Source organism: Anguilla rostrata, chromosome 13, assembly GCF_018555375.3.
Source record: "Anguilla rostrata isolate EN2019 chromosome 13, ASM1855537v3, whole genome shotgun sequence".
NCBI lineage: Eukaryota > Metazoa > Chordata > Actinopteri > Anguilliformes > Anguillidae > Anguilla > Anguilla rostrata.
In genome coordinates this window covers 6601715-6673803 of record NC_057945.1, presented here as the reverse complement: position 1 = coordinate 6673803, position 72089 = coordinate 6601715, and the positions used below count along the sequence as shown (strand labels likewise).

Here is a 72089-nt window from a genome sequence, read left to right as displayed (position 1 = left end):
TCTTTGGTATTTATGCTTTCGATGCTTTAATGACATGCTTGTCATTAAATTTATTATTTCAAAATCAATCACGTGTTCCTTAATAAACATGATTGAGATCATACAATAATTGAATGGGCTCCCGCTAACTGTCCCAAAAGTTTTTAAACCTAGATTGCTTTTAATTCAAATGTGATCTACCATTTGGTTGAGTAGACAGTTAAGGTAATGTTTCCTTCACTGAGGTAACAAATGCTTAATGCTGTGCTGACAAAATAGACATCAATAACCGAAGCAGATTCTGGCACCTATCAGGGGCTTGTCTCTCAGGTGGCTAGATTTTTCAGGCCTTAGGTAACGGCATCTTCGTTCGCTCCGGGAGAGAGGCTGGAGATACAGGATTCTCAGAACGGAAGCGTCTGTGGTGGACCTGAGACCGCTCACCGGGATGCTGAGGGGGCCGAAACCAGATCAAGGTCGCGCGATGAATCAGCCGCGAGGCATACGCGCCGGACCAAAGCAGGCCTCGATAGCCGAGCGCGGAGCGACCTCATCAAAGCCAGGCGCGGCCGTCCCCCCCCCCCGCAGAGCGATTCTCCGTACCGTCTCAGATCGCCCCCTCCATGGGTTCCGCCTCACACACCACCATAGATAATGGCGGTGACACCTTTATTACCCAGAACGACGTTTTTTCTAAGTCTGTTTCCATGCCTGCTTATCATTTTGACTCTGTACGCTGCACAGGAGCTCGGAGCCCAAAACAGCTGTAACGCCAATCCTGAAAAAAAAAACTGTTTTCAGAGGAACAGAACGTGTTAGTAAATGCTTGTAGCACAAGTCAAAAAACTTTATTTATATAGCACAATTCATTCAACAGATGCATCAAAGTTCTTTAGATTTGTTCATGTTCTTTATAACATTGTGAAATTTTAACATTATTTAGGTGGAGGCTTCAAATAAGCCTACTGGGTTTTCTGCCTCTCCCTGCACTGTATATTATTTGTTATCTTTGTCATTTTTGTGTATTTTTTAAATTGTGTAAAAATAATAAAAACTAAACTAAACTATATCAATGAGATATCAAAGCGTCTTATACAAAATCAAGAATGAGGACATAAATCAAATGTGCATGCATATTAGTAGGACATAAACATAAAAAAGATGAACAAAATAAAACAGAAATAAATAAATACAATAATTGTAATCAATAGGATGATTGAGTCCATTTCCATAAGCATATTTTCTTATTGATTATGGAAATGGGTTTGTAACCCGAGCTTACAGGTTTGATTCCCATGTAGGATACTGCTGTTGAGCATGGAAATTTGCCAAGAATGTCTTCAGTAAATATCCAGCTGTAAAAAAAATGCAAAAAGTTGTGTACTTTGCTCTGGATAATGCTGATGCTAAATGCCTGTAATGACATTAAGAATCTACCCTTCCCTAATATTTAAGCACCAATAACATTGGGGAAAAAAATCTTTGAAACTAAATGAAACAAAATCCAACAGGTTCTCCGTACACACAAGAAAACTATTTATTAAAGATGACTATGTCTTTAATAGATCAGACATAAAAGCAAAGAGTATTGATTTAAAATCCATAAACATCAAAAGTAGAAACTGGAATTTATGAAGCTTTGGGGGGGGGGGGGTGGCAGGGGTGGGAGATTACAGAGGTGCACCATTGATTTAGATTTTAAGAGGCATTTCTTCAATTCAATAACAGGCATTTGTCAGTGAATAACAAACAGCATATTTTAGAATTTTCTATCATCCTTTTAATTCATTGAAGATAGAAAGTTATTGTTCTATATTCTAAAAAAATGATTTTTGCCACCAGAATTTAGAATTTTTTCTCTCAGTTTGCAGTTGGTGCATTGTCCATCGCTACTGTTGAACGGAACAGTAAACGTCTGCATACATTTACTAAAAAGCTTATGCACGTTTCACTTGGGACAATCAGATTATTAATTGAGGTCAAAACTGTTGGGACTGTTCTGTTGCTGTCAGCTTTGTTCACACAATATTGCTCCAATTAGGCCAAAGTCAAACACTTTCCAGAAAATCCTTTCTGTGTATCTTTTGCTCTGAATATTTTTCAATATGGGTTTGAGAAATAAACATAAAGGTATTTTTACACCAATTGGCTCTATCTGCTCTATCACAAGAGATGTACAGATATGGCTATTCTTTCCAAAGAAAATACGACTAATACTGTTATCTAGCTAACAGTGGGCAGTTTCTGTAAATGTTGCCAGTAATGTCTGTAATCTCAAACAGCGGCTCAAATGAGGAAATCAAGGAAAAATGAACAATTTTGTGAATTGTACAACAAAATGTTTTGAAAGCCTTAAGGTTAACTCAACCTGTACCCTGCAGTTGGAAAGCAAATGTTCAGATAGTTTGGAAAATTATTTTCTGACTAACATTTAACCTTTAGTTCCTAGACTGTAACAAAGATGATACAAATGTTCAAGTTTGAGAATACAACAGTAGCTCCCATTATTAGCAGGGTGGTGATGCTTCATAAACTTCATATTTGGTGGAGCCTTCAATCACTGACCTGTTTTAACCAATCAAAAAGTTTTGTTACCTATAATGATTGATTCAAACCATTGATTCACTGATGACAAACAGGAGCACCACCCATATTTGTTTCATGAAATCCAACTCTTCCAGCACTACACAGTAAAATGTCCATTGTTAATATAACTATAACAGAGTACATACTGTATGGTTCTACTCTGGACCAGCGCTGGGCCATATTAACTCTTTAAGAGTTGATTTTACACTGGACATTGTACTGTGTTGTGTCAGATTAGTTTCAGCCAAACAATTCCGCATCAGAACAGTGCTCTGCCACCAGGAGTACCACAGAACAGAAATCTTCACTTGGTGATTTTTCAATTTTTTTATAAACTAGACTAGTCTGAAGAATAAGGGAACCTGGACCACTGCTGTTTAGCCCATTTACTGGACAAGGCAAGAACAAACTGACAATTCGAGATCTATGACATCTTCCTGACAGGTAAAATATTTATTAAATGTACAGTAATTCGGACGAGTGGTCACCCAGAAAAGGATTCTTTTTGTTTTAGGATCTGCTTTACAGTTTTATAAGACAGTGGGCACATTTTAAATGCATTTAACAGGGGCCTTAAATAAATCTGTTTAACCTGAAGATACGTAGGGGTGTTCGTAAGTGCAGTTTTGAGAAATGGTAGTGGCTTGAGGATAAATGGCATTCTGATGTCTAAGAAAGATAAGAAATAAAAGGAAAGCTTTGAACAAAGCCAGAAAGTTAATAACACCTCAAGATAAGAAACTGTCTTAGAAGGTCAGTGTGTTCCACATATCCAGAAATAAACTTTGGACACAGCAACCCAAACATGTTGAAATCTAACCTCAGATGATTTTGTTAGCATTTTAAAAAGTTAATTTAGGGTATATTAGGGAAGGCTCCCCACGTATTCCAAACGTGCTGCTATATATTTACAGTCTTGACCGAATGTATTACAATGAATTTAAGCTTTAACTGAATGTTTCCCAAATGCAATGCAATTCATCTGCATTCTTGTCAAAAGATACCACAATGAATACTGCTAAATGTTGGATGGTTTCAGTGTAGCTGTTTTCGGTATTTTAACCCCTTCATGCAGATGCCAAATCGGGCCAATCCTTGCCCACTTAGTGGGTGTTATATTTAAGATTTAACTCCAGCTGTGAGCACCACAGAGACTTGTAAATTTGCTTAAATGAAGCAAGACATTTTTACCATTCACATTACTAACTTAGATTACTTTATATCCATAATTTAGATAGAAATGAAGTGTCGCAAATGCAATTATCTTGGAAAACATGCAATGTTGAAGTTATTCTCATTTAGTTTAATATGACATATTGAGAAATCAGATATTGTATAGAAATCAAGTAAAACTATACATTTCCTGGATAAACACCATAAACACCTTGATCACTGGTGTGCAAAATCTGAGGGAAATATGCAGTCTACTGAAGATCTACGAAGCAGAAAGTAAGCAATGCACCCTGGTGTCCCTTTGTGGCTCCAAATGTATCCAAAATGTCAAAACTGTACTGTTTTGCTGTAAATCATAACATAAAAAGTGGGAATTATTAGTTATCTTTTCATCAGTATAGGGGACTATGATATCTATGGGTCCAAAAACCTCTCCAAAAAATGAATAAAATGCTTTTTGTCTATTATAAAGCATATGAATTTGCCCCTTATGCTGGTTTAAGATGAAACATCACACTGGGAAATTCACAAATATCACAGGGAATTTTTTACATTCATCTAGCACATATCAGCACACAATACATTTTAATGAGTATTTTCCTTGCCCTAAGTGATAAGTGTAGCACATGGAGATAATATCCCACATTATATACAATAAGTTTACAATAAAATAATATTTCATCGTCAGACAAATGCTGGTGATGTTCTAGCTTCATGGTAAACCAAACATCAAACATAACACATGACTGAGCCATGCTCACACTGCAGTATGTGAAATGCCCACATTAGAGAACAGTGAAAACCTCTTGAAAGACACTCAATTGGCTGGTGTGAACTCTAACAAAGCAGGCCACTACGAGGCACTACACTAACACTGTCCAAGGTACACTAACAATTGCCCATATGCTAAGAGCTATTTAGCCCCAAATACAAATATGCTGAGCATTATTAGCAAATGCTAATAGTTGTCTCTTATGACCAATGTGAATATGACACATCCTAAATAATTAAAATGGTACAAGCAGCTGTATGGGGAAATGTCTCAACTAATTAAAGAACAGTGAGGATAGATAATTAAAGCGTTTCCGTCTTAATCCTCACACGTAGGCACCAAGCAATGCAGAGAATATAAATATATATTACCACATGTGGTGATAAAATGGTGCAAAAGACTCAGTCTCATAATGAATCTCTAATTCATTGTTAAATCATGATTACGAATTTCAACATTAAGTATTAAAATAATAACTAGTATCGTAATAACTTGCGCAAGTTCTTTAAGGTGATAAGGTCAAGCATTTATCCATATGTGGTGTTCGGGTCCACTGGACTCGAGGGTAATAAAAGTGTGGAAATTGTAGGTGAAAACAAGTCAGCATGGCAAAAATGAGACAAAAAGGTTTGCTGTGTACCTTCACTCTGTCTTCCTCCTACCTGGGCGTGCTGTGTGTGTGTGTGTGTGTGTGTGGGTGGTTGCTACTTTAGACTTGCAGCCTGTGTCATAGATTGAACACAACCCTGTCCATCATTTTATAGGCATTATTACAAAAATGCCCCAAGCCTAATCCCATTACTACCCCCCACAACTACCCCACCTCCACCAATACACCCCTATCCCCAAACACACACGCTCACAGTCCATAAGGATTCTTATTTCTTTTCTTTTCAAAATCAGAAATCACCTCCCATTTTCTCTGTGAACCACATGCACACACACACACACACACACACACACACACAAGGTTTCAACATAGCACCAAGAACCTGTCTGCTCCTGCTTTTCCCGCACACATTACCCTCTGTAGTGTGAAACTACACACACACAGACAAGGTTGCAACATTGTTACATTATAAGCACTGAGAATTCAAATGTACGTGTACTGAATGACTCAAATGACTCAAATGAACAAAATGTACTGAATGTATGCTACTGATTGATTATGCGGAATGTAGCCTACTGAAAGATTCAAACGAATGAAACTAAACGATTTAACTGGTATGAAAACTTGAAAAGAAGCTTACTGAAAAAGAACGACTCAAGGAGTGTAGGCATACTAATATCTACTGTGAGCATCAGCAACACAACACAAACGCAAACAGGAAATGGTATGTTTTGTGAAATAAATGTTTAGGTTTTTGAAAAATAGTGTCACTGGGATGTTTATAATGACATTAATGGCAACGTTGACGACAATTAGAACTTTTAAAACAGAATTATAAGGGCGTACTTGCTGTATTTGGTAAAAAAATAAAATTAGCACATGGACCATTTCTCAATACAAAACCCAGTGTATCTACATACCTTTCTACTAGTTTGCTTGTGCTGAGAAATGGTGTTTCCCCTAATTATACAGTACGAACAGATCGTAGCAATGAAATTAGTGTTATAAAAAAATGGTGATTCTACTATTTTTTTTCTGTGGAGCCTAGAAAAACAGTACTTATTTCTGTATAGAAAGCCTAGTTTTGTCCAGTTTCCAAATAAGAAACAATGTCATTGATGTAAATTGCATATAGTACTGGTTCCGAAACAGAACCCTGTGGAACACCCTTTGTGATATGTAAAAGATCAAACTGGACATCACCCTTTTTACAAACATTGATACCTATCAGAGAGAGAGAGTTCTCAAACCACTAACAGCTCTGGCGCTTGAGGCCACTGAGAGACAGACAACCCAGAAGCAAATAGTGATCCACAGCATCACAGTGCCTTAGACGGGTATACAAACACAGGACTTCCTGTTGTCCAGATCTAATACAATGTCATTTAAAACCAAGGAAATGGCTGAAGTAGTGCTATGCTTAGGCTTAAATCCAGATCGGTAAGGGCTAAGCACACAGGTCAACATCGATAGGTATGATTTGATCTGATTATTAACCAAAGATTCCAGGATTTTAGTCAGGCAGCGCATTTTGGATTTGGATGATAGTTGTTGAAGTCAGACCTCTCACTGGCTTTATGTAATGGAAGAACATAAGCAGTCTTCCAGGCTTTAAAATGTGAGATATGCATTCTGCACTAGTGCAGTGAGTTTATTAAGAAAGTAAGTGTCTGAATGATCAGCCACTGTTGATTTCCTGGGATTGATGGCACAAAGAGCAACAGAGACCTTATTGAGCCTAAAGAGGGACAGACTTAGGTTGTGGGTAGATGTAGTACCTATATTTTCTGTATGGGGTATAGGGGTTGCTTCACAGAACAAATGATTACCGCCTGGATTATCTGGATTACCGCCGTTTCTGCGTGCTATAAGTGGATGTGTATAATGAGTGCTATTTGTAATTTAAACAGGAATATTGAAAGCAGGTGTGTGCGCTGCATGAATTCTGAATCAAACACTCTCTGTGGCGTCAAGCAGAGTGTCCTCTGTGGCTTTGAAGAGCGAGGTCCATGTTTTGAGACTGGAGAAAGGAGCCAGGGCTGTGTTTCCCAGAGTCTCCATAGCGCTAAGTGCATCATAAGGTACACCTTAAGGTCTTCCTTTAGGTCTCGAGCTGTTTCCCAGCGCCTCCTTAGCTAAGGTATACCTTCTGAAAGACAAATGACTAATGAATCTTGAAAGGGATGTCTTTATGTGTAAAACCAATGGCATGATCGTATAATTATGCCACAGTTAGTTGCAGATATTGATAGTAGAATGACGTGGTATAATTACACAAGAATTGCTCTTGTGTAATCGTTGACTTTATCTTGTTGCGACTCATGTGCAATGCAAAAACAGAAAGTGAAAGTAACAGAGTAGCTAAGCCACGATTTCAGCTACAGGGAAGTTGTAAACTATGTTTGAAAGCTGCGTAAATGAGCTCGAAGAACAGGAGACTGTAAGGTCACTATAACCTGCATATACTGTATGTGGTTTCCCAGCAGGAACAAAAGTCAATGGGTAAATCATAGCGTAGAGGTAGAAGCTTTCTTTTAGGTAATTCACATGGCACTAGAATGTCTAATTTCACTGTTTGTATGGCAAGAAGTCGTTCTTTTAGAAAAACTGCACTTTTGGGTTTAAAATTCTATTTATAAATATTTGTTTTCCAGTGCTCCTGAAAATGCTTTCAGCTCAATGGAAATAATACATTGACTTTTCTGAACCTATGTACAAAGAGTGGATTGATTGCTTATGGCTCATTGCGGGGGTTTTGGTGATGTAACTGCTGTATTAGCAATTATTTGACTTGTTGCAGACAGTTATTGGATAATAAAACACTACAATCATTAACCTGGGGTGTCAAGCCCTCTTTTGAGGAAGGGGACAGTTCTTTCTTTTTTTATTTTTTCATTTTTATTTTTTAAAATCCCTTGTGCCTTTACCAAAGGCTGGCATCAGAGTGCAAAGAGTCTGAAATTTACAGTGGTATACGGGTTATAGCACTGCACCTTGAATCAATGACAAAAAAAAACAAAAATTAAAGACAATGTCATTGTTAACATTATGTTATTGTTATTGTTCATTCCGTGGTCGTTGATCTTTAAGGACTTAAATCCACGCTGGAGTTATACTGCAGTGTGCATTCCTGAAGAATGGAAGGGGTGCTGGACAGGACTGCCTTTCTGGCCGACCCAACGGCTGCTGGCCCAGAGGCGGATTGCAGCCGTACACTCTCTGACATCTCCTGTGATCTATAGAAGATTAATACCAGTTACAAAGCATATCTGATGGAAAACACAATCTGTCCGTGCACAGGATTACAGGAGCTGCCAAGGGACATGGGGGTTTCTAATGTGGCTCCTGTAGCTGTTTCGATACGTCCGTTGGAGGCACACTTGAAAATTGCCTCAGTGTACTGGGAGTGTGCGGCAGGGGGGTTTGTGCATTTGGACATGTGCCTTGGTGTAGAAAACAATCATCTAGTACTAGTACCACTGCTACTACTACTATTACCACAACGAGCACTACTACTACTGCCACTGCAACTACGACTACTACTCCTTCTACCACTACTACTACTACTATTACCACCACTACTACCACTACTACTATTACCACTACTGCTACTAATACCACCTCCACCACCTCTACTACTACTCCTACCACTACTGCTACTAAAAGTACTACTACTACTATTACCACCTCCACCACCTCTACTACTCCTTCTACCACTACTAGTACTGTCACCACTACTACCACTATTACCATTACTGCTACTATTACCATTTCCAACATCTCTACCACTACTACTATTACTACTAATACCACAACTGCTACTACTACAACTACTACTACTACTACCACCACCACCACCCCTACTACTAGTACTACTACTACCAGTATTACCACTACACTGTACACTAAAATGTCAGGCTCCTTCAATGTAAGGTACCACCTCTACTAGTACATTTCCCAGGTAGCAGTGACCCCGCCTGTCAACCTTGCACCCGTGACCCTGCCCATTAATCTGCCATTAAGCGTCTTAAGGTTATTTTATGCTTCGGAGACAAAGTGTCGTACGACGTCAAGCCGACACTTTTAGAGGGTCAGCGACGGGTTTTGCGTACCTGCTGAATTTTGTAAGGTTGCAGACGCCGTCATAAGTGTTGCGCAGTTGTGATTGGATGGCTGAAACGAAGGCAAAAGGCATGGTGACGTTGCTAGTTTATTACATACTTGTTTTTATGAATGAAGACGGTTTTCCATACGTAGCTAGCTAGCAAAATGGACAAGTTTGAGGAGAAGCTGGCTGAAGAGGTGAGGAACTATCCTCACATTTACGATTCTGCAAGGACCATGAAAAAACAAAGAATTCTTGGACGGAGATAGGAAACTGTCAGGGTTCTGTGTCTTCCCCCTGTGTTGTTTCTCTGTTGGGCCGCCAGATGGCGGCACCTCGGTTTTGTGTTCTGTTAATTGTTTTATTGGTTTGCATTATCCTATTATTAGTTTCCACTTGTCTCGTGTTTCCCCTCCCTCTCTGTGCTTGATTGTTCATCGTGCCCTCCTGTGTCTCGTCTGCGTCTTTCTATTTAAGTCTCCCTCTCCCCGACTCAGGCGCTGGAATCTTTTGCTTGGTTTGGTTTGCTACGCTACCTGTTTACTTCTGTGACCTGGTTGTTTCTGCCTGTTTCCCTTTTACCTGTTGTTTGCCTGCCTGTGCCCTACCTGCCCTGTTTTCCCTCGTTTTTGTATTTTTGTATTTTTGTTTTCTTGTTAATATTTGAGGTTTTTTGTTGTTTGTAATTTTCGCCCTGTGAGGCTCTTTGTTTCCTGTGTTAGTTAATTAAAGTCTTTGTTTCCCCATTTTGGACTTTTTGGTTTTTCACTCTGCGTTTGGGTCCATCCCCGCACCCCCGCCTGACAGGAAACACCCTACATACAGAGTCGCTCATCTGTAAAACCAGATGGAAGCAACTTCGGGACAGGTACATAACATTAACGTTAGCTACGGTCTTTTAGCTAGCTAACATTAGCTAGCTATCTAGATAGATAGACAGTCAACATAATAGCTTTCATCGTGTAACGTTACTGGCACTGCCATTTTTCGTGGAATGTAAACAAACCTCTGCTGGGCTTGGTGTCTGGTTGCTATAGTAACACAGCGCACTGTCGCTGAAAAAAAAAAGTTCTGTCGGCCGACACTTTGTTGTACGACACTCCGAAGCATAAATTACTCTGACTCATGTCTGTGTGAGCGCCACCCTGAACTGCGCTGCATTAAGAAGCTGCAGCTGAGATCACATTGGAAGATTACTCTGGAATAGAGCACATGCCTGTCTGCCTCTCCCAGTTCGACAGCAGTTGTTGCTGCAGAGGGCACTGGACATGATCATGATTGCATACTCAATTTTGGGGAGAAAAAGGAGAAAAGCGAAGCATTCCAAACAGAAAAGTATTCAGAGTAGTGTTCCAAGAATGGGAAAGAACATGGCACCTGTCCTGGAGCCACAGCCAAAAACAAAAGCTGCAGAAAACAGATGGATTTCCAACCCAAGTCTTTAAAGGGATTGCTCATACTTAAAAAGTAATGGAAATGATTTATTTTCTAGCATCTCAAAGTGTATTTTCACCCAACAGTGGCACCTCTCCACAGAGCATTTTTTTCCAGATTTGACTAGTCCATCAAAAAGGCCTGGTATGGCGTCATTTCCAAAATTATTGTAAGTCTATGGAAGTGGAGGGAATTCACCTTAGGCTGTGTTTTAAAATCTTTTTGAAAAACCATTAAAATCTAAATCTAAATGACTCTCCTTGTTTGTAAAAATGAATTATTTGGAGGCCGTGCGGAGAGTTACAGCCATTTCTACAACAATACAACCTCTTAAATCTAAAATAACATTTTCATCAGAGACATGCTAATAAGATTACTTTAGGCTAAGGCTACACGATGCTCTCACACAGTGTTACATTTAATAAACACTCTCGCCCAGAGCGACCTGCGCATATTACTGTCTCATTATGGATGTGGGCATTTTACTGAAACAGTTCAAGTCAAAATACCTTGCACACGGGCACAACAGCCACATACAGGCTGGGTGTCAAACTCACAACCTTCCTAGCTACAGGCCCATTTCCATAATCGTTACACTACACGTCCACCCAATCCTATATGGGATGTTATGCTGAAGTATGGCAACTCCACTGGGCTCACAGCCACAACTGGGAATCCAGTGGAGTCTGGAGAAGGGCCTGCATAAAGGCCCCTTTCTATTTTACAGCTCAGGAGGTAAGAGCGGTTGGCTGGCACTCGGAGGGTTGCCGGTTCGATCCCCCGCCCTGGGTGTGTCGAAGTGTCCCTGAGCAAGACACCTAACCCCTAATTGCTCCCAACGAGCTGATTGGTACCTTGCATGGCAGCCTTTCACCTTTGATGTGTGAGTATGTGTGTGAATGGGTGAATGAGAGGCATCAATTGTAAAGCGCTTTGGATAAAAGCGTTATATAAATGCAGTCCATTTACCATTTTGTTGTGTTATTTCTGTCCTGTTTCTGTTCTTATTTGGCTAATATTGTCTGCTCTAATTGTATGTACTGTTGACCTACATGTACTTAGTACTCTTTTACCCCACAACTTTTAGGTTGTTACACAATGAAAAGTGCTGTATAAATAAAATGTATTATTATTATTATTATTATTATTATTATTATATAACAGCAGAGACCTGGCGAGGCTCGGGAGGAGGAGAGGCAGCTGCACTAAAGATGAATTCACCCTTAGCAGACCAGCTACGCAGCCTCCGTAGCATATTGCCACAATATTATTATTACTGCGTATTACAGTTTGTACCTGCAAGTACTTACATGTTTTCAAAAGGCTGAATCACTAAGTACCATGCTATTATACATTTGCCTCTAATTGGTGAGGTACAGTCGTAAGTGAAGGGGACGAAGGCAAAGCCAAACTGTTGCGTAGTCTCACATCTGTTTCTTTAACCTGAAGCTGCCCTGGCATCAGTGTACTGTCTGGGTGGAAGGGAAACCACTGTGGGTACAGAACACAAAGAAAAAAAAAAAAGGAAAAAAACACTCATCTCTTCAGGGGTTTGTGAAAATTGAAGCTGTTCTGAAACTTTTTGATGGCACCTCCTCAAGCTGTGTGGCACGACAGCATGGCCAGCACATCATCAGAAACATGTTTCCACGTGGGCCCCAACCTTTCTTACGCACATACAGTATTACACACATCCAGAAACTTCCAAGTAAAATGTTTGGTTGGATACATCAAAACAGTAAGGCCACTGGCACAGTAATCTAAATGAGCACTTGCAGACAAGTTCCAGCAATGTCACTGTCTGCAATGAGCTTGTTAAACAATGAGCTTGATTTTAATGATGGCCAACTCGCAGGTAAATTAATAGCTTGCAAGCATGTGAGCACTACTGTCATCTTCTTATGGGTATCAGGTGCTCTTTTCAGTGACCTACAAAAGAAAAAAAAACAACATATTTTCATGTGTCTGGATACACAGGAAGATGAAGCCAAATAAAACCATGTGTCTTATACACTAAAGGGTTTAAATCAATCATCAATCAGGTCAATCACTCACATATTTTTTGTTGTTTGCCTGATACATAAGAATAGATATGATATTTTAAAAGTAGCCTTACTCTTGGTAGAAGAAATATTTCATGCTGACAGTAATCTTTAAAAAAAATAAATAAATCACAAGTGATTTACAAACTATATTGTATACCACATGCGAACTGAATGTGCCATTCAGATGTGTAATATCTTTATACAATTCCATGTGGTTCATCTATATTATATCATCTACCACTACACCCAGAACCCTCCTAGTCTGCAATCACTAGACGGTTGACCAGGTTTACCTGGATCCCTAAACAATTCATTAATTGACATCCTATGCAACCTTTATGGGTGCACTGGGGCACTGTCACCTCACAGAAAGAAGGTCCTGGGTTCGAATCCAAGGCCTTTCTTTATTGAGTTTGCATGCTCTCCCCGTGTCCCCTGTGACCCTGACCAGGAATAAGTGGGTTAGAAAATGGCTGGATGTATGTAACCTTAATAAATGGGTTACAACCTTGTTATTACAACCATACATGAAGGGAAATTCCTTCATTTATTTTATTTTTATTTTTTATTTATTTTTTTATTTTTATTTACTTTTTATTTATTTTTTTTTGCTAAGGAAAGCTTTTAGTGCTAGTGAAACTTTTCAGGGCCAGTGAGACACTCAAACCTTGTCTTAGGTTCTTAAAGCAAAACCTACCTCACTAGCAATCTCAGTTCACAAAATCCCTCCCAGAGTAAACAGTTGACATAAAAACTGGATGTGAAAATATATTGTAAAACAATAAAGAGTCATTTTAATTATGGTGAGGATGCCAGGGTAGTCATATAAAGGACATATTCAGAAGTGAGGAAAATATCTGTAGTGTTTCTTGTGCTGCTGGTTGTCAACACTAAACCTTTTCACAAAAGAACTATGATTCATAGCACACTCATGCGTGTGCACTTCTCGTTCCTTCTTTCTCTCTCTCTCACCATCTCTCTGTTTCTGTCCCTCTCTCTATCTCTCTCTCTCAAAATATATTAAAACTGAATTTTACATTCTTTAGGACAATAAAATGAATATTTTAAACTTTATAAATGAATCTGCTTATACAATGTGACAAGAGAATGTATAGTTTGAATGAAAACAGTCCAGAACATTCAAAGTCTTTTTAAGGCTAGATTTTATCATTTTACTTTGCTAACAAAAATGCAAAAAAAAAAAAAAAAAACGGATTGTTGATACAATATTAATAAAAAAAACGGATTGTTGATACTATATTAATGGAATTAATATAGTATCAGCAATCCGGTTTATTTATTTTTTTTTTGCATTTTTTTTTCATAATTATGATTTTTGTAGGTTAAAGATGTTAAAATACAAAATATTACATGCCTTATCCACTTCATAGATTCTGGCAAATCAGATTATATTCTGTTCTGATTTGCCAGAATCTATGAAGTGGATAAGGCATGTAATATTTTGTATTTTAACATCTTTAACCTACAAAAATCATAATTATTATAGTAATTTCAAACATTAAATTCAAAAATATCATACATGAAACATTTTCCACCTGTGTCAACTGCCATACAATTTCATGCAAAGAGAGAGTTTTGAGCTGTATAGGTCAGTTAGACCATTACAGCTGAAATAATCGATTACAGCCTCCTAACACATACGTCTAACACATCTGTAATGGTCAACCATTTAAGTCATAAACTCGTCAAAGTGTCTCATAAATTGACCTAGAACTAACAAAATGAAACCCTGAAGACAGTATTTCTCCTACCACGTCAGATGTCTGCAACAGGGAACCGTGTTAATGTAAACGGATATTTGTGCATATGTATTTTTTTAACTCATCACAGGAGGTTGTATGCTTAAAAAACGGGATAAGTTTCAACCAAGTTCCTCGATGTGTTCCATGAAGACTTTTACTATTTATTTACAGGTAGGCTCTACCCAATTAAAAACATAAACGCCAGGGGAACTCAGTGTTTTTTTTTTTTCTTCTTCTTCTTTTCTTTTTTCACAGTTTACTACCCTCTTTGAAGTTATGAAATCGGAATTGTGCGGTAAGGCTGCAGAGGGTTAATGGTCGGAGCGCCGTAGTTGCGTGGGGGAGTTTGACTGGGATTTCCCGTGAATCAAAACAGTACGGAATGCTACTTAATGCCACTTCCAAGTAAACAGTTCGGAGTTGGGTTTGCGGCGTATTGGGTCATTGGCGCATCCTAGAATCTTTTCAGATGTCCCTAAACCTATTCTGAGGCGGTCGTTGTTTGCCCAGATGCATTTGCGACTTTTTGTGATTTTAACCCTGGTCAGCAATGCAATGATGTTGAGCCCGACTGCAGAAAAGCGAAGTGGTAAGAACGATTTTTCCAAACAATCTTATAGATGAATTAATAAATGGGAATTTTGTGACGGTGGGATGCTTTTAATTAACGGTTTCAAGAAGTATCTGTAGGTGAGTTAAACATGCATTTTATGTTACATACACTGCATCGCTCAGTATAAAACGAGTAGCTTACCTGAAGTTTTCTATTATTGGGCAATAATTTCCGAAACATTTCTTATGTGTCATATTCATGGCCGTTTCCCATATTTGTAGCCTATATTTGGTAGAGCAAGATCAAAGTTGAGTTTTTTTTAATGGAACATACCGTCTCCAATATGTAGCTTGAGCAATATCTTCGGCCAAATCGCATTATTTTAGAATACCAGACCGAAAAAAAGTCAAAGTAAAAATAGTAATAAAAACGATTAACGTAACCATTTATTATAAACCATACGGAAATTATGACAGACCTTATTTCTAATTCTAATTCTTCAGGGACAAGCTGCTTTGAGCCATGCTGTTAACTGTTAATTCTGAACTTAATACTGAACTGCTTCCATTCTATAATACAACCAGATAATAATAATAATAATAATAATAATAATAATAATAACTGTTGGTTTTTGTTGTTGTGCATAAGGATCCCCTGAATTACATAATTGAATAATTACTTAAAAGCTTTACAATTAGCTAAATGCATAAATAAATTTACAAGATTAGTTAATAACTGTAAATCTGCCCCAAAACTCTTGCTCCAATTTATGCACCATTTATCTATTTTTTGTTTTCTTAACTTGATTGCAAACACGTGTTTTACATATAAATAAATAAATGTACCGTATTTCTGAAAATATACCAAATCATTCTGCAGCATACGTTTAGCAAAATACAACAACAACAATAATAATCATAATAATAATAATAAATTGGTTTAAAAAAAAAAAAACAACAACAACAACATTTTTTTTCTGTAAGAAAGATGCTCACTGTCCTCTAGACTGGATTTGCCTTTGGCTGGATCCTCTACACTGAAGTTCTGAAGGGTACAAATACACCTTAAAACCCTCATAAGGCTTTATTAGTTTATGATTATAGGGAATTACAATTTAGCCAATTTAGCCACTGAAATTCAAGCTGCAGTATCTATATAAATTATTAACCATTTAGTTTCACAAGGATATTTCCCGCTATCTCAAAAAGGCAGTTGGGGGAACCTTAAATGCACCTGCTTTGAAACCTAGTTAATACTGCCTGCTGTAACCATGTTTTGACTGAACAGGTCAAATGCTCAGCTGTACAGGCTGTTTGCCCTGCTGTCAGACGTCATTGTTTTAGATGTAAATGTGATGGTTTATGATGCATTTGGAACCTGTTCGGTGCATTCTAAAAGACCCTGTGTACCTGTATGGTGATCACACCGTTTCAACATGGCACAATGGTCCTTCATTTAATTACTTGTTATAGACAGCAGAAGCTATGTGAAGCATTCAAACTTTGAGGAAACATTTTTGAAACCAAAAAAGTGAAAACCACAATATTCAAACTTAAAACATAAACTCTTTGAACTCAGATGATTATGTAAGGAATAAACCACGACGGGCTGTCCCGTTATTGGAAAATATTGTAGTGGGGGTTGGTGATGCGGCCGAGGCGAAGCCAAAGTACATTATTTTCCAAAAACAGGACAGCCCGGAGGGGTTTATTCCACTTATACAACAGGTTACCAACAATGACTATATATGATTACTTTTATACGTATTGATTTTTATCAATTTAAATCAGCTGAAAGTGTCTATGGTCAACAATACCAAGTTTGGATGCTACAGTGTCACATGCCAGGGGGCATAGGGCATCACTTTGCATCACGTTTTTTTTTTTTTTTTTTTTTACGGCTCTGGGCCGCCCCATCTCTGTGTCCCACAGAGGCATGCCGCATGCCTATCAAAAAGTAATAAAAGTTTGGATGATATGGTGATTTAATTTGGTCTAACTTTATCAATTATGGGCTACTCGTATTTATGCGGCCACAACAGCAAAAATAAAACAATTATTAGATATTTTTTTCCTCCAGAGGGGCAGCTCAGCCAAAGAGGGCAAATGGGCTGTTGCTTTGGAAACTTTAGCCCGGCCTTGTGCACGTGCTTGCTCTGAGTACTCTGTCTGAAGTGACAAGCAGGCAGTTGACTATATAGTGTTGGAGCCAGTAAAGCAAGGGCGAAATCATATGGCTAGCCAGTTCCAGTAACGTTATGTTACATATTGTATTTGCTATCTGTTAGCTAGATAGCTAATTACAGCTTGGGTGACTAGCGTTATGTTCTTAGTAACTTAGCTAGGTTTTAATCTTCATGTAAACTCTCATGTCTCTCTAGTTAGACTAACTAACTGTCTAAATAATTTGATGATCTCAGCTAACACTAATGTTTCAGATCATATTGTATTGCTAGCAAGCAAGCTGTAAATGTAACATTACACGTGTTGTAAATGCACATTTTTTATGTCTTAGCCTAGGCTACTTAATGTTGTTAGCTAACTGTATGCTCATTATGAGAAGAGCTAGCTAAGTTACGTGCTGGAATACCCTCACTTCTGTTGCTACCATATTGTTAGACTACTCTGTAGGCTAGCCTTGTTTTTACCATCTTCAGGTATTTGTTACGTTTTAAGTTACTGAGTTTTCCATTACGTTTTGTGTAACATAGGAGCATGTCTTTACGAAGAGCAAACATAACATGTTAATTACATTTTTATTATTAATGGGAAATTCCATTAATACCTCTATGGTGCTACACTCAATGTACATATGTAGTGCAGTGTTATAGGAAATATGATTTAAACATTTGATACACTACCATACAATCTAATGCTTGTTTTAAGATGATGTTTTGGTTTTCATTAGGTAATTTCCAGTGAAGGTTACATGCATAATAATACCAAGCGTGAATTCAACCTCCGGGTGCAAAAACTAAAGAAACTGAATTGAATTTAATAGGTTTGAATCTTAAGCAATCTGCCCAGAGCTGAGTACATGTTGTTTGAAGTACAGTAGACATATCCAGGGCCATAGCAGTTGATCAAAGATCTGTGCTGATACACGTTGGTGAAGAGCAGGCTGATGTTAGCATTAGGGTTGATCAATTTCATATCCGTTCGTTTGAGGCTTTTGGCAAATGTAAACATTTCACTAAAAACATAGTTTTTTGTGATTTATAGAGTTGGTCTTGCGTTAAGCATTAATTGGGATGGCAGGTATTCCATCCCGCCAAATTACGGCTTGGTGGTGTGGCATGCCCCATACCTATACAGCGCCGAGAGTTTGGCGCTTTTCAGGGTTCCCCACAGAAATAACCACAATCACCACAGAATATCAGCCCAGTCAGTCCACAATGACCACAGACTCTCAGCCCTTAAAACATCAATGTCTGTATCTTCTGACCCCATTTCAACAGACAGAATTCACAAACAACCCTCACACGGCCACACAAAAAAGCCCCAAACTTTGGGGAATTCACGTTTTTTCCTTCTTTTTTTTCCTGCCCATGACATCATCACAAATGCTCCAGGGCCACAAACAATACATCTCCCCATTGGATATTTAGCTACACCAGTGAATCCAAACATCACACACACATGCAAAATGGACACATGTATTTTTAGCCACATTTGTTTTCTACTATTGTAACTCCTTTGGTGGTGGCTCACTGAGAACGTGCTTGCCAAAGGACTGTCAGGGCTCAGGGTTGAATCCTGCCTCAGGGAAATCTGTAACTTGTGATGCAAGATTTTTTCCTTTTCTAATATTTTATAATTGCCCATTACTTTAAAACTATTGCTTTTGCAACTGTATAATCCTTATGGGAACTAATTTATATTCCTGAAATCCATTCTCTATCATTTTGCATGCAAGCAGTATCGTTCGTCTCCCAGTGAGCACAAAACCAAAGGCAGAAGGTTGGCTGTATCTAAACGTCAGAAGGGATGTAAATAGGTTGGCAGATGTTTTCACATAAACACACTACATTAGCTCTATTTACCACTAATTCCTTTATGTTTTACCCTGATATAGCCTGTCTATGTCCTAGCCGGTTATAAAACTATCACATTTCAACCTAATCTAGTCAGTCTTTCACTGAACATACACTCTATTATGTCATACCATCTAGACGTTCAGTTAACCGGCTAGATTTGGTTCAACGTGGAGGTTTTCTTGCTGGCTAGGAGCCAGACCATATGGAAGTCAAACCAGAGTTGAATTACGGTTCAATTGAGCTAACCTAGTCCTTTATGTCAAAACATGTCAACCTACATTTCCACCGCTTTAGACGTCTACATTCCATTTCTATTTGGGCTTGTGCTTAATGGGCTTTTTAACTTCTTTAAAAGCGTGAGCAAACTTTCATATCTAGCAGTAGTCTATGTGAAAAAAGTACCTTTGCACTCAAGTTTTTAATTGTATTTCAGATGCTTGTTTAACATCACAGAATATGGGAAGTCTATAGGTGCGGTCTGTTTTATATATTGTTCATAGTCCCTCCACCACTCTCTAATTGGCCATCTTCCACTGTGGTCTGAAGACGCATCTCTTCAGACTATACCTGGACTAATTAACTATCACCACTCTACAGATCATTTCTATCACTTAAATTCATGTCCTTCATGCCACTCCTGTTACATGTACCTCCATTCCAGCACTTATTGTACTTTGTATCATCGGCCTGATGTTGTAGCTTGAACTGCCCCCTAGTTTGACTTAGCATAGGTTAGGTCAGAGTAATGTTCACTGTGTGAACTGGACTTTGCGTTCTTGGCTATGAACTGTACAAAATGAGTACTGTACCTTGTCGGACCTGTGTTCTGTAGTTGTTCCAATGACCTTTGATATGCACTTTTGTACGTCGCTTTGGATAAAAGCCAAATCTGCCAAATAAATGTAATGTAATAAGCAACCTCATCTCGGCCATGGTTAGTATACTTACTTTGTACAATAGGCTGTGATCTTGTCAAACTTTATTTACATGCCCATTCTGCAGAAAACATATTATTTAAACTATTCCTTTGAATAATTTGTGGTCATTTCATTGGTGCTACTTTCATTTTCTGATATGCAAAGATTGCTGAGAAATATGTCTTTGTATTCTATTGTCCAATATCAAGTGTCTATTTGCCATAGCTGGTAGATACAGTTTTGCTGGTCAAACTGTAAGGTCAGCTGGCTAGCTGAGGAAGATAGCAAACAGTAGTCCTTGCTACAACTAAAGGTATGCCTTATAAACCTTATAAACACTGAAACTGAAAACGGACCAGGAGAGAAGGGTAGACAGCTCGGGAGCTGAAATGGAAGGGCATGATAATTTTGTAAATGAAGGCTCGTCATAAACTGTCAAATGAGTGAGTGCATACAGTGCTTTTCAATGGGCCACCACACCGTTTGTCTCCGCAGTTGTTTTTTGAAATATATATTTATATAGAAAAGTGCTACGGTAACCACCTGCGCCCCCCCACCCCCAATCACAGCTGTGTCGATCCGGGATATGCATACCTCTCATAACCTACATTTGCATGCATTGCTGATTTCAGTTATTCATAACAAACACAGTACGAAAAGAAATTATATCTGAAGAAAAACACATTTTCAACATACAAAAATGCCAAGTTAGTCTCACATACAGAGCACTGTCTTTAAGTCATTAGGACTTGCAAAATCTAGGCCCACCACTAAAAGTGCTGGTATCAAGTTCGGCCAAGTCACAATAAACAATATTGCCTACCTTAGTAGTGTCTTTTCTCATCTTACCATCTGAACATATTTGTGGCCATTGAAACTTTTAAGTGTTACATCAAAGTATCACATAAAACAATTTACTGCATGGAAAAAGGCATCATTAAATGAATGTTTTAAACAGCCGATGAACACTTACATACCAGAAAGGATATGTTTACACTTGCTTGTCAAGTTCATTTTACAAAATGTACTCTCCTATTTGCAACATTTCTGATTTTGTGATTGTAAATACTGTACATGCATGCATACATTTATACATGCATCCAACAACCAACGAAAAATAATTTGTATTCGGATGAAAACTGGAAGTGGGCGTGGGGTAAACTGGGAGTGGGAGAAATTTAAAATGGCAGCTGTATAACATCTCAAAAATCTCAGATCTTTACCATTATAATCACTGGCTCTGCTATTGTTGAGATATGAAAGCATGAATGTTATGGTTTTACAATGACATCAACAATTATACAATTTAACAACAGGTAACTTTCTTATTAAAGCTGTATTTAACAAACAATTACCTGTATGTTATATAGCCATAACAGGCTTTTATAACACTGAGGTAAACAAACAGTCAAATCAAGTTTCAAACAACGGCAAAATGTTTTTATAAATGAAAACATAGTTTCTTATCCTTATTCTAAACTGCATGAACCCTGCCACCACTCCTATCTGTGGGACACTTAAGTCAATTATAAACTGAAAAAATGCTTTTATAATTAAAAAATAGTTCCTCATCTTTATTTTGAACTACTTCTCCTTGGAGTGCACCTTTACATAGCCTATGCACAATTGTTCTCCTTTTGTCAATTCCACAGAGAACGCACAGCTTTTGTGGTTTGCTGGGACTGCACGCACAATCTGTTATATTTCATGCAGTTGTCATGTAGCTATTTTATAAAGTTTACTCAAAGTCTCAGATTCAGTGAAAACCCGAAAATGGCATTTGTTGGTGGAGTTATAAGCCTATCGTTTCAATAATAACAGCATCCACAATTATTCATGCCCACCCCAACGGCTTTATTGGGAAATTCATAACAAAACACCGGTCATTCAGTTGCTGAATAGCATGCTGGAGTACACAGCAACACGTTGCGCACCTGGGTAAAAGCACCTGTTGTTCGTTGTTTGTCTATTGTCTGGCGGGGGATTTTGTGAAGAAAATGGCACATACCGCCTGTATTCCTTTACTGAGTCAATTTTTTTTTTTTTTGAATTTGAAAAATGCAGTTTAAGGTCAAATATTGAGGAAAGTCGTGGAAGGAGGAGCATATAGCATTTGTGGCATTGGGGTAATTTTAATATTAAATTCCCCGAAGCACAGTGGCATCGCTCTGGCCTATCTAGTGTTAAAAGAGAAACAATCACTCGTTGTCTAACTGCAGGTGTGTGTTGCAGATGATCAGATTTTGGCCGGTCGCCATGGAGACAGGCCAATCAGTCATGTGCTCGAACATGTCTGGCGGAGCACAGCCGATGGACGTGCTGCCATTGCTCGGTGTTGCTCTCTAAAAAAGAGTGTGAAGTGCTGTGATTTTCGGCACAGTGGCAGAACCTGCAGGGAACGTTAAGAAGTGTGCTTTGATGGTCATGCAGTTTCATGGGTGAAAGATTTCTAGACTCTTCTGGGGGCCCTACTGGACACACACACACACGCATGCGCACGCTCACGTTCGTGCACGAGCATGTGGACACACATGCATACGCACACACACAAACACGCACACGCATGCACACGCACACAAACACACACACGTGCACCCACACAAACACACACGCGCACGCTCATGTTTGTGGACGAGCGTATGGACACACATGCACCCACACACATACACACACGCACACGTGTGCCCGCACACACACAAACACACACATGTGTGCCCACACAAACACACACTCGCACCAAGGCTTTTGCTCTCTTTCACGGCTGATATCAGGACAGAATGTTCAGCAATAGAGCCAAGTACCAGTGGCTCGAGAGACGTTTACGGTCTGAAAATCAATATTGCGGAGGCGGGGCGGGGGGCTGGGAGGGGGGGCGGGGTGGGGGGCTGGGAAGGGGAGGGAGGGTGGGACAACAGGAAAAGTCTTGTCTTTTGCAGCCGCAGGTTTGAGCCTGGACGATGTCATCCACTCTGATAGAGCACTCTCTGAGCACAATTGTTACACAGTATTCTCAAAGTGTATTTATTGGACTATTGGACACATTAACTGTTAGATTTGATTTAACTACTTTGTGGCTATTATCAGGAACCCCCCGAGGTTGTATTTAAATAATGATAACTAATGTGAATTTAAGACAGTGGTAGCACTACATCACAGTCATTTATGCTGCGTTAGCCAAATAAAGCAAGGGCATGCAGCAGGCAAACATACCCTTTCCTGAAGCGTGATGCTGTACTTGTTGTTCACCTGCAGATCAGATTAAGACAATCATAGGCATCTACAGCTGAGGTAAACAGCATGTTGAATTACATTCTGAATAAATGAACGGTGTCTTGTTTTCTTGGAAAGCTTACTTCTTAAAAGATTTTCTGTGGATGATTGAGTGAGCAAAATGTGTTTTCCAGTGAAGTGAAAACATTTGTGAAGTTTTCTGTCAGTATTTATTATACGCACGCATGCCATTGATAATTTAGGGTCGAGAATGACAAAGACCTGGCAAAAATACACACACACACACACACAAATGTGCGTATTCATGCACACTCACACATTCACACACACACACACACACACACACACACACACTCATGTGTACACACAAATAAACACAGGCAGGCCACATGCAAGTACACACATAGTAAGGCACATGCTTGCAAATGCAAACGGGGGGCACTGTAAGGGGGGGGGGGGGGATTACAAGGGCCCTAACTGACAAAAAACTAGAATACATCGGGTGGTGGGGCCCAAAGTGAGATCTTTTTGTGGGGCCCCAAATCCCTGGTGGCACCTCGACACAGACACACACACGCTCCTGACACACACACACACACACACACACACACACACACACACACACACACACAATACAGAGTTCTACGATGCTGACAGAGTCACATGTCTTGTGGAAGACCCTTTTTGCTAGTAACGCTCCTGTGATTCTGGACACTCCAGACTGAGTCAGCAGGCAGGTTAGGGGTCCGCATCCCGTCCTGTCTCCCCCCGTTTTCCCAGCGAAGGACTGCGCCCTGATCAAAAACACGTGGCCTCTTCTTCCCCCCCCCCCCCCGCCCATCCTCTGGCAGCTCTCTGGGCATGAAAAAAAAAAAAAAAAAAAGAGAGAGAACGAAAAAGAAAAATGTCTTCACTTTCCCATTTTCATCCCCGCTCAAAACGGCCATGAGTTTTGTTTCATTGGTAACACATTTCGGTGAGCTGCGGGGAGGCCCTCGGCCCGTGTGATGCGTTAAATGTGCCGAGGACGGTCCGAGCAGAAGGGCATATCTCTTCTGATTATGGATCACCGTTCAGACAGACAACAGAGGCCAGCAGCCCAGCCGTATCTCAGGATGAAAGAGACGCGGTGGCAGATAACCAGGCTCCATCGCACGCAGTTACAACTCCGCTAGCCGGAGGTAACGTTAGCAACGGACATGGCCCTTCACATGATACAAGCACAGGTGGTCGCCCAAGAAATTAGTTCCAATGTTCTGTGATTCTTTTGGAAGAGAACATAAGTTATTTAAACCCAGGCTCAGTAAATTAGACCGAAGACAAACATGTTGAAACAATTTTGCGTATAACTGTATTTCTTTTTCTGTTTTGTAGAAGTTGAGAGCACAGTTACTGTTATTTTTTGATTCAGTTCCCTTTCTTGGTTGACTTCACTGATGAAACGTTATGACTATAGCAAAGATTTTAGTTAAATTAGAACCTATAAAAAAATCAACAGTGCATTTTACTTTATTCTTTACTTATACAACCTCTTTAGCGTTTACTCAGTTTTTACTAAACAAAAAAAATAAAATGTTGCGTAAATATATATATATATATATATATATATATATAGATAGATAGAGAGAGAGAGAGAGAGATAGAGAGAGAGAAAGAATTGCTTTTTCATGGTATCATTTTGAATTTCTGCCAAAGTTGAAAGTGTTCCAGCTTTGTGCAATATAACCTGGAGCTGGAATGATCAGACATTTCTGCTGTGAAGGATCTGTTCTTACCAGTAATGCCATGCTCAACGTGCATTGGGATGGAACGGCATTTAGAATATTTATCAGCCTTTACTACCGTGTTTTTTCTGTCACTAATATTCGTGACCAATAGGCAGTTTTTTCCCCTATCTTCCCTCATGCTATGACTGTCTCCATAAGTTGCATATCTAAAAAAGATTTCTCTTTTCTCTAGTCTGTGTAAAATATCAGTGAGTATATAACAGTGCATTAGTTAGAATTTGGTACTATTCAATAAAAGTAATGTTATTAGTGTCATAGCAGCGTAATCGTTTATATTCCTAGCAATATACTGCATCAATTTAGCACACCACATTACTTAATAAAGAGTATACTAAGAATGGACAGGAATCAGTCTGACACTGACAGCTGAAAATAATATAACAGGCTCTCTTCCCCATAGAATCTATTCAAGCATTACTCAAATCCTTCATTATCTCTCTGCTACAGTTTATCCTTTGCAAAAGGAACATTGGAATATTTCAAGATTAAAAAGAAACTGGGTTGGTCAGCCTGCATAAAACGCAGATGCACATTCTGGCCGTGAAATGCTTTCCATAAAAACAGGAAAGCAGGTTAGCATATACTGTTCCTAAAAAAAAATTATTTATATTTACATATTTCATGTCTGCTGAGGCTTTGAAGTGCTGACATATACTATCAACAAGTGGATGATCTGAGACACTTGGAAGTGGCTTCTCTGAAACAGATGTAGGCATTTGACAAATATTACACCACATTTCACATGATGGAAGGCATTGCCTGACAACTGACTTAGAAGTTCAAGTAAATGTCCATCTCCTCTGTCTTTCTTTTTGGATTATATTTTGGGATATTAACGTTATAGGTACATGTATAGGTGTGTAAAGAGGTCAGCTTGTAATGATATTTATTTTTACAATGCTAATACAAAATTTATGCTAATATGCTAATGCCAATGCTAATACACAGCATAGTGGGCAAAAGAAACTACACTGCTTTAACTGTGATGAGTTCTCTGTTTACACGGACATCAAAAAGACCGCAAGCTGGCAAATTAATGGTTACTAGGGGTTTGTGTGTGAGGTCAGGTCATATCCATGTTCCAGGTGGGTGTAGTATAACTTGTGAGTTTAACTGTGAGGAATTCCCTATTCGCGGTGACATCAAAAGGACAGCAGACGGACCAGTTAAAGGTTACTAGGGGCAACGTGTGAGGTCAGCTGATGGCAGTATTCCGGTTGGTTGGACGCGTTTGACCCCCCTGTGGAGGTGACGCCATGTGGAGTTCATTGCGCCTGAATTACGTGCCAGTCAGTGAATTTTCAGTGTGAAGACTCCCTTGTGGGGGAAGAATTTCAGCGAGGCCTCTGTTTCTGCTAATTTGTGCAAATCCAAAGCTGCGAAGGACAAGATGCAGAGAAGAGATCATTCTGAATCGCCGTCGACTTATTGACTGTGCATTGTGGATTGACTGTGTGGATTCCGGTTCTGAAACTGTATTGATGTCTTTTAAAAAAAAATTATGATCCCCATTAGCTGTTACCATCGGAACAGCTACTCTTCCTGGGGTCCACATAGAACAAAATACATACAACTTTATAAAAAGGGACTGTGAGGGAGTAGGGGTTTTGGGAGACCAACCGCGACTGAACAGGGGGTTATTTAAGCTATTCACCAGAGGTAAAATGGCCACAAAGTCTCAAGAGACAAGGACAGCGGAAAAATAAGGGAAAGGAAAACAATACTCCTTAGGGAGAGTATCCCAAAGAAAAGCTCTACACAACCCACGTACTGGGTAAAAAAAACTAAAGCTTAAGGAGTATGAAAATAAAACTGTCGGAGCAGCTCAAAGAAAACAGACCTCGAACCGAGGCTGAAAAAGTAACACCCTAAAGAAAGAATACTGAGCTTAGATTGTGGCACCAACTTGTTACCAACAATCTAAAAAAGCTAAAGACTGTTGTGCTAATTTTATAGCCACAACAATCCAATATCGCAACCTTTACCTTTACCTTTACCTTTACCTTTACCTTTACCTTTACCTTTACCTTTACCTTTACCTTTACCTTTACCTTTACCTTTACCTTTACCTTTACCTTTACCTTTACCTTTACCTTTACCTTTACCTTTACCTCGCTTGTCAGAATACCGGCTCTCGTGCAACATAAGTGACACTGAAGCAAAGCTCATCAGCTTGCTTGGGGTTTAAATAGAACGCCAACAGGTGCAAATTGTAAAAAAAATTTGCACGTGTATAATTCAATCAACTCAATGGCCGTAATAACTGAAGAAAAGGCGCATAAAAAAACCAATGGCCGTAATAACTGAAGAAAAGGTGCAGGAAGGAAAAGAAATGGTGGCATCAGCCAAAACCATGACAGGGACAAAGTAAAACAACAACAAAACTATAAACAATCGATAAAAGAAAGAAAACATTCAAGACAACAGCAAAGAGAAACAATAATGGACAAATCACAAATACAGAGGTTGCAAGGTCAACAACCTCCAAAAGGTGCTAAGTCTAGTTGAAACAAAAAGAGAAGCTAGCAGTTACACAAGTGCTAGAAAAACATGAGGCATCAAGACAAAAACTAATAATGAATTAATACCGTGAGACTCTTAAATTCAAACACAGTGAACTCTTCAATCAAATTCAGAAAAGTTACTTTAGGTAAGCTTTTTTTAGGTAAGTTTTTTTTTAATTGTCTTTTGCTTTTCATCTCTGTAATCTGTGAAGGCAAGGAGTTCCATATCGACATTGCTCTACACATAACTGTCTTTTTCATGAAATTTGACCTAGGCCTAGGGACTGTGGAACGGCCCATCTGTACATGTCTGGTAGTGTAGTTATGCCTGTTACTAGTGTAATGTATCATTCTGTATAAGTATTTAGGTTTCTTTGCTACACATATACTTCTGAAAAATAACAACAGATTTTTAGGTGTTACCATGGGAGTCTGCTGTAAGTAGTAAATTTGGTTTTATGCCACCCTTAAAATATCATCTGGAACTGTCAGCGGAAGTCTCATTGGAGCTAAGATGAAATCCTATAACATTGATCATACTGCAGGCACAAATTCATGTTTCATGAAGCTTTTTTTCTTTTGTTGCCTTGTGCTATTCAAGCCTGAATTGCAAAGTTATGTTAAAAATCTGCAAAAAATTTAAGCCCAGGAAAACAGACGATGTGGGGTATTGTTGAAATAACTCCAATGTAAATAATCATGGATTGTAACAGTGCCTGCATACACAATAAACAAAAAAATATATAAACGTGTAGTTGGTGATGAGGTCCGAGTCAGTGAAAAAGAAAAAAAGCTAAGGCATTCTTCTATGCTGAAAGAGGTACTGAAATATGTTTATTGCATTGCATTATGGTTCTGCCAAAATGCATCATTGCTTTTTAACTTGCCATGTAATAAGGCTGTTTTAATATTCTTTCATCAAACATGCCTTGTTTTTTTTTCCCCAGTGTTCTTTTCTTAAGTTTCTTTGCTCAAAAAAAATGTTTATGCTTTGGTTTCAGGAAACCAAATGCCTTGAACCATTTCAGTGTGTAACTTTATCAGTTCAGGTGTTCACTGTTCACTGTTCAATCTTTTTTATTCTTCAAAATTTAGTTATTCTGAGTTTTTTAATTTCTTGGAGAAACTTAATTAAGTTAGGGAAACTGTATTTAGGTTTTACAGTGTTAGTTGATTTACTGTGTAACTAAGGTGCTTAAATGGTAAATTAGTTAGTGGCGTTGAAAGCAAGCAGCACCTGTACCAGTTTTGGCTTCTGCACTTCCCTGCAAGGTAGTGATCCAGGGTAGTATGCTCCTCTCTATAGCAGGATGGAGACAGCAGGTCCTGAGCACGCCCCTTTCTGCAGCAGGAAGGGGACAGCAGGTCCTGAGCACGCCCCTTACAGCAGCAGGAAGGGGGCAGCAGGTCCTGAGCACGCCCCTTACTGCAGCAGGAAGGGGGCAGCAGCTCCTGAGCACGCCCCTCTCTGCAGCAGGAAGGGGACAGCAGGTCCTGAGCACGCCCCTCTCTACAGCAGGAAGGGGACAGTAGATCCTGAGCACGCCCCTTACTGCAGCAGGAAGGGGACAGCAGGTCCTGAGCACGCCCCTTACTGCAGCGGGAAGGGGACAGCAGGTCCTGAGCGCGCCCCTCTCTGCAGCGGGAAGGGGACAGCAGGTCCTGAGCACGCCCCTTACTGCAGGGGGAAGGGGACAGTAGGTCCTGAGCACGCCCCTTTCTGCAGCAGGAAGGGGACAGTAGGTCCTGAGCACGCCCCTTTCTGCAGCAGGAAGGGGACAGTAGGTCCTGAGCACGCCCCTCTCTGCAGCAGGAAGGGGGCAGTCTGTCTCGATAAGGACCCAACAGCAGGCAGGACCTGTGCTCCTAGGCCCCGCAGTGTGACTAATCCCCTCTTACTCCAGCGCTCCAGTGTTTCTGGGCTCTGGTATGTTTTTGTAGCGATCAAAGCGTCACTTTCATCCCCCCTCCCCCAGATTAAGCATGAAAAATCAGGAGAAGTCATGAAGCTGCGAATATAAAAATCTGAAAACACATGTCTGCAGAAAAAAGGAATAAAGCTCCAGAATTTGGATGCTGTGCCCTTTTTTTCTGGAGATGGACCGCAAAAATGCTAAAACCCCTCGCGTCAAAAGTTTGACTTAAAACCGTTATACTCCCTGGGTGATTCAGGAACATCATTGGTTAATTAAATACATCCTGACTTGGCTGTCATACCAATTTCCCCTCATGATTTATGTGGGATTCCATCCATTCATGTTAAGAAATGGAAGACAGCCCTTTGATAAACATCACAGAATAATCTGAAAGTAATGCATTTGTTTAATGTTTTTTAGGCTCTTAGGTGGTTTACTATAAGCTTTGTAGCAGCAGGTGCCCCTGGAAACACGCGGGAGGGAGACGCGCTGAGTAAGCATTGTGTTTGTGTCTGCGCAGCCGCCAGAGATGTCCCTGAGGACTGCAGGAGTTGTCTGGTCTGCTCCAGAGAGAACGGCTGTGAGAGTTGTCCGGAGAAGCTCTTCCTCTTCCTCAGCAGGGAGGACATGCGGCACCACGGGTCCTGCCTGCACTCCTGTCCCGCGGGACACTACGGCATGAGGGGCCAGGACATGAACCTGTGTTTGAGTGAGTGTGCTGTACCCGTTAGCCTGTGTTTGAGTGAGTGTGCTGTACCCGTTAGCCTGTGTTTGAGTGAATGTGCTGTACCTTTCAACTTGTGTTTGAGTGAGTGTGCTGTATCCGTTAGCCTGTGTTTGAGTGAGTGTGCTGTATCCGTTAGCCTGTGTTTGAGTGAGTGTGCTGTACCCGTTAGCCTGTGTTTGAGTGAGTGTGCTGTATCCGTTAGCCTGTGTTTGAGTGAGTGTGCTGTACCTTTTAACTTGTGTTTGAGTGAGTGTGCTGTATCCGTTAGCCTGTGTTTGAGTGAGTGTGCTGTATCCGTTAGCCTGTGTTTGAGTGAGTGTGCTGTATCCGTTAGCCTGTGTTTGAGTGAGTGTGCTGTACCTTTTAACCTGTGTTTGAGTGAGTGTGCTGTATCCATTAGCCTGTGTTTGAGTGAGTGTGCTGTATCCGTTAGCCTGTGTTTGAGTGAGTGTGCTGTATCCGTTAGCCTGTGTTTGAGTGAGTGTGCTGTATCTGTTAGCCTGTGTTTGAGTGAGTGTGCTGTATCCATTAGCCTGTGTTTGAGTGAGTGTGCTGTATCCGTTAGCCTGTGTTTGAGTGAGTGTGCTGTATCCGTTAGCCTGTATTTTGTGCTCCTCAGTTAAAAATGTTAAATTACACATAACAGACTCATGACACAAAAGACGTCTAAAAATATCTTCAGCCCAGGTCACCTTATAAACCCTTAAATACATTCTTAAAAGATTCACTTTGGAAGGCAATGTAAGCAAGTGTGTTGCATGAACATCCAGCTTGTAGAGGTCAGTCATTTCCTAAATAGAGGTCATGGTGGGAAAAAAAATCACCACTTAAGTGTTCCACTTATCAGAAGTCAAATTTTGACCAAAAAAAAAAAATATATATATATATTCAAACCCAAATACATACTGACCCAAGATCCCAGCAGGTCAGCGTCTTTTGCGTGCAGATCAGGTCCCAGATGAGTACGATAGACGACAGTTCATGTATACAGTGTGGTTGATCGTAGGCAACTATAGTGGAGCTGAGTGTTTCTCACCAATCAGGATTAGAGGGAAAAGACAGAGGAGGCGGTATTTGAAGAAGAGGGTGTGGAAAAATATTTTAGGGCCAGAAGTAGTTGCTAGTTCCTGTAGTTAACTACACCTTCACTGGAATGTTGGGCCCTCTCTTGGGTCGGGTCACAGGAGATCCAGAACCGGAAAATGTTTTACAGGATTTTGGGTTATAAATCCACAGGTGCCATTTGGGTCAAGTTCCACTTCTCAAATCCCTGAATAACTCATGCCTCTTTCTAGGGAGGGCCCGTATTTCAAACGCAGGTGCTTGGAATGCGAATCTTCACTTGCTTATTTCATATATGATGCGAGTTGATTGCTTCTGTTTTTTGTAGTTTATACGTACCTCCGTGCCACCTGAGCCACAACCTACACCTCCAACATTAAAATATGACAAAAAGGTCACCAATGAGGCGTAATAAAATTTCACTTGCCAAGCAAACAGTAACAAAAAAGTGAATATTATTATACTTGAGAGAAAAATATTTTCTACTTGAGAGAAAAAAGTTTCTAAGTATCATTATAAGACTAAAACACTTATTACTACTTTTTTGCAATGAAGGTATATTTTTGGCATTTTGTGCTTTATAACAGACTAGCACGGTTCAGCCCAGCTTTAGTTGTGTCTCACTTTCTATGGGTTGTCTCTTACACCTGGGCTGGGTCGTTCTATGGGGCGTTTCTATCAGTTCAACAGGCCACAGTACATTCAGGGCATTGTTCCAATTTTCGATGAGACAAGAACATTGGGGTGTATCGTTCCATTTGACCCATTACACGGCCGCCTGGTTAACTGTCATATAGAATACAGAGTAACTATTCTGATATGTAAAAGTCCTGTTTCGTTTTGCCCCACTGAAACCTTAAACTCCTTCTGGGAGACCCTGTTCCTTGGACTCCGCGTACCGCGGACTTCAGCTGCTCTCTCTCCGCAGCGAGCACACAGTGTAATGTGCCCCTGAGCTTTGGAACCCATCCCAGTGCAACCAGAATATTCATATTTTCAAAAATAAAATAAAAAACACATCTCACAAAACGTATCTGTTTATTCTGGCGTATTCCTATCCCTTCTCAATATTTTTAAACTTTTCCATCTGATTAGTTCCAACTCATTTTTTTTTCTGATTTATTTGTGTGTTTTAAAAATTACTGTCCTACAAACATTGTGTACTTGTTGTTTACTTTAAGAAAACTTTGTTTTGTTTTCTTATTTAATGTACAACTGTGGTCTTACACGAGCTATTTCACCACATATTATTGTTACCTGGCATACAGTAAGCATATGAACATGCTTTATAAGTGAAAGAAAGATCCCTGACTTGATGATGCTGCCACAGTTGACAAACTCTGGTGCAAATCTGGGGCCTGATTTACTAAGACCTTTAGCATGTGCAAAACGTTTTAGCACACACAAAACTAATAACACAACTAATGATTGGTGCAAAGATTTGCAAAGTTGGGTAAGGTATAAAAGTCCCAGGTTCAGAAGGTAAAAGTTCTCCCCAAACCTTTGTTCCAATCACCTGGATTTGCTATTTACTGTAGCACAATTCACCAGCCTGGCGGTAGAACTAATTAGTGAAATCAGGTGGATGAGTTCTTGGGTGGAAGAAACACATGGCAGGACTTTTATTTTCTGACCCCTGGACTTTCCACCTACGAATTAACCAAGTGACAAAAGCATGACAAAAGCATGTTGCATTGAAAAGATTTTCAAAAATATTATTTATTTTCACTTAATGTAGGTTTCACCATAGTAGAGTATATGGCTCTTGAAACCAGAGACTTGTGTCCTCTGTAGGGGATAAAAATTAATTTCCAGGGCCAAGGAGGGCATGCTGCTGTTGGGGGGTACCTTCTGCCTACCCACTTACACTGCTTTAGCATTATTAATAAATGCATCTGACATTGTGTCTAACGACACACATTGGTCTAGGAAACTACTAACAACACACATTGGTCTAGGAAACTACTAACAACACACATTGGTCTAGGAAACTACTAACAACACACATTGGTCTAGGAAAGTAGCTCTAGGAAAAGCTCGTCTTAAGCTGCGTTATATAACTGCAGATATTGGACATTTGTGCTGTTTATTGATCTTAATATTTACACAGCCGTTGTTCAATATCAATGCTATTTGGCTAACAAAGTTAACGGCAAACGGAGAGTAAGCTGTGCGTACAGGACTTGGGAGAGCTTGAGCCCCCCAATTTATCACATAATTTGTGGTGAGCAGCTCAGCGGACCTGGGTCTAAAAATGCAAACAAACCCTTTAATACGGTTATCCTTATCTGAAATTTTACAGTACGATCAAGGTTTACCGTTTAGCACTGCCACTTTGCCATATAAACGGCAGTGGCCCAATTAAAACTAGCAGGCTGACACCATCAGAAACCCGACAGAAATCCTCTTGAAAAGCACTTTATATGCTCCCTTATTTGATGGGCTTCTGATGAGCCTTCATTTACAAAATTATCAGCAACTCTCCGTCACTACCAGCTCCCGAGCTCTGATGCTCTTGACAGAAAGCAGCCCGTTGCCAACCCATTTAGTCTCTCCATGTCTGATGCTGCTCCTCAGGTAGTTCTTGATTATTTAAAAAAATTAATAACATAGCAATTTTATAACAACTGCAGTAGCTTATACACTTACCTGATGATGCACAATATGCATTTTCGCAAGTTAGGAGACTGAGGTGTGTGTTGACAATCTCAGTTTTAAAACATGCCCTGAATGACGGCACTTGAGCAAGGAAGGTTGCTTTTTTAAAAAGCTATCCATCTCTGGCAACTTGTCTATACCTTTATCTTCTGAGATCCAATTTATATGGTATTTTGATACGCTTAGTTGTAGCTAGGACTCCTCTTTACTCTCTTCCTCAGCTAGCTGGATGACCTAACAATTTGACTGCCAAAACTAGCTAACAGTTATGCCAAAAAGACACTTGACATTGGACATGCACAGATATATTTTCCACCAATCTTTCGCATGTCAGAAACAACAAAACAACACTCGTACCAAAGAAATGAACGCAAATAATTTAACTGAATAATTGAAACAATATGTTTTCTGCAGAATGGGCAGATAAGTTTCGCATGATCACAGACTGTTGTACAAAGAAAGTGTATCAACCATGATTGAGATGAGTTCGCTTATTGAACAATATATATAAAACAGACAGCACTAAGGAAATTAATCTGTATTTTCCAATGTTTAACCAGTGTCTTAAATGCAAGGGCCTGTGCATAAACATATTTTTTCATGGAGGACTAGTTATCTGAACGTGTGACTTGTTTGTGTTCAATGCTCTCTTTTTTGCATCAGTAACAATAACAAAGATGCACAGTATATATTGTATAATAAGGAGTTTGGAACGGTATTACTGAGCTCATGTTACTTCTGTGTTCATCTGGAATTTTGTGGACGAAATGGAGAATTCATATTGCACGATATTCAATTGACACGTCTATTATTGATAATGTTTTCCCTGGTGTGTCTTACAGAATGCAAAGCTGCCAACTGTGAGAGGTGCTTCAATAAAGATTTCTGTACAAAATGCAAAGGTGGTTTCCAGCTCTTTAAAGGCAAATGCTTAACTACCTGCCCAGAAGGCACGATTCCACACCTAACAGACTGCATAGGTGAGTACTCCACCATCAGCGCTTCTCTCCTGTGCATTAGCTGCCCTGAGCTAGCTGTACAATTAATCTGTATGGCTGTATTTTAATTTTACTCATGCCTTTAAAACCGCCGGAGCTACAAAGGATTTAGAGAGTATTAAGTCCAGCTATGGGGAACCCCCCCATAGTTCCTGTGTGTACATTAAGTTTGCAGCAATAACATAATGTTTTCATTAACATGTTTACATTTCCACACAGATGGGTATCAGGCACACACGATGACACACGTTTGGTTTTAGCGCCTTCCAGGGATGGGAAGGTTACACTCAGCCAGGATGACAGTGTCTGGTGACGCTATCTTTGGCTTCATTTATGGATGGTTTAATTTAGTTCGGTTAGGATTTTGCCTTTCTCCGTATCACACATTGCTGACTTGGCACTCTTTAGCAATAGTGCTATGATGTGATTCATTGATTTCAGTAGTATTTCAGGTTTTATTATCAATAGTTTGGTTTGATTTAACGCTTGCCTTATTGCAGCTGCGAAAGTGAAGAGCCTGATGTTGATGGGCTGGAATTGTACATCCGTTCAGCTTTCTGGTCAGTCAGTTATTTCGAAGTATATTAATGAGTTGGGGTAGTGGATAGTGCAATAGCACCTTTTACAGTTCATTACATTGCATTACATTATATTGCATTATATTGCATTCACTTACAGATGCTCTTTTTCTTTTGGACTACACTAATATAAGAGTGCTATAACACACAGCAAGTGAATTTATAATCAGTTAGTGCAAAACCAGCTGAATAAAATAGCCTACCAGTTAGTATTATAAACAAAAACGCAGCTAGCCTATAAGAGTACTGCAACAAAAGGAAATGCAAATGAGAAAGAGGGTCAGGGGAGCCATGGTGCAGTCTGAAGAGTCGGGTCTTCAGTGTACGGCAGAAGATGAATCTGTGGGTCTCTGCTCTTCCGAGGTCTATCATGACCTTCAGAGAACCTTTACCAAATGGCGTTGCTAACAGAGATAATGCTCCTATGGGTTGGGATGCTGATTGAGTAGAGACTGAAAACATTACGACTGCTGCACTGTAAGCGCACACGTGAAACATTCTGCATAGACATATTAAGGACTTCCTAGAAAATTACAACGCCTGTGTTTTTGTTACTTCACTGAGAAAGGACAGGTCCTTGGATGAGCGCTGACAAGACTGTTGCAATTATATCCGTGAGGACAGGTCCTTGGCGACAGAGATTGAAATTTTAAATGGAGATGATATTTACTGGAACGGTCCTCTGAGAGAGAGAAAAAACAACGTGCTCCTAAATTAGGCAATGCTAAAGATACTGGATCTGATGACATATTACTCTGAAAAACGGAATCATACACTCTTCTCTCTTCAAGCATGGAAGCCAATACGTTTCCTTACATCTGCGTTCTGACTTGAAATTATCTGAAATCCCATGGTCTTGGCATATATACAGACAGATGACAAATGAAAGGAAAAAAACCTGAATAAACGAGTGGAAAAACATATTGAATGCAGATTCTTCATACAGGTGTACGCCATGATACAATTAAGCAATAAACATCGTACCATGCTCTGGGGCATGTATAAAATGCTGGGTAGGCCCAATTGACCTCAATTTTGGATCAAGATAGCAGGAGGAAAAGATTTAAGGCACTTTGAAAGAGGGTTCATTATTGGGGAATGGATGGCAGGAGCTTCAGTCACAAAGAATGCTCAACTGGCTAGTGTTTCAAACAGTGATTAAAGTGACATCTGAATTTAGATCTAAGGGAAAGACATCAGTAAATAGGGTTGGAAATTGTGGTCGAAAGCACACATTCGATTGCTATGATGATTGTGCATCAATGTGATATGAAAGGAAAAACACAAGAGCAACTCTTCCTCAGGTGACTGAGAATGTCAATGCAGGACATGATGTCAGCAAGAACAAATCGTCAACAACTACACAGAGAGGGATGTTAGTGGGGTTGCAGTGCATAAATCCCTCAGTACAAAGACGAATACACATTTGAGAGTTCAGTGGTGCAAAAACCCCTACGGTTAGGGTATTCGGTGGCTCTGTTATGCTGTGGGGGGAATTTTCCTGGCATGGTTTGAGTCCACTTGTCCAATTAGAGGAAGGGTCGCTGCAAATCACTACAAAGAGTGATCACCTTTATTCTATGATTAAACATTTCTATTCTGATGGGAATGGTCTCTTCCAGGATGACAGTGCCCCCATCCACAGGGCATGAGGGGTTTGATGAATATGAAAACGATGTGAATCACAGTCACCAGATATCAACCCAATTGAACACCTATGCGAGATTTTGGAGATCAGGTGAATGACTTGGCCAGTCAACTGTTCTGTTTTTAGCTTTGAAAAACTAATTTGTTGCCTTAGCAGTGCGTTTGGCATCATTGGGCCTCATTCATAAAACATTTCTTAAATTATTCTTACTTTTGTTCTTAGAAATTTTCCCATGAAAAAACAATATGGGATTCATGATGGATGTGCAGACTTTTGTTTTTGAGCATATCCCAGGTGTATGAGATGCTGAATGCTGGCTGTTTGTAAATTTTATGCGCCATCCTGTTTATGTGATTTGCATAAGGAAACAGACATGAACAAATACAGGTAAGAAAAAAATGATGAATGCCTAAATGTTCTTGGAAACTTTCTTACACGCAGTTTACGATCAAATGTGATCGTACGCATGTTTTGTGAATGAGGCCCATTGCCTTGTAGGATGAAGCACCACCCAACAGAGTTTGGAGATATTTGGTTGAACTTGAGCAGGCAAGGTGCTTTTGTACACTTCAGAAGTCTTTTTTTACCGCTCCTATCAGCACTTACCTCATCAATGAAGACAAATGAGCCGGCTCCAGTGGCAGCCATAAATGCCCATACCATAACATTACCTCCACCGTGTTTGAAAAATGAGGAGAGGTGGCGATGGATCATGAGCAGTTCCTTTCTTTCTCCAAACTTTTCTCTATCCATCATTTTAGGTGCAGGTTAATACTCATCTCATCTATCTGTAAACATTTGTTCCAGAACAGTTTTCTAATGTAATTTTTTATCAAACTTTAACCGGACGGCTTTGGTTCCTGAGGCCTACCAGTGGTTTGTATCTTGTAGTGAACCCTCTGAGGTTATTGTGAGGGAGTTGGAGTTTTGGGAGACCAACCGCGACTGAACAGGGGGTTCTTTAAGCTATTAACCAGAGGTAAAATAGCCACAAAGTCTCAAGAGACAAGGGAAAGGAAAACAATACTCCTTAGGAGAGTATCCCAAAGAAAAGCTCTACACAACCCACGTACTGGGTAAAAAAGAACTAAGGCTTAAGGAGTATAAAAATAAAACAAAACTGCCGGAGCAGAAAACGGGGCAACTCAAAGAAAACAGACCTCGAACCGAGGCTGAAAAAGTAAAACCCTAAAGAAAGAATACTGAGCTTAGATTGTGGCATTAACTTGTTGCCAACAATCTAAAAAAAGCTAAAGACTGTTGTGCTAATTTTATAGCCACAACAATCCAATATCGCAACTTTACCTTTACCTTTACCTTTACCTTTACCTTTACCTTTACCTTTACCTTTACCTTTACCTTTACCTTTACCTTTACCTTTACCTTTACCTTTACCTTTACCTTTACCTTTACCTTTACCTTTACCTTTACCTTTACCTTTACCTTTACCTTTACCTTTACCTTTACCTTTACCTTTACCTCGCTTGACAGAATACCGGCTCTCGTGCAACATAAGTGACACTGAAGCAAAGCTTATCGGCTTGCTCAGGGTTTAAATAGAACACCAACAGGTGCAAATTGTAAAAGGAAATTTGCATGTGTATAATTCAATCAACTCAATGGCCGTAATAACTGAAGAAAAGGTGCATAAAAAACCAATGGCCGTAATAACTGAAGAAAAGGCGCAGAAGGAAAAGAAATGGTGGCATCGGCCAAAACCATGACAGTTATGTGGCTGTAGTCTTCTCTTTCTTTGACTCATCTATTTCTAAAGGGGTTTGACACATCTACAGTTTTAAGGGGGTTATTCTTCACAATTGAAAATATTCTTTGGTCATCCACTACAGTGCTCTTCTGTGGCCTATCAGGTTGAGTTCACCTGTACGTTCTTGCTTCTTAGCAATGTACCAAACAGTTGATTTTGACACACTCAGTGTTTTTACTATGTCTCTGATTGAGTTATTCAGATTTTTCCACCCCATGATGGCCTGCTTTACTGGCATTGACACTTCTTTGGTCCCCGTGTTGAAATAAAACCGCAACAAACTAGAATGAACTCTAGACCTTTTGTTGGCTTTCTTATGCCTGAACTAATGACGCAACAACACACAGCTGGCCAAGGAAACGCTGAGCAGCCAATTGTCCAATTACATTTGGTCCCCCAAAATAGGGGGCGATTGTGTATAGAAAGGGCTGCCGTTCCAATGTGGTTCATGATATGGTTTCAAATAACCGCAAATTAAAGCTGACAGTCCACACTTTAACCGCATATGCATTGTTTCATTTCAAAACCAATGTGCTAGACTAGAGTGCAGAGCCAAAATAAAAATGATGCCACTGTTAAAATACTTATGGTCTACACTGTGCGTAGATTTGTACTATATTTTCTTCCCACTTTTTTTCTTCAATGACCTTTTTATTATTGTATACTGGGTAATATATTGTATATCCTGTATAATATATCCCTTATTATTGGCTTTTTAAAACTTCTACTTTGGTTCTTTCTCTCCTGTATTTTCTCTGTTTCAGAGCACACATGTGGGGAACTTTGAGTTGAATTATTATTATTATTATTATTATTATTATTATTATTGTTATTATGACGATTATTGTTATTGTTATAGTTATTACTGTTATTATTATTATTATCATTGTTATAATAATTATTATTATTATTGTAATTATTATTATGACTGTTATTGTTATAATTATTATTGTTATGATGATGATTGTTATAATTATTATTGTTATGATGATGATTGTTATAATTTTTATTGTTATTATGCCTTCACGGAGCCCTGCTTGTTGCGGATAGTGAGGGGGGCATGTCCGTCTCTCTTTCAGAGGGCTGCCAGGTGCGTGAGTGGGGGGAGTGGAGCACCTGTGAGCGGAATGGGGTGCACTGCGGCTTCAGGTGGGGCAGGCAGACCCGGAGCAGAGAGTCCCACGGAGGCCAGGAGGGGGCGCCGCTGCCCTGTCCCACCCAGCACGAAAGCAGGAAGTGCCGGATGAGGAAGAGGTGTCCCGAAGGTAAGCCTGGTGTAAACCAGTACTTAGGTATGTAAGGTACATAACTTAGGTGACAGAGCTGGCTAAATTATATACAGTTGTTCTCCAATCAGCTTCAAGAGTATCTTTGTGGTAGCGGACGATTGGAATGTTGGTATTCTGAAGTGCTGGGAATGTCTACTGTACTACCTTTGGGGTAAAGGACACCCTGAGGGTGAATTCCAGCATGGGACTCTCCTCTGTTTGGTTTTTATTTCAGTTTAATTCAATCCAGTTTTATTTGTATTGCGGTTTTTTTTACAGAGTACTGTAACAAAGACGCTTTACAGATTAGCAAGGCAAGAAGACAGAAAAGAACAAACTGAGAAATCTCAGGATGAACCCAAATGTAGAGGGGGAACCCATCCTCCACTGGACGGCCTGGTGTAATGCAGCAGTACAATGGAATGTAACAGAAATGTAATAAGAGATCTTTCACAGCAAATGCAATGGGTTAAACAGATTACAGTTGAGGTAATAGCTAACAGGAATACTCATAATAATAATAATAACAATAATAAGAACAATAATAATAATAATAGGTGGTTTTAAGAAGTGCAGAATGGTAATGACTTTTTAATATACCTACCAAAATCCACCTCCAGTCAAAATATTATTTTTATTTTTTTTCCCCATTTTATTTGGATAGTAGAGGCTCATTGTAATGTTTTCTGCATGATGTGTAAAACGGTGATTCTCAAACTGTCTTGCACGGCGTGCTGGTGTTCATTCCAACCTTAACTGCTACCCCTCTATTGTAAACCAGCTGATATTTATTTCTTAATTACGATTTCTAATGAGGGATGCTTCATCCTTTCCAGCCAAATTATGTCAGAATTATGGAGAGAAATGGCTTCATATTGGCAACCTGGACTTTTGATCAGTCATATTTCCCAATGGCTTAATTTTCTGTCATGTGGTATTAGACACATAATTTCTTCACAGAAAAGTTTAATTGTCTAAATTGAACACATTTAAGACTGACAGGTAAAATCAATGACATAAAATCTTATTTGTGTAGTTTTTTTTTATAGAGACTGTCACAAAGACGCTTTAGAGAAAACAGGAAATAGGAAAATTTGGCAGGACCAAGCCTCAACCCCCCTAAAAAATGAATGGGGATGTATTCATTGAAAGAGTGGATGCCTGGCCACTGATACTAAACCATTAGCGTAAAGGTAAACTTTCAAAGGTATGGACAATGCGCCAAACCTGCATTGCTTTAAGAAGTTTAAGGGAAAAAAAAAAAAATAGGGAAAAAAAAATGTTTCAATTGCCTCAAGTTTCATGTGCTCAAGGAATTGGCTGCAACAAAGACCAGCAAAAAATAGGATAGCCTGGGGTTGAGAACATTGTGTAAACACAAGTTATTAAGTTCTAGAATAGCACCATAACTGCTCTCTGGTGTAGACACGGTGGGCCTCATTTACAGATTTTTGTGTATGACATGTGCAAAGAACATGCTGGGGACTCTTTTTTTTTTGGCTTCACACATTCTGAAACCCAAAACAGAACTTGTTCTTTGGTGGGAACAAAATGTTTTCCACATTATTCAGATGGAAAATGTCAGATATGCTTGTTATAAAAAATCTCATTACGGGAATATGTCAGTAGTTTAAGTAAATAAAAATGTTAGATAAACATTTTAAATAAATTAACGTGTAGGCCACTTTAAAATACATCGAATAAGTAGGCTGTGCTTGTTATCATATCTGATCAGTAGGTCAGTCAATCAAATTAACCTCATACCTTAATTGTTAATGCCTGTGAATCTTTCATCAATGGGTGCAAGTCTCAAAATTTACTGTCTTGTAAATACCAAGGCGCACTGAAATAAAGTAAGCCTGTTTTTAATAATTTTTCCTAGCTAGGACTTCAGTATTGCTACTGTTAACCTTATCCAACAGCCAATTATGAAGGAATCACAGCCAGAATAATGATTGACAGCTCTATCTCTCACAATTTATGTAAGCTCAACATGGGAATCCTTAATGACAAACCAACCATGCACAGTGCACAGTCTTTCTTCAAATTAAATGCCATTTAATGAATGTTGTGCTGAATAATTGCTAAGGAACTATGCTTGTAAGGAATTATTTCACTAAAGGTGGCACGGTGGTGCAGTGGGTAGCACTGTCGCCTCACAGCAAGAATCTCGTGGGTTTCTAATAATAGCTTGATTGTAGTTTTTTACAGCATTTTTTTTATTATTAGCCAATGCGTTGCACATTACTCTATATGATCGGAACTATCAAAACCACATTTTTAGCATTCCGTGTTATTTTTTGTTATTTTGTTGCAAGCACAACCAAGGTATGAACCACGCTGTGACTCAAAAGCATTGAACGGAACCAATTCTTGGAGTCAGTGAACCATTCCACCCCTGCAGCACACAGGGGAGCACAGCGAGGGTCGATCCGCTTCAGGATTTCCTGCCAACTCGTGCTCTCAATTACTTAATCAGACCAATCATTTATTTGATTTGATGAAAAAAACTTGTTCTTTTCACTTCAGAGAAACTTAATTCCAGTAGGGTTGGTGTCTCTGTGTGTGTGTGTGTGTGTGTGTGTGTGTGTGTGTTGACTTTCGTTTGAACCAGTTATTCTGGCTTACAGCAGGTGTATACACCGGAGTTGGTTTTCTCCTGTACCAGAAACACAGCACAACACACAGGTCCATACCGACCATACTAGAATGGAGTTTCTCTTGGAGTTAGGAGGAGGGGCCCATGCATTGGCTTGATGTAATCAGATACTAAACCGCGCCGTCAAGCCAAGCCCGTTAGCCAAGCCCGTTAGCCGAGCGTTCTCATAGGCTGAAGGCTGGATAAACTTCTCCAGCCTCTGAATGCCTCAGAAGATGAAAGGAGCCTCGTTTCTTAAAATAGCGCAGAGGTCGTCCGGTTACGGCAGAACCCTTTCTGGCCGTGTGAGCCGTGCTCAGCTCTGCTAGTCCACACATATTTCAGGGCAAGCGGGGAGCGCTCTTCCAAATTCCATTGAATAACAGCCTTGGCAGGGGAACTACCAGTCAGTAACCACGCCTGAAAAGAAAAAAAAAAAAAAAGAAGCACAGCTCTTTGTCCGGGAAAAACATTTGTAGCAAACGGACACACAGGTCAGAGTATATGGGTGTCGCCAGATGCGTCAGATGAGCAGGTCAGCTTAGCCTCAGAAACCAAACAACCCAAACTGGAGAAATCCAAAGGCACTCGTGTCATCTGGGAACAGTAGTGTCATCCTGTAGCACCCAATGGCCGCCCTAGGGATGTGCGGCTTAGCCATTGGTCAGATTCCCAGAAGAGCAGTTTGTGGGAGGTGTGTGTCAAGTACATCACACCTCATTTTGCTGTTAAATCCCTACCCCATGTTTCATAATTTAAGGGTAAATCGCCAATCACACATCAGACCCATCTCCACTGAGCTGATGTGATTGGCTGTAAGATGTTGGTTACTTCCTGGGAAGTGCTTGGATTTTATTGCTTTATACCTCACTCTTTTTTCCTGTTGAATGGCAGGGAGACCTGTCATAGGGTACTACAGACTGGCCATACTGACACATATAGTAGGACAGGAGTGTGATGGAAGGTGGAGCCAACTGAACTGCCAATCACAGCTCTGTTCTCTTATGCCAATCTCTGCCCTGTGGGTTTAAATTTTATTTCCTGCAATTCTACAGCTGTGGTTATTACTGACATATCAAATGCACCACTTAAACCAATGTGTCAACTGAGTTAACTAAGCTACAAAGAAGTCTTCGTTCTTGTATTAGCCTACATGCCAAAAAGCAGATGTTTTTTCCCCCTCCCCACTATCATTTACAACTGTGTTTTGGCAACAAAACAAATAAAAAGTAACAAAAATGTCCATGCTATACAATTAAAAAAAAAAACTTTGCTGGAATAAACTTTTAACCAGCAATAGCATAATGTCAGAATAAATGATTTCTATGTATTCTGGGCAGATAGGCTACCTCACTTATTCAGAGCAAAAGGTTAACGTTATGCTTTAAAGCAGACCCACCTATCCAGCTATAATGTAATTTCTTTGCATATAAGGTTCATTTTTGTGGCTGCCCTAATGGCCACACCATAGCCTATAAATATATGGTGCAGCAAGTAATATCATACTTATTGGTGAAAAAATCAACTCATATTTTCGTTTTGTTTCGTAAGGCTGTCCTTAATTCATTTCTTTCTAATTTGTCTTCTAACATTTATGCTTTTTATTGCTCAGATTCACAGGACGTTTGCATTTGATACAGGACTGTAAGCTCCACCCCATAGTTATTAGTACCTTTTTTTTGGTACCTCTCTGGAGGAGTAGTGAAATTTGATTCCAAGAACTATACACAGCTTCGGCTGGCGATGGAACAGCATCCGGAAGCTGTGAGCATGGCTTCATGGTATGGTACGGTACAGTATGATACTGTACGGCATGGCGATGGAAAGGGGCCAAAAGTTCCTCCAGTTCAGCAGATGTTTGGTGAAAAGGCTTTTTAGTTCATTATGTCACCAAACACTGGTCTTCACAATAGAGGTATGTACACGGGCAGCCTTCTGCTCATGGAGGAGTTGTGCAGCTCTGATGAAGGAGTTGTGTAGTTCTTATGAAGGAGTTGTGCAGCTCTGATGAAGGAGTTGTGTAGTTCTTATGAAGGAGTTGTGTAGCTCCTATGAATGAGTTGTGCAGCTCCTATGAAGGAGTTGTGTAGCTCTTATGAAGGAGTTGTGTAGCTCCTATGAAGGAGTTGTGTAGCTCTTATGAATGAGTTGTGCAGCTCCTATGAAGTTGTGTAGCTTTTATGAAAGAGTTGTGTAGCTCTCATGAAGGAATTGTGTAGCTCTTATGAAGGAGTTGTGTAGCTCTGATGAAGGAGTTGTGTAGCCCTGATGAAGGAGTTGTGCAGCTCTTATGAAGGAATTATGTAACCCTGATGAAGGAGTTGTGCAGCTCCTATGAAGGAGTTGTGTAGCTCTGATGAAGGAGTTGTGCAGGTCTTATGAAGGAGTTGTGTAGCTCTTATGACGGAATAGTGCAGCTCTGATGAAGGATTTTGCACAGAATGTGTTATGGAATCCGGTTCTGTTCTAAATTCACAAAGGACACTAAGCCAAAGAACATTTATATTCTGTGGTCGTCATTGTCATTGGCAGCCTCCAATGGCAGTGTCCACTGTCATTAGGAAAACACCAAACACGAGCCTTCCCTCCATCACTGATGTCTGTGATGAGACGAGTTTGTCTTTTTACAAATCCCCCCCCCCCCCCCCTCACAGATCTTGCTGTTGGTATTTATTGGTTTCAGATGATTTTGGATTCTGAAAGTAAGTTCAGCTTGTCTATAGAGGGGACTTTGTTTAACTTGTGACCTCTTTTTCCATCCTCGGAGTGCAGCTAAAATAAGCCAAAATAATGCAGATTGACAAATTAAATATAGCAAAATGTTTATGAAAGGATATTATCTGAATGAAGTCTGTATTATTTCCCTCAAAGTTTGTATCTTATTTTAATCTTACTGGAGTTACGTGATCTTACCAAAACCAATTAAATTTTGGTTTTGGTAAGATGAGTAAAAATATTCTAAAAGACACAAATGACTTATGTTTCAAATAAAATAAAATGATAAAAAGTGTGCATGTGTGTGTGTGTGTATGTATATATATATATATATATATATACATACACACACACACACATGCACACTTTTTATCATTTTATTTTAGGAGTGGCCAGCCTGTATGTGTATATATATATATATATATATATATAATTACATACAGGCTGGCCACTCCTAAGAAGATTCACCACTATTCCAAGTGTTCTTCATTTGCAGATAATCTCACTGTGGTTCGGTGGAGTCCCAGAGCCTTAGAAATGGCTTTGTAACCCTTTCCAGACATTTGATACTTCAAAACTTGTTTATTCATCTCTTCTGGAATTTCCTTTGATCATGGCGTAGTGTGTTGCAGAAACGTTGTGGTGACTACATTTTGATAGTAAGATTCAATATGAGTGAGGTTTGGATTCATAGTCTGCGATCAAGTCTGGCTGTGTTCAGTAAGTCGAATTATCGATTCAGTTTCATTGATTGGTTAACTCAGAGGGCAGTGACCTTTTCACATGGGTGATATGGATGTTTGATCATTTTTTTTTCATTAAATAAATGAAATAATAATTTTTAAAAATGTGTTTTGTGTTTACTCAGGTTTACTTTATTTAATATCGCATTTTATCTAAAGATATAAAGCAATTCAGTCTGACAAATGCGCAATAATATAGGAAATCAGGAAGGGGCAAATACGTTTTCACGGCACCATACATACAGTATATATTACAAATTTTGCCCCCTTCTAGTCTTTGCCAACTCATTAATAAGGTCGCTTGCGACATTTTAGTTTTAGTCTGCGGTTTTTCCCACGGCGTGCAGTAACTGGCGCCATGGGCTATTTATGGCAAATTGTGATCACTCACTCACTCACTCACTCACTAACGGACGACCTAAGAGGGACGGTTAGTAGGACGCATGCGCAGGTGGTGCTTCCTTTCGTCGGAGTAGGCGAAACACGAACGTTAGGGTTAGCTAAAGTAACGTTAGGCGAAAAAGCTGTGCTTAAAAATGTTGTGCCGTTCTGCAGGTGGTACAGCACGACATTTTTAAGCACAGCTTCATCGCCTAACGTTACTTCAGCTCACCCTAACATGTTCGCGTTTCGCCTACTTTAGCTAACCTAGTTAGCGCGTACGGATGCTATCCTGCACGCATCAGTGGGAGCTAAGGACCCACAGCTACAACCACCGATACAGATGTATGGACACACAGAGGACAACAAATAACATTACAGAGGTGACGACGTGCCATAGCTAGCTACCTATATAGTACGGAGGGAAAAACGGAGCTTTAGAATGTCGCCAGCAGTGTATGCGCGTGAGCTCGACAACACATTTCTCATAGAAAATGTAGTTTGTAGCCTTTTTTTGTTCATTACAGTGGTGGTACAAGTGACAAGCAGTCACTGCTACTGTGCTGTTAGCCTTTATTGATCGCTGTACATGGTTCATGTAAAGTAGCTAGCACAATCTGACAGCACTAACCCATAAAAATGTACTGCGCATGATACTTGCTCAAGCAAACGGTAAATGTGCAAAACTTTTGCGTACAGTGAGCGCCACCAACATTTTCCCTCAATAAACGGCAAAACTCCCAGTAGAACATTGAATTAAATCTTTTAACGTTATATATTTTCTGAAACGTTATCGATTCCACTTGGCTACAGTGAGTGATACTACACGATCTGATTGTATAATTTCTATGTACATTCTGTCAAAAGGATTCAGCCTTGTTGTTTGCTACCTAAACTTCACAGCACAGTCATTGTCGTTATCATGCTTGTAGCATGAAGTGTCTCTTTTCAAAATCCATTTCAACCCTTCACAAATGACCTCGGACTTTGAAGTTATAAGTATATATCCAGTGAAAATATTGCCCTGGCTATATCAGTCAGAATTCAAGTTGCGCCGTGGGTCTGGACGGGTTCGTGCTTGTTTATGTAATACAGACAGAAAAGGATTGAGCCCGTTTTATAAAGTGAAGGGAGGCGATGGTTCGGCCTGCATGCGGGGATTGTGACATGGATCCTGGAAGTGTTTTAAACCTGGATTCCTAGCGCTGAAATGCAGTGGACTGTCACAGCTGGAGCATCCATTCCAGCGCTAATAGTGTTCAGATGTGGGGAGATTCAAGCCCTTTCTGTGCCCAATGCTATTGCCTCAACATGCCTCACTGCTGTTGAGAGGAAACAGCCAACCATTTAAACACAATTACCTTTTTTTTCTTGCCATAAGTACATGTATGAGGCATAAAATTTAATTAAACTGTTATACTTTCAGTATAAACATCTCTTTGTACAGGAGTTTTAGGACCAAAGTATGCATATTAGCTATTAGCTAATTCATTTGTTTAGGTTTTGTTTAACTGGTATAAAGGTGGCAAATGATGGTTAATGTCTGGCCGAGCTGGCGTGGTAGATATGGTGATTTCACGACACCACTTAGCCATGCTGTACATTTTCAAACGGATCGCAGAGATCATCCCTCGGACTTTTCTTTCAGGATTGCTAACCATCTGACCTGCTGGCCAGCATCGCTATGAAAATCGTCAATTAGCTGTAATGCTATTTCGGCCATTGAAGGCCAGCCATTGTCACCGTATGCAAGTAAAACTGCATAGCACTTTCCCACAATGCATTTGTTTTATCACCTATGGATACTCATGCATGTCATGGTATGATAACTGTCCTGAAAACTTCTGTTGTCCTGAAAACTTCTGTGGTAACCACAGTCAATGAGTAATATAAATGCCTCATTATGAATTAATAGAATTAATCAATATTAGCATGTATATACCCTCACATTTGAACTCACGGGCCCCCACTTCCTTTTGATGAAGAAATATATTAATGTTATTAAAGCTGATGAGCACCTCTCATTATATTTAGAAAAACAAAAACACTGATGTCCAATGTATGAGCTTTTAAAAGAAATGGTTTTAAAGAAAAATGTTTATTATTCATGTTATCATGCTTACTATGTCTGATTTTCATGTCTTTGCAATTTTGCTAAATTTGCTAAATTTCTCATCAGCAAACTTTTAGTGAAAGGCTTTTTGAACAAGAAATAAGCATATGTTTGCAAAATATTACACGTTATATATGACAAGTGTTGTTTCAGTTAAGTTTCAGTTCCACTGGACATTTTATATGATCCTGGAATTTTTATTGGAGCCTGGAAAAGAGCAAGTGACTGGACATGAAACACTTTTGGAGAAAATAACATTAACGTATAAAGTTGTTCAAAATGGCCGTATGTAACAAACCAGGACAAATATGGGTTAAATGCATCAGTAAGGAAAAAATACATTCACATTACACAGACGATTGAAAGTGAAGTGAAAACATTTGTGAACATGTCTGTCAGTATTTATGATACATGTGCATGCTATAGGTAATTTAGGGTCAAGAACGTAAAGACGACCAAAACCTGGCAGTCATGCTAAACGTATAGCAAAACTTGCCTGCTACAGTTCCCCATAGCTTCTCGCCTTCACACCGTTGTTACTCCAGCTTTCATTTCTCCATCCTGTCAGGACAAGGGTTTCTTTTGATAGGACAGTTGGGGTAGCTCATGGTTCCATCCTCTTCCAAATATCTGGCTTGCTCCACAACTCTAGTGAGGGACCACAGCTTCAGGAGAAGCTTCCATTTAGCTGCCTACAGAACAGTACGGTAAGATACAGCAACCCCCTGGCAAGGGCATAAGCCAAGAAAAGCCACGAACCAACACAAGACTAATAAACGTTATGAGCCTCTGGATGAATAAAAATAATGATTAATGAGGGCATACCTATAATGACAATGTCTAATATCTTTTTGGTTTTATGTCTGGGATTAGCCCCAGATAAAATACAGAGAAACACCCATGCACACACACGCACGCACGCACGCACGCACACACACCCACACCACAATTCCACTTGGGTTGCTTGCTCCATCGCTGTTTTTGGTTTTTTAGCAAATGGTCCGCATTTGTAGTGTATGTGGCCTAATTTGAGGGATTGCATGTCGGACCTCAAATATGCCATCGATCAAAGGTCTGTTCTTGCCAGAGTGCTCTCAAAGTGAAGCTGTCTGGAGGGCTGGAGGGCTGGTGGGGAAAAGATCTGGGTGCAGACAGGATCTTCGGAGACACTTTGTGCGCTCTTTTGATCGCAAGTGGAAGAACGCGGAACTGGCTCCGTTCCACCGCTGTTGAAAACAAGGCGGTGATCGCAATCGACAGCTTTAACGCCGCGCTCCATAACCACCTCATTAGCACCGCTTGAGTTTGAAGGCCTCTGTGGGTTTTTGAGTGAGGCTGTTTTAAACTGGAGAGGGAGGACTGTTTTGGGGGGGGAACGGGTTTAGTACTCGCACCTGGTCTGTATCTTAGTTTGTGTTTGTCCTGGACTTCTGTGAGAAAACACCATTGGCTCACAGACGGGACTTCATGGCAGGGTAAACGGCCTGGTTAACATTTGCATTTTTTCCATCATATATCAGTTTTGAACTGCAACATTTACTTTAATTTCTCAGAATGGAAATTGTGGCAAATTAAAAGTAATTTCAAAGTAAGTGTTTTTCCATCACATTGGAACAAAAAAAGATTTTATGTGCATGCGTACGTGCGTGAGAGTGTTTGTGTGTGTGTGTGTGTGTGTGTATGCGTACATGCATTTGCATATCCACGCACGTGTATGTGGTAGTGTAAAACCATTACTATGGACACACCTTTCAATTAGCCATACATTAGTTCCTGTACAATTATTTAAAAATGTATTTCTTTATTTATTTCAAAGTAAGACTGAATACAGCTCATGTTACCAATGATAAATAAATGGAAGAATGAACCTAAATAGGCAAATCATTTGCAGAAACCCAAATGTTTCTTTCAAATAAAAGCCATGTGAAATAACCTTGTCCAGCACTATTGCAATCTTAATAGCCCGACCTGAATTCATTTTATTTTTCTTTTAGAAAAATGTGGCAAACACATATGTTTGCAGTAGATTTGCACAAATGATAAGGCAAAACAGTCCTTCCGCATCTTTCAACCTGAGGAAGCATTGGTACTATAACTGTGAATTGCATGATGTTATCTTGCTGTACAATGAAAGAAAGGAAATCTGCTAAGTGGAAGACACATGGGAATTGATTAAACACCCTGACCTTGCCCTTGCATGAATTGCCTGGAAGTACTTTCTATCAGAGTAAAGAGGTTAAGCTATTTGATGCCAATCGTGTTTGATCAATGGCACATGATATAGCAGGCTAAAGCTGATACCCAGCATGCTAATGGCAGCTGTTGGTTGGCAGTCCCTGCTATCTTAACCTGAGCCTCATGTTGCAGTTTATAGTGGTCAAAGGTCATGACCCCTGGCAGGGAGAATGCCCTTTGCCCACATGTTGAAAATGTGGACAGTGCCCAGCGAAGGCCTCATCTGGCTGGCTTCACAGAGAACGCACACACACGCACGCACTCATGCAAGCATACAAACACACACACACACACGCACTCATGCAGGCACACAAATACAAACATTCGCACACACATGTGCACACACACAAGCACACACACACATGCTCGCACATACACACATGTATGCACATACACACACACACACACACACACACACACACATAAGAACTCACACATGCACAAACACGTACACACTCACACACACTCACATACACACATATGAGAGGCCGTTTAGGCCATAAATCATACTTCTGATCAAACACACCATCATACTCTCTCACACACATTATCATAGTCTCTCATACATACCATTATACTCTCACACACAACACTATAGTCTCACACACACATCATTATACTCTCTTACACAAATCATCATACTCTTACACACACACAAACTATCATTCTCTATCACAAACACCACTATACTCTCTTACACACACCATCGTACACTCTCACATACACCATTATATTTTCTTAGTATAAGTGAGAGAGAATGATTGTATGTGTGAGAGACTATTTGTAGAATGTGTAAGAGAGTATGATTGTATGTGTGAGAGGGAATAGTAGTGTGTGTGAGAGAGTATGATAGTCTGTGTGAGAGAATACTCGTATGAGAGAGTTTGATTGAAAAAACGGCAGGCAGTTTAAATCAGTTCCTGATTGGCTTACAGCAAGACAAGGCCCGCCCCCTCTCAGCGGCACCTCCAAGAGTTTAATTTGACAGCTAGGTTAAACAACACTTTAAATTCAACTAGCTTTATTAATACGATAACAAGGTGTATGATGCTGAAGAAGTAGCAAAACTCAGACTGCCGATAGGCCGGCGGTGGCTATATCCTAGCCAAAGCCAGCTACAGGTCTAGCTAATGATAAGCCAGCTATTTCCGTTTGTGCCATTAGAACTAAACGCCTTGCTTCAATTGCAGCCCACTAGTTTCAGTACCATGTTAAATATTTGTTTAAAGATTTGAATGATCACAATTGAAAAAAAAGCAACAGATATGCTTTAGTTTGTCATCTAGATGGTAGCATCCTGACTTACCGGTCCAGTGGTCTCTGTTCGGATCCTGTATTGGTATAACATACACAAACGCATGCGGACGCGCACACGCACTCACACCCACACACACACGCACACGCACACACACACAAACACGCACACACACCCACACATGCGCACACACACACACACACACACACACACACACACACACAGGGCTGCCCGTCAGCAGAGAGGCCCACGGTTGAGCAGTGCGCCTCTGCCCGCTGGCTCCAGGACGCAGGGCCGTAGACAGGATTAGGGGAGGGCTTATTGTTCCAGCCTGCTGTTTGTTGAGGGGTTGGAAGCCTGTTCCGGAGGCCTCTGCGTCCCATTAACCCGGGATGACGAGGAGATGGGTTACACGGCCAGGGGGCTGGCTGCATGCTCTGGCCCCATGCTGTGATCTGCAGCGGAGATAGGAGTATTGCTTTACACCCAACCCCCTTCCAAACCTTACCAGGACTGCCAGTTCAGGATGGCCAAATCCTAGCTAGACACAATTACCACAAAATGATCCGAAAACTGCTTGCAATCAAACATCAGACCTGCCGACGAGACTATAATGTCCGCCAGCTGGGGAGGAGAAGGGGGCTGGGTTATTATGTCCCAGGCCACCATGCAGGAGGGGGGGGGGGTTGATCTTGTTAAGGCAGAGACAGATCCGTGGAGGAAACCTATGACTCTGGAGCAGTTTATGAAGTTTGCTGACCCCAGTTTGAATTTTTGGCCAAAATCTTGATTGATATAAAATAAAGGTGGTCTCCAAAAACTGAAGCTTGTGCACTCGGACTGTATCTTCTCGACTTTCTCCGGGAATAAACTTGTGTGTTTGGGGATTGTGTGTGGCCTCTGCGCTGGGTTGCTGGCTCACTGCGTGATTATGTCCCGTCACAGTCCAGGACTGAACCCTGAGCACGATGATGCGTTTAATGTTTCAATCGTAATGGATTTTCTTGAAAGTTCTCAAAGGGGCTTGATTGTATGGCAGGGGTCCCCAGCCCTGCTCCTGGAGATCTACCTTCCTGTAGATTTTCACTCGAGCCCTAACAAAGCACACCTCACTCAACAGCTAGAGTCCTAATCGAGCTGCTAATTAGTAGAATCAGGTGTGCCAAATTAAGGTTTGTGTGAAAACCTACAGGATGGAAGATCCCCAGGAACAGGGTTGGGAACCACTGCTGTATGGCATATACCCAAGAGTACTCAAGCAGTTAGGTGTAATCTTTAAACCACTGGCAGGTATTTTTAGACAGTCCTTAGAAACTGGAGAAATACCTGAGGACTGGAAGCAAGGTAATATAATGCCAATATAAAAGAAAGGGGACTGTACTGATCCAGGAAACTACAGGCCTGTCAGTTTAACTTGCGTCACATGTAAAATACTGGAATCGATCATTAGAAAAAAGTTGGAAGTATTTCTTGAAAATAGCAACATCCTAAGGGATAGCCAGCACGGTTTTCGCAAGGGAAGGTCATGCCTGACAAACCTTTGTGTATTCTTGGAAGAAGCTACCAAGTGTTTTGATTATAACAAGGCTTATGGTATTATATATTTAGATTTCCAAAAGGCATTTATTAAGGTACTACATGAGAGACTTGTTAGTAAAATGGAGACAGTAGGAATTAGATGACGCACCTCTCACTCATTGGTTTCTGTGGGTTAATTGTCCCTGATGAGGGGCAGGTGTGTGAGTCCTATTGTGAGGTGGCGGCACCTCACACGCATTGGCTCCTTGAGTTAATTGTCCCTGATTAGGGTCAGGTGTGGGAGTCCTATATCTAGCCCCTGGTTTCCGGGGTTCAGCGCAGACTCATTGTTTGTCATGCTCTACGTGTGTAGGGGTGTAAGAATCCGCAGAAGTTACCGCATCGATCCTATCTGTGAGATTTGACCACCATTTAGTTTCTTCTCTGAGCTGATTCTCTCTTAGCGCTGTGGAGGACATTTCGCCCTCGTCTCTTTAGTATACCTTTTCCGACCCGCCTGGCTGCGAGTGTCATTTTCTTTAGTAGGTTACTCCACTCTGTTTTCCTATTCGGGTTTTTACTTTCTAGGTAGCTACGCTGCACCGGTGTTTAGTTTTTTGTTTTCTGAGTCCACTGACAGAAGATTCAGTGAGTAGAGGGAGCGATTATTTAGAGCTCTTTATTATTTGGTGTTTCCCCTGTCCCTTTCAATCGCTTGGCGATATTTGTGGTTACCCCTCGAGGTTAACTTTTAGATCCCCTCGGTCTGCAATTGCGTGCCACCTCCCACTCCCTTGAAATATATACCCAAAAGTATTGAGTATAAATCCAAGAAAGTTATACTTATTTTATACAATACATTTGTTAGACCACACTTGGAGTATTGTGTGTAGTTCTGGTGATGGTATTACAAGAATGATATAGAGGCTCTGGAAAAGGTTCTAAGCAGAGCAAACAAATTGATTCCTGGTATGAAAGATAAAAGCTATGAGGAAAGATGCTTAATCTCTTCAAACTTAGTAAAAGGAGACTCGGGGTGATTTGATTGATTTTAAATTCATAAAGGATATCAACAAAGTGAACTAAAAGAGATACTTCAAATTCAGTTCTGTTAGTAGAACGAGGGGACATAAATGGAAATTAGCAAAAGGTAAATTCCATATAAGCAGAAACTGAGGATTTTCAAGAATAGGCTTGATATGGTAAATGGATGGACTGCATTTATATAGTGCTTTTATCCAAAGCGCTTTACAATTGATGCCTCTCAATATGGTGTTAGATACTATCTAGTCTGTAGGTAATCAGAGCACTAATTTAGTCAGGAAAATGGCGAGCACTGTTGGGCTGAATGGCCTGTTCTCGTCATTATGTTATTTTATTGTCTTAGAGTGCAGTATGATTACAATGGAAGTTTGACAGAACCAGATCCTCTTACCCACTAGAATTAGTCATTCAGGAAGACTGAAGGACCTGGCCATCTGATGATTCTATAAAATCTGTAGAGCTATGGCTGTCGGCTCGTATTACCTTAAGGAACGAGAGCTGGAAACCAGCGACCTGTGCAGTCTTTGCTGTGCTGCTGTGCTTGTGCAGTTCTGTGATGGACCCCAGTTCAAACTTTCTGTTGTGCAGCTGTAAAAAAAAAAAGAAAAAAAAAAAGAAAAATGGGCCCATGCCAAATTTCCTCAATCTTCTAAGGAAGTGGAGCCACTGTTGAGATGGTATGAGTTCCTGATGAATTTACCCATGAATTAGCAATGAACGAACGGGTGGTGTCAAGAGTAAAACAGACTTTTATTGCAGGATAATGTCCAAAATGTTAAATGCTTGATGCAGGGACATAAAGAATTTCTGGTTGTGTATTTTGTAGAGATATATAGTGTTCAAAGCACTTTAAAGCAAGACTAATCTCCAGTATGAAAAGACACTTACAATATACAAATAATTCACATTATTATTATTATTATTATTACTACAGTAACAAATTGGGTTTCTTTCTCTCTAATTATAGCTGTACAGTTTTTTTTCTGGCTGTCTTTGCTGTATTTATTATTTTAATAGGCGGCTCTCCTTAAAGACAGGGGTGTTTCCCATAATGTTCTCGCTGAGGTATCGATAAGTGGACGCAGGCTGCGTGTAAAATGCCCTGCCAGAAACATGTGGTATTTTTCAGAAAGTACAACTTGTCTGTGGTCGGGACAATAGTGTCAAAAAGGGTATGAAGAACAGTCAGACAAAAGGGTGATCAGAGTGTGCGATGGGAACGGAGCAACCCTCCGCTCTCCACTTGTAATTCTGGTCACACACACAACACAACGTTCAGGGGAACATCCGAAGGAATGCATCATCTAATAACATCTCACTGCATCTGGAGGTGTGATTTCGTAAAGTTATGGCCTAAGAAATCTGTCAACCTGACAATTCTCTCTCCGGCATTGTGATCTGAAGAACCTTTGATGTAGTAGTAGTAGTAGTAGTAGTAGTAGTAGTAATTTATTTCGGTCCTTATTAACAATTTTCCAAAAAGAATGTAGAAATAAATAAACAATAAGGCATTAAATTAAATTGAAACGAAAACAAAAAATATTGACCGAAAAGGTGTAGGCTGAAGCTTTAGCTTATTATACCTACCCTTTTTACATAACATTCGAATAGGCAACCCTTTCACTACTAGGTTTAGGCTATACAAAAACAAAACAGAACAGAAACAAAAACAAAAGTTCCAAATGTTTCATACACAATAATGATCACAAATTTGCAAAGTGAACTACACATTCTTAATTCCTTGTCACAACTATTCCACAAATTAACCCCTTTGACAGATATATATCTCATCTTTATATTTGTCCTTACCTTTGATTTTTTAAACATACCTATTCCCCTAATTTCATACTGGCTCTCTCTAATTTCAAACAACCTCTGAATACAGTTAGGAAGCAAATTATTTTGTGCTCTGTACATTATCTGTGCAGATTTAAGATCAACTAGATCATAAAATTTTAAAGCATGTAAATTAATAAATAGTGCGTTGGTTGGTTCGTAATCCGTTCGATTTACAATTCTTATAGCTCTCTTCTGTAGGGTGAAAATTGGATAAGTGCTGGTTTTGTATGTGTTTCCCCATACCTCCACACAGTAGGTAATGTATGGAACTATGAGAGAACAATACAGTATATATAGTGATTTCTGATTCAAGATCTTTAGTTTTATATAATATTGCAACGGTTTTAGACATTTTTGTTTTCACATAATTTATGTGTGGTTTCCAACATAATTTATGGTCAATTATCACGCCCAGAAATTTATTTTCATACACTCTTTCTATTTCAACATCATTTATAATCATTTTTACTTGATTATTGATTTGCCGATTCCCAAATATTATAAACTTTGTTTTACTTAAATTCAGTGACAACTTGTTAATATCAAACCATTTCTTTAAGACTTTCAATTCCCTTTCCACTGTATTCAGAAGCCCTTCCAAACTTTTCCCGGAGCAATATAAATTAGTGTCATCAGCAAATAAAACAAATTTTAACAATTTAGACACTTTACAAATACAATTTATATACAATATAAACAGTTTAGGGCCTAGCACAGAACCTTGTGGAACCCCACAAGTAACCTTCAACAAATCAGATTCAACGCTATTTATTTGTACATATTGATGTCTATCATCGAGGTAACTACTTAGCCATGAGTGTGCTATTCCTCTAATACCATATCTCTCCAGGTTCTTCATTAATAAGCCATGATCAATGGTATTGAATGGTTTTTTTTTAGGTCTAGAAACACCCTCACAGTATATTCCTTGTTGTCCATTGCAGTAAAAATCTCTTGTACCAGTTCCATCACTGCCATTGAGGTGGACCTATTAGCTCTAAAGCCATACTGATGGTCACTCAACAAATTGTGTTTTTCTATGAAATTATCCAATCTTTGCACAAATAGTTTTTCTAAAATTTTTGAGAACTGAGAAATCGGTCTATAATTGGAGAATAGATGTCTGTCTCCACTTTTATAAATAGCAATGACTTTTGCTGTTTTCATTTTGCTGGGAAATACACCTGTTTGGAAGGATTGATTGCAGATATGTGTCAATGGTTTCACTATACATTCTATAATATCTATTACTAACGACATATCAATTTCAGTCCGATCAGTGGACTTTTATTTTTTAACAATGTCAAGTATTTCCTTTTCATCAGCACCTCTAATGAAGATGGAGTAGGAGTTTTTATGAACAATGTCTTCATCTACACCATCCCTATTTCTCGGTTCCACAATCTCGTTTGCTAAATTGTATCCAACATTTACAAAATAATTGTTAAATTCATTGGCACTTTCTTTTGTTTTATTTATAATTGTATTGTTATCTTTTACAAAGTAATTTGGATTGTCTGCTTTTCCAGTACCCTTTTTAATTAGGCTGTTAAGCACTCTCCATGTTCCTTGGGTGTTACTCCTATACTGCTCCAATAGTTTGTGATAATGCTCTTTCTTATTAGATCTCATAATATTTATTAATTTATTTTTATATATCTTATATTTGTTTTCTGCTTCTATTGTTCTGTTTTAAAAATCTCCTATATAATACATTTTTCTTTTTACATTAGTTCTCTGTAGTTTCTCTCAAGGAGTTTCATGTTACTTTAGGTGAAATTTGCGACCTTGATGATTATCACTTTATTTCCCCGGAGGGAATGCATTATAGCCTGAAGCTGCTTCTTCTCTATAGTCTGCAGCTGTAGGAAATATTTTCTGTAGGGTATTGCTGCTAAAGACGTCCCAGCAGACGTCCACCCCATGTGTGTGTGGGTGGGAGTGTGAAATAGGTGTAAGTATACAGGTGTTGAATTCAGTTTTAATGGATAACGGTGAATCTGTACATTGTGGATGTGGATGTTCAATCTTCAACTCTGTACTTTCTCATGAAATATGTTGCCATTCTGGACCTCTGCCCAGCAGTCATCTCAGTGAAAAATATACTCTCTTACCCCTTTTCCACAAACGTGAACCTAGTGGTGGTTCTGGGCTGGTGCTAGTGCCGGTTCACAGTTGGTTCAACTTGCAAACCTTCTAAGAACTGGTTTGCTTTTCCACGGGCTAGAGAGTCATTACGTATACGTCTGTGTATACGTCTCCGCTTTCCCAGCAACATAGTTACCTATTAAAATGTATGTCCTGTAAAAATACAGACAATAAACTAAAACCAACTTCATACATATACATTTAGTTATATTATTACAGCCTTATTTACTATATCAACTTTAAGACAAGCAACACGCTCGGAATTATCTCATCGCAACCCATTAAATCCAATGGCGCAGACGTTGCTTCATAATTTCAAACTCCTTCCTAACGGCTATTTTGCGTCCAGCGACTTGGGTTACAACAGTGAATATGTACGGATTCCTAGACGTGCTGATAGTGACCACCATTTCTCATATTAACCTCAAATACGCAAGACAGGACACTTAAACAGTATGCTAGCAAATTTATGTCAAGTTCCATTAATTTATATGGGGTTGTCGATACACGTCCGCTTAGCAACCAAAAGCTAGCACTGGACCACCTCTGACTTATTTGCAGGCACATAAAAAAATCGCGAAAGTACTGAAAAAAATAACCACTAGAGGATAACAAGGACATTTTTATCGGTAACAACCTGTACATAACTAGTTTCAGGTTGTTACCGATATTTCACCTATTTCATATATGGTTGGAAATCAGTTTACGTTTTCCTGTCTGTCGAACAAAGGTGGTCAATAATAGGTGCTCTCACTCTACCTGGCAGTCACAAAGTTTTAGTTGGTCTTGGTTGGTCACGATAATCCCGCCCCCAGCCCCTGACATAAGCGGTTCTTGGTCCTAGAGCAGCCAAGTGCTGGTGCCGCTTTGGAACCAGTTTTCCTGGCCGAGAGCCAGTTCTTTTGCTGTCGGAAAGCAAAGAACTGGTTCGCGATTAGGCACCGGCTCCGAACCGGCCCTCAAAATGCTTTGGTGGAAAAGGGGTAAACATGATTATTCACTGTATTATGGTTGCTAGCATTGGGATGTTACCCTAGTAATAAATATGTCACATGCGAGTGTGACACCCCTGGGAGGGAGGTGCGGCAGTACCGGGCAACACCGTTGTCTGTTACATGGAGAGAGAGAGAGAGAGCGCACCCACACCAACACAAAATAAAATAAACTGACACCTTCACCTTTCCCCCTCACGGGTTCCACGCAAAAACAATGAATTAAAATAACAAGCTAAAATAACAAAGACAAAAGAAAGTAAAACAGAGCAGCAACTTTTCAGTTCCCTGCTCTGTAGCTGACCCGCCTTCCCGGCCAGGTCCAGCTCCTCCAGCCTCCCAGCTGAGGATTCCTTTCATTGACTTCAGTGCTCAAACAAAAACGAAACGAAGACCATAACTGCGCTCTCAGTGTTAGCTCCCGGTCTCGGCGCTGAACTGTGGAGAGCAGCACACCTTTTAGCACCTGGGCTAATTAGCTAACGCAACCCAGGTGCGTGTGCTCTCTCCACCAGCCGGCGCAGCCGAGACCAGTCCGCCTCTCAGGCGGACCGACTGCCACAATATTGGTGGTTAAAAAATGCATGAATGCAAGCAAATAAAAAAAGAAAATTTAACAGCACCTAGAAGGCCTATTTATTAATTCATATAGGCTTTATTAATTCATATAATTAATATCCATTTTGTATTGCTTGCTTATTGTTTGCTAACTAGTCATAAGGTTGAGGGAATCTTTTTGCTGGGCCCCCATAATTTAATCTTGTCAATTATGTTTGGATTTTTTGATTGTGATGATCTGCTTTCATAAAATGAATGATTGAATAATCTGCATGTGGTCTTCAACAGACAAAAGAAAAAAGGGGAGGAGAGGTGAGCGGAGGAAAGAGAGGAAACATCAGAGGTTCCACAGCAACGCTACGACGACAGAACCACCGGAGGAACTTAAAACTGTAACACAATCACCGGGGGGAACCTAAAACTGTAACACAGTCACACTGTAGCAGAATTATTGATGGGAACCTAAAGACAGCAATGCAGTTACTTTTTGGGGGGGTGGGAGATGGGGGGTACATAAAGACTGTAAAATAATCCCCGGGGGGTGGGGGGGGGGGGGACCTAAAAATGTGGGGTGGGGGACTGAAAAATTCTTTAAAAGAACCACTGGGAGTGAATGTTATCGTGTGCAAGAGTGACTGTTCATGTACATAAGAGTGACTGCTCATTTCTTCGTTCCATGTGTGAGCTCCTCATATGGATGAATTTAAAGAACAATGGCCCAGTTCTCATGGAATCCACCATTCATTCCACTTCAGAGACATCAAATACATAATATATATACATAACACACTGCATATTGTGCACATTTTAGTGGAGAAACACGAAGAACATCTTTAAACTTTTCCGGTTTTCCTTTGCTGCGCTATGTACAGTATCTATAGAAAAGCGACCCTTTTGCCATTTTGTTTCCGATGAGCCTATTTAGGAATTAAACTGCAGACAGAGAAACCCGCTGGCAGAAGCAGCCTGTCACTCCGCATGTCTTCACTGTGAAGATGGCTCTCTCTGTGACTGGCAGGCATACGCTCACACCCCCCTACCCAAAACCCAGCTGCTACATACGCTCACACCCCCCTACCCAAAACCCCACTGCTGCATACGCTCCCATCCCCCAACCCAAAACCCAGCTGCTACATACGCTCACACCCCCTAACCCAAAACCCCACTGCTGCATATGCCCCAATCCCCCCAACCCAAAACCCAGCTGCTGACATACGCTCCACACCCCAACCCAAAACCTACTCTGCTGCTTACACTCCTGCCCAAACCCCACTGCTGCATACGCTCCCACCCCCAACCCAAAACCTTACTGCTGCATGCTTACACTCCCTGCCCAAAACCCCACTGCTGCATACGCTCCCATCCCCAACCCAAAACCTTACTGCTGCATGCTTACACTCCCTGCCCAAAACCCCACTGCTACATACGCTCACACACCCCCAACCCAAAACTCCACTGCTAAGTACGCTCACACACCCCCAACCTAAAACTCCACTGCTAAGTACGCTCACACACCCCCTACCTAAAACTCCACTGCTATGTACGCTCACACACCCCCAACCCAAAACCCCACTGCTGCATACGCTCCCACCCCCAACCCAAAACCACACTGCTGCATATGCTCCAACCCCGCTCCCCCACCCCCAACCAAAAACCCTACTGCTACGTATGCTCACACCCCCCAACCCAAAACTCCACTGCTGCATACGCTCACACCTCCCCAACCAGAAACCCCACTGCTGCATATGCTCACAGAGGGGATACACTGTGAAGATTTGGTTGTTTGTTCACTTCGGTTTTTAAGATTGGCAGTACAACAGTTATAATTGTGGTTTCCGATCAACCCCAGCGTATTGCTGCACTGCCGTTTTTGCACTAGGACTACCATACAGGCATACCATACAGTTGCTTTGCTAACCACTTAGCTGACAGTGCTTTAGTCAGCAGGCTAACTAGCAAGAATGTCCAAATCAGATCCCATGTAAATAACCACATAGTTACACATGCTTAGTGTTGTTTCCAATAAGCTGTTGATACGTACACATGGCAATCACTAAGAGGAGAAAGCACAATACATCATACATATATTCATTGCCATTTTTCTCCACAGTACTGTATATTCAACTTAAGTCTATGGATTGTGAGTCACATGACCCTCGGTACCTAATCCTGTTTTAATGTAAAATAACAGTTATTGTTTACATATTTCAGTATTCCACATATGTTTGCTTCTGAAATAACATTATTTTTTGTGTGATGTACTTTAGTGTTGTAGCCTGCTTTGCAGGAGGTGTTGTTGCTGCTACTGGCTAAATAATGTAACCTAACAATGGCTAGCTAGCTATAACGACAGCCAATTGTCTGTTAACAGTTAACACTGTTTTCAGCAGTGTCTGCTAACAGTTTTTATGTAGCTAGCTGGCTGGCTATTTTATTAGATTTATTAGATTTCCAAATCTAAACATCATAATTCGCACACATTCAAATCTCCCAACTGCATTTATTCAAGTGTTTTTCTTGTAGGTGGTACAACAGCTTTACAATCTTAAAACAGTGAACCAAAGATTTTTAAAACTGCAATGTGTTCATTGTAAAGGGCACAAATAGAGAACTGCAGTGATAATTACAGTAAAATATGTAATAATCCAAATAACAATTAAAGACTTCGCAGCCACAGTGAAAGAACAGAAAGTACGATAAGAAGGTTCCTAAAACTTCTTTAAAAATAATTATTTTATTCCAAATAATTTCACTCAAGGTCACATAAATGATATTCCATTCACGTCGTATGCACACAAATGGGTAACATCTCCTCATGGTGAACAATGGCAATAACATTTTCAGAAATCCATTAATCCACGTTACTCAAACATCCTGATGATGAACATGAATCCTATATAATCTAACATAAAATCACTTTTTGAGGATTAGTGTTAATCATTCCTGTTAAATATTCTTTAAAATAATAATAATAATAAAAAAGAATGTCTTATGAAGCTATTTTGAATGTGTTCTATTGTCCAATGAATTTCCTTACATATTTTAATGTAATTTGTTCTTGGATGTGTTATAAAGTCTAGTGTCAAAGGTGGTTCTCAGCGACTTTTATATTCAATGCTCTTGAAAGTGTTATGAAGCTCTCACCATAGTGGCACTACTACACATTTAACATGCTATAAATCATTATGAATGTTTTATGTAGGTCTTTATGTTAGACCTTGTCATATACCTTGTCGTATACATTGAATTTTCATGCTGGTCGGTTTGGAGTCATATTTAACATGAGGCGTTATCAGAAACATGTACTAAATATTTGCAATATGGAAAACGTGTAATACAAATATATGCAACACATGTAAGTGTGTTACTTATTGCTTAAATTATTATGATTCATTGTTGTGCTGCATAGCATAAAGATGGACATTTAAATCTCATGGACAATATAGTTCCTGCAGATACATAAAAGGGAAACTCCATAGGTCTGCTGGATGGCGAACGATCTTCTGATTTTAAGTGTACCTTGTCTTTGGAGTTATATGGCTTTGAACTGTTCTGTTATGAAACTTTTACGTTCTACCTGTCATATGACAACTTGGACATGGCAGGTTCGACTTAAATTTATGCAGCATTCCACATGTAATAGAGCGAGGGTAGCAGTATTGCTCAACAATGGAGAACGGAGTGCCAATAATGACTTGTCAATATGATGTGTATAATATGACATATAAAAATAAACATTTTAAAAATAAAAGTGAGCAGCTTAAGAAACGTCATTTTCTAAACTGAGCAGTTTTTTTTTTGTTTGTTAATTTTTTTGGAAAACTTTTGTTTAATAGGCTAAACCTGTCACAGCAAAGTGCCACTGAACTCAGGGCAAACAAAATATGCTCTCCAATGAAAGAGAGAGTGAAGAAATTAGTGCAGAAATTAAAGAATAAATATTGCAATTTATTTTGTTTGTAATTTTTTGGAAGTCCGGATCATGGAAAAAAACACATTCACCATTTTGTTCCTATTGGCGTCCCTTCAGTTGAGTTGTTTGGATTGCAGCGCCTCCCTGTGGTGAAATAAATTAGTTCACCAAGGTGAGGAACAAAGGGGCCGGAAGGGAGAGAATAATCATGGTCGCTTAGAGACAGCTTCGTATAGCACAAGCATTGACCGATGGGGTGTTCATGAGCTTCCTTCTGTTCTAATATGGCTGTGATGGGACACGACTGAGGGCAATTCAGTTTGACATCTGCATTATTATTCTAATTTAGATGACTACCCAACACAGTCTTAATTTTGTTGCATGAAAATGTATTCATTTACTTTTGTTTTATTTGGGACAAGTGGTAATTACTGTGGCAATGCTGACTGTGCTGACATATGCGCACACACACACACACACACACACGCGCGCATATGCATTTACACGCACATGCACACATGCGCACACACACACTAAAGAAAATAGTAAGGAAACTCCAATAGTGTTCTTGAAGAATGCTCCAATGACTTATTTTTTTTACCAAATTTTTCAAACTGGGAGTAAGAAATAAAATGTGGCTGTTAATTCTCCTCAAACAGGCATTTCCAGAGGATTTCTGAGGTTCGGGCATCGTCAGCTCCAGCTGTCTTAAATTTAAATTTGTAAAGATTTCCTATGTTTTTAAACTGCAAATTCAGTATTTGCATGGGCTACAAAATGAGTGGCCGTACACAGTAAACAGCTTACTGAGGGGGGTGGGTTAGGGTTTTGGTAGGGTGGGTCTCTTTCATATCCCGTTACCTAGAACCTAAACATTTATGTTCTAGGTAACAGGACATGAAGAAGAGACGCATGCTGTCAATCTAAAATCTTCTCGATTCGTGCGGTTACTGAGCGCATAAATTGTGACAACCCAGTTACCACGATATCACTTCAACTGCAGATTTACTACAGTACAGGATTTATAGCAATACAAATGTTTTGAAATGAATATGTAGGTCTGAGCTGTACTGTAAATCTATGATTCTGTAAGGCTGTGAGGTGCTCTTCTGACCCCTTTCCAGCTGTTTGGTGTTTGTTTTAACTCCTTTTCAAGTGTGCGAACCTCCGCTACAATAAGCCAGAGGAGCCCAGGGGACTGGACATCATGAGGGCGCGGTGGGTGGACCGTGAATCTGAGTCCCAGCTTTAGCTGTGCAGCCACCTGAAGGGAAGTAGGTCCATAATGTGATATCACACTGCTAAGGATGAATAGCTTTGCATACAGCGCGTTCAAAGCACTTCCAAAGACAAGGACAAGACAAGAACAGCAGATGGTGAAAAAGCAGTCAAGCCTATAAACAAAAAGTATCTGTCAAAGATAAATTTTAGGTAAGGTTAAAATGTACAGTGCAGAAAATATGGTGCATACAATAAGAAACAAAACGTCTGTCTTCAAAAGAAACTGAAAACTTGATTGTGCGTTGGAAGGCATTCTACAGTTTAGGAGCCCACAAAGTGAAGACACAACCTTTTATTGTTTTAACTCTTGCTGTCTACGAGACCCTTATCCACTGATCTGAGAATAATAATTAATAGTTGTGAATATTTACAAAAGTATCTACTTTGTGTGCAACACATCGCTGTTTATTCATTGTGTTATAAAGAGCATGTGGCATCTCTTTGGCCCATACGCAGCACTTTTAATAATTAATATGGGCCTCCAGAAGAAGTACCTGAAGAAGGTTGGGTTAGAGAATCTCAGAAATGGATCATTATTTGCTGAGGTTATTCTCCTTCTTGACCACTGGGTGGCAGTGTGAATTCACAGAAAGAAAAGCCTGCAAGCAGGCCGCCGCTGCTCAAGCACATAGAGACAGAGCCTGTACGTGCCCGACAGACGGTGGTCACATTTCACACATTTTCATATCTCGTAAAATATTCCCCGCTGGTCAGGCTTACATATTGCACCAGAATCGCCTTAAAGATGTCACTGCATCTTTGTTCTTGGAAATTTGAAGTATATTTACCTGTCTTAAGTAACTGTTCACAATTGTTGAATGAAAATTTTAACATTTTCCTAGTCATGATTATGTGATGCCCATCTCCCTTGAACCCACAAGATTTTTTTTCAAGTAAAGATAAATATTGCTTTGTTACAGATATTGTATGATCATCATCCATCCATTATACAGCTTGCTTATTTCTGGTCAGGGTTGCAGGAGGGCTGAAGCCTATTCCAGCAAGCATTGTATGAGAGGCAGGAGTACTCCTAAACAGGTCACCAATCTATTGCAGGGCACACACACGCCATTCACTCACACACATGGGCACACACATTTAGACTCTCCAATTAGCCTACCTCTCACGGGAGAGAACATGTACCCTCCCCACATGAAGGCCTCGACCGGGATTCGAACCCAAGACCTTCGTGCTGTGAGTCGACAGTGCCCCCCTATGATTAACATATTTATGTTTTACTTGTAGTCTGTGGAGTTATTTTCACAGCTAAGTGAAACCATAACTGTCAGCAGCTTATTCATATTGGATCACATTTAAATTTAATACAATAATAACTCTCAACTGTATTCCATTTATGAACATCATTGTTCAGCTTTTTGACTGCTACCCTATATGACCAACGGTATCTGGACACCCCTTTGTCTAGGGATGTTTTTCATGGTTTGGGCCATGAAAAAAGGCCCCTTAGTTCCAGTGAAGGCTAATCTTAATGCTACAGCATACAGCCACATTCTAGACAATTCTGTGCTTCACCAACTGTTTGGGGAAGGTCCTTTCCTGTTTCAGCATGATAATGCCCCCAGGCACACAGTGAGGTCCATATAGAAATGGTTTTGTCGAGAACGCTGCGGAAGAAAATGATTGGCCTCCACAGAGCCCTGACCTCAAACCCATCAAACACCTTTGGGATCATTTGGAAAGCCAACTGCGAGCCAAGCCTAATCACCCAATCAGTGCCTGACCTCACTAATGCTCTTCTGGCTGAACGGAAGCAAATCCCTGCAGCAATGGTCCAAGATCTCGTGTAAAGCCTTCCCCGAAGAGTGGAGGTTGTTTTAGCAGCAAAGGTTAGACTAACTCCATATTAATAATTTTGGGTGAGATTTTGGACATCAGGTGTCCACATACTTCTGGCCATGTAGTCTACCCTGGGCACTTTCTGTCTTATTGAGCAATCAGCCCAGCCCAACCCAGAGTACCAGCCTTTCCTTTACTTTACCATGAGGACTGAAGCAAAGGGCATGAACAACACCGTTCCCCAGAGCAGTCACAGCCGCTAAACCGTTACTGTCTTTGCCCTCATTTTAGAGTCTTGTGTGAAACATTTCTTTGGCCCAGAACTGGTTCCCTTGAGAGTGCCGCTTCAGTCCGTATCCAGGTGTAGGATTAGGTACTCTGTGAGAAAGCAGCTACATAAATCACTTTAGACAAGGTCAACTACAAAGCAAATGACTCACAAAATTATTAGAATTTGTCTCCTTCTGCAGATAACCTTGTCCAAGGTCATTCAAATGTGTGGGGTTAGATACTCTGCCTGGATAAACTATAAGATATGCAAGTTTATCTTTTAACCCTCCTGTTATGTTGCGGGTCAAATTGACCCTTTTTAAAGTTTGAAAATCTAGGAAAAATACTTAAAATTATTTTTTCAGTATGAAACTTCTTCTACTGGCCTTAATTAGTGTAATCAACATTTTAAATGAAAATGGTTCATTTCATGTATTTGCAAACCCCCCCTGTATGGGGATTGACCCGGGAACATTTTTGCTGTACCTAAAAAATGAACAGAACAGGAGGGTTAAGTTCATCAGTGATCATTAGCATTGCTGCTAACAAACTACAGTCCGGATACTCCATGTGGTGTTTTTATGGTGAGACTGGGATAGGAGGGATCCTGTTAGCTGTGCCAGACATCCTGCAGCCTAAAGAAAGGGTTGGGCAGGAAACAAATCACTCTTGAAGTCCTAATAACTCATCTGTGCCACTAGCATATTTTATACTTTAGAACTATTTAAACATTATTATAATTATTATTATTTAAAACAAATTTGGCACCCAATGTGGGGTCTGAGCATGTCTGATTCCCACACTCATTCAGAATGGCCAACTGTCTGCAACCACAGCCACGTTCACGCACAAACCCCGCCTCCAACTGGAGAAAGTGTAGCCAGCAGCGGTTCTTCTCCAAAACACGCAATGGCTCACGTCTGCTTCTTTTCCCACCGCAGACTATTCACGCAGAGTCAGAGGAAGACCCTTCTTAAACGGCTTGTAATATGCCATCAACGGATGCCTAATTAACCAGCGGGGGTGACAGAACCCTCCCATTCCCAGCGCGATGCAATTGTGCTGATTGCACATCGCCTATGGGGCTACCTCAGTTAGCATGGTCTGAATTTTATTTGAGACCACGGAATTCATATATGCACCACATAATTGGATTTGAGGTCCAGATTTGAGTTTTCTGTGAACCGCAACAAGCGTAGTACAGCACAGGCAACGTACAGTGGTGTTTGTGTGATTGGTTGAGTATGAAAACATGCAGTGATGTGTGTCTGTGATTGTTTGAGTTCATGTGGTTGATGAGGCCGATCAATGGCTGGCTGCTCCAAGAGTTTCCTGACCAAACTTTTCTCTGTGCATTTCAAGCATGTCGCTCATTTCCCTCCAAAGAAGGAAAAATGCTCCACTCTTCTTTTACACTCTTGCTGCTCCTTTATCACTGAGATTTTCTCACATCGTATTGTAGTGAGCTGGCCTGATGGTAAAAATTCTATCATTTGAGGAGGTCTTAACTTCTCAAAATGCAAAGTGACCACCCTAGAATCACTTATCCCAAGTGACTCCACTCCCAGCAATTTCCATCAGGATTATTACACAAAATCGAATCCAGAATTGAATTCAGTTCCCTTTTGACGACAGAGGTATAAACTGAGCCAAAAAAATCCTTAACACCATCAAAAAACTCATCTTCATATTTTCCCTGTCCCAGCACAACCTCCCAGTTTGGTAGAGGGGTAATTGAAGTGGCTCATTATAACTGTACAGCATGATTCCACAGAGCATAGCTGTCAGAAGCTGGTGGTCCATTGTCCACTCGAACATTAAGATCCCTTTCCTGTGGTCCCTGTAGTAGGAATAGGAATGAGAGGGTCACTATAAATGAAAGGATCTATTCCTGGAAAGTCAAGCACATTCAGATTTTTATCCTCCATAAAGTAATACCTCTTTTATTAGTTCTGTCCTTCCTGATTAGTTTATATCCCACTACAGCAAAGAAATGTAGAGTCCAGGTCAGGAGAGAGGACAGTGAAAGCACACCGTGAAACTGGGCCTAGCAATCTCTAAGCATGCTGTCCTCCCCTTTATTCTCTATCATTCTTGACATCGTAAAAAATGATTGTGATCTTTGTTGTTTCATTCAAGGGTTTCTAACTCTCCTTGCTGACAGAGTGACCACCAGCTTCATCTACAACCTCCCCAAATTCTCCCACGTCACTCCTCTGCTGCGATCACTTCACTGGCTACCGGTCGCTGCCAGGATCCGATTCAAAGCCCTGACCCTTGCCTACACTGCCGCCAACAGGACAGCCCCCATCTACTTGCAGGACATGACTCAATTCTATGTGCCTGCTCGACCACTCCGCTCTGCGGCAGCAGGGCGTCTTGCAACCCCTCCCACCCGCCCAAAGGGATCACAGAGCTTCTCCACCCTAGCTCCCCAGTGGTGGAACGAACTCCCCGTCCCTCTCCGAACCTCCCCCTCACTATCCATCTTCCACCGTGGCCTGAAGACTCATCTCTTCAGACTATACCTAGAATAACCACCACCACGCTGTATATATTTTTTTAAATAAAAAAAATAAAAAAAAAAACCTTTTTCCTGTCACTTGTTACATGTTGCCCCATCCCTGCACTTCTTGGTAAATTGTATTCGTCCTAATACTGTAGCTTATTCTTCTGCCTAGTTTGGCTTTGCAGATGTTAGACCAGGATAGTGTTCATTGTTCTGGGCTAGAAATAGCTGTACAAAATAAGTAATTGTACCTTACTGAACCCGTGTTCAGCAGTTGTCTACGATCATGAAAATGCACTTTTGTACGTCGCTTTGGATAAAAGCGTCTGCCAAATGAATGTAATGTAATGTAATGTAATGCCCGAATATGATATTATAAACAGAAGGAGATCTGGGGACTGTGATTCACTGCTCATAATCTGATTATCTCATGCATTCGGTCCGGCCAAGAAATTATTGCTTTTGCGGGAGATCTCTTGAACTTTTGCAGCGATTGAAAATGGTCAATATTTACCCAGGGACGGGACGCTCAGAGAGTCCGTTCACAGCGCAGGCCAAGCACGCCTACAGGTTCCAGGTTCCTCTGTCTTTGTTTTCTCTCAATCTCCATTCCCCTTGCTGGGTGAGAGGATAAAGCAACGGTCAGGTGCAGATGCAGACGTCAGCGTGCAGAATTATCCTGTTTGTCTTTCGGAGATGGCCGTAAAACTTTCAGTTCCAGCAGGCAAACAACTGCTGCCGTGTGCTCGGTAAAAACTGGCTCTGACTGAATTATGATTTTAAGCTATTTCTGATAGTTTGTGCTGCATGTTTCTTTGTACAGTTTATATACACCATGAGTACTGTGTGTATTCTCATAGTTTGTATACACTATGAGTACTGTGTGTATTCTCATAGTTTGTATACACTGTGAGTACTGCGTGTATCCCTGTAGTTTGTCCTGACTCTGTTGGGCTCTGAACAGCAGTTCCAACATGAAATTATTGTCTGAAAGTCATTTGACTTTGATTAATGTTAAAGGAGCAGTTCCTTTTAGTAAGGTGTTGAGCCCCGTCAGCTGCCAGATCAGCTTCAGTGTGCCTTGGCATAGATTCTACAAGTCTGCTAAAGGGATGGAACTCCATTCCTCCCTCATTTGGTGTTTTGATGATGGTGGTGGTGAGCGTTGTCCAACATGTGGGTCCGAAATCTTCCAAAGGTGTTCAAATGTGCACTGGTCTTTATAATGAGGGGGTTTATGCACTGCAACCCTACTGTGATATCCCTCTGTATGTAGCTGTCGAAAGACTGTTCTTGCCAACAGTCTGATCACATCCTGAATTGACGTTCTCAGTCACCTGAGGAAGTGTTGCTCTTCTGTTTTTCCTTACCAATCGCGCGAATGCACAAGCACCACAACAGTCGAATGTCCGCTTTTGACCACAATTTCTGACCCTATTTACTGATGTATTTCCCATAGAACCAAATGCAGATAATGAACCCTCTTTTACAATCACTTAGATCTTTTACTCTTGCCATCTTGATCCAAAATCGAGGTCAACTGAGCCTGCTCAGCATTTTTTGTACATGCCACAGAGCATGGTAGGATGTTAATTGCTTAACTGTATCATATAGTACACCTGTATGGAAGCATCTGCATTCATTAGGTTTCTCCACTTATTTATTCAGGGTTTTCCTTTAATTTGTCACCCATCTGTACATACTCTGGGTTCCCACTCATTTTAGGAGCCAGTGGTGGACCGGGGGCCGAGGGGGTTGGGGAGGGGGGGGGGGGGTTATTAGTACCATAAGCATTCAAAACTTTATGCGGCCATGTAATCTCAGCAGAAAAAATACAGAAAAATATCTCAGCTCTAAATGTACTGTTTAATAGCTTGACTTATAGCCTAGCCTACAATTTTCCATGACCACACAAATATTTCCAGGACATTTTGTAAATTCTCATTTTCCAGGTGTTTTCTATGACCGGAAAACTAGTCAATACATTTCCAGGTTTTTCAGGACGAGTGAGAACCCTGATACTGT

At 40.2% G+C, this 72089-nt stretch overlaps 1 protein-coding gene across 1 annotated transcript; it reads left to right on the top strand.

Moving 5' to 3' along the window:
• Positions 1-14840: 14840 nt before the first annotated feature.
• rspo4 (R-spondin 4) lies at positions 14841-60779 on the top strand. Its single transcript, XM_064305621.1, has 5 exons — positions 14841-15056; positions 29932-30120; positions 34701-34838; positions 39927-40112; positions 60583-60779. Exons 1-5 carry the CDS (start codon positions 14978-14980, stop codon positions 60711-60713), a joined length of 723 nt encoding a protein of 240 aa, XP_064161691.1. The 5' UTR covers positions 14841-14977; the 3' UTR covers positions 60714-60779.
• The last annotated feature ends 11310 nt before the right edge of the window (positions 60780-72089 follow it).

Coding starts and splice junctions, on each gene's coding strand:
- rspo4 (XM_064305621.1), top strand. CDS start 14,978: ATGCATTTGCGACTTTTTGTGATTTTAACCCTGGTCAGCAATGCAATG. Junction 15,057..29,931: donor GACTGCAGAAAAGCGAAGTG/GTAAGAACGATT, acceptor GTGTCTGCGCAG/CCGCCAGAGATGTCCCTGAG. Junction 34,839..39,926: donor ACACCTAACAGACTGCATAG/GTGAGTACTCCA, acceptor TCTCTCTTTCAG/AGGGCTGCCAGGTGCGTGAG.